Consider the following 72,089-nt stretch of genomic DNA (forward strand, 5'->3'; position numbering starts at 1 on the left):
CTTGGCATTTTATTTGAATAAAAAATTTGTTTATACTTCCAAAATTAACTGACGGTTCTTTGAGTTCTAAAAAACATCAAGCTTGTGATGAAGCTTTTTTTGGAGATAAAATTACAGCTCAACGGCAATTATGGATGCGTTGCGAATCCTGTGACGATTAGTTGTGCAGATCTTGCAGTTCTGCTGTAGTCAACGGTAGGTGCAAAAATTGTCAATAAACATACAAAGCTCATTAAAGCAAAGTGTTTTTTTGTAAATTGAAATAACCATTTTAAATTAATTGTAAAATATATTTCAAACTTTATTAACCAGTGGCGCAGCAAATATTATAATGGCCAAAGTAATAAAATAGTTGACTAATTACAATAAAAATTAAAAATACTACTTATATTTAAAATGACCTTTTTCTATGTGCTCCTTTTTGTTTTTCGTTGGTGCCCCAAAATACTTTTTTTTTCAAACCCGGGACGACGCTCTTTACCTGAATTTATATAATAATTTTACTATAAAACAACATTTAAAAATTAGTTTTTAGTATTTGTGACGTTTAGTTTGTGATACGTTATTAGTATTTATATTGTGGCCGAACTTATGAGATAGTATTGAAAGGTCGGTCAAAGTAGATGTTTTCATTTTAAACAAAATATTAGGTACTTGTTTTTATTTCTCATTTTTTTATTTTTACAATATCAATTATCAGTATAATTTTCTGTATGTTTCAGGAAATTGAAATATTTTTACTTATGCGTGATAAATAAATGTTCAAAGCTTAAGTGACCGAACTTAGGCGATTTTACGGTATAGCAAAAACTTATTTAAAAGCGAAAAGACGTATAAACGAATAAACGTAATAAACATAATGAACGAATAAACGTAAGAACAAAATTTCTTATAGTTCTAGCCTTCATAGCAAATTAGTTTCTTAACTATATGGACTGATAAAAATCGTGAATAAATTGCATATCAAAACTTTCATTTGTTGTTAAATTGTTATAAAAGATATTTTTTTAACGACTCTAAAGAATAAGAATGAAAAAGTTGTATATATATTTTATAAAAAATTTTTTTTTAATTTACTTTTTTATTTTTTAGTTTATTTAATTAAACTTGATATTTTCGTTACAATAATGTGTCCTTATTTAAGAATTTTTTCTTTTTTTTCTTAGTAAATAAGCTTAGCTTTTTGCCGCGAATTATTGAAAGACTTAGGGTGGAATGCAAGAAGCGAACTTGAGTCAAGTTCAACTTGAACTTTACTTTGTAACCAATAGCGACAGAGAATGTGTTTTTCCCTCAAAAATACTCTGCTGCTATTGGTTACAATGTAAAATTCAAGTCGAACTTGACTCAAGTTCGTTTCTTGCATTCCACCCTAAATAAGTTAAAAGATGCGAACTGCCGTAGTCAGTTAGTCAAAAAAATTACTTTAAACGTGGACGAGCGACCGCACGCACTTCCCGGGAAGGCTTGATCTACATAATTTTTTGGTAGAGTTCAAAGTTTTTTCCAAAAGATGGTTTTATCTATCATATGTGATGCACCAGCTAGAGCGTTTGTTAAGTGTATTAAGGGACACAATGGTTATAACTGATGTGAGCGTTGTGTTCAGAAAGGAGAGTGGAGTGGCAAAATAATGGTTCCACATATTTCATCAATTTTAAGCACTGATTCAGATTTTTTTTATCAAAAGTATTCTGAACATCTTAGTGGTGTTTTAAATTGAATTAAATTTTGACATGGTTTCAAAGTTTCCTTTAGACTTTATGCGTCTAGTATGCTTAACTTATACGAATGGCCTTAGAATAATAATAATTACATTGATAGATTTGTAAAACTTTGTGTGTTTCTTATACTGTTGCTGTGTATATTTATTCTGCTGTAAAATTTAATGCTGTTCCTTCTCTCTGATGTGTGGGTTGTGAGCAGAAAGAACCTCTCACCAACAGGTCAACAAATTGGTGATATTCCGTGTAATCCGAATGAACAATTTGTTTTAAGTGGATTTACAGCTAGCGCCTACTATACCTGGATCACAAACTGCATGCGTAGTTCTAGATTGACCTATACTCATTGTCTAACAAGTATATTAGATACATGAACACATCCGTAAAACGTTGTGTGTCTTTTTTACTGCTGCTGTGTATATTCATTCAGATGTACTCTTAAATGCAATTCCTTCGATCTCTTGGTTGTGTGAGATGTTAGCAGTAAGAACCTCTCACCTACAGGTCAATCAAGATGTTCCGGGTAATCCAACTGAACAATTCGTTTTAAGTGGTTTTTACTGCTATCACCTACTATACCTGGATCATGAACAGCATGAGTAGAACTGGATTAATAAATACTAATTGTCTCATAATTGTATTAGCTTCACGGAATTATCTGTAATACAATTGTTTACTGCTTTCCTGGATAATCATTTCGTTGCACTTTGTTTACTGCTTTCCTGGATAATCATTTCGTTGTGCACTCTGATACTTTTCTTTTGATCTGGTTTTTTGGTGTGGGGTGTTTTCAATAAAAACTTCTCACCGACAGGTTAACAAATCGGAGATGTTCTGGGTAATCCAATTGACTGATTTGTTTTAATTAGTTCTTTGAGCTGTCACCTATTATACCTGGACCCTGATCTGTACAAGAAGTATTTGGGTTACCAACATCTATTGTCGTAGAATAATGTAAGAAAAATGGATATATATATATATATATATATATATATATATATATATATATATATATATATATATATATATATATATATGTTTAAACGTTATGTTCCTTTTTTACTGTTGCTAGGGATATTTAATATAGTATGCTTACTAATGATCGTCTGATAATATGGTTTTTGTTTCTGATGTGGGCAATATGGTTTTCTCACCAATAGGTCAACAAATCGGAGAAATTCCAGCTAATCCGACTGACCGATGCGTTCTTATTAATTCTTTTAGTACCCAACATAATTGAATTATAGCTGTATTAATTGTGTCTAAACGACTGGGGTACATTTTGCATTTTGTATGCAAATGTTCGTTTTTTCTAAATGCTACATAGATGTTATTGGTGCTTATTATTTTTTTAGCATATTTATACTTCTATTATTACGAATTATTATAAACATTTATTTATTTTTCTTTAGAACACCCCTAAAACAAACTCGGTAGCCAGAGATTTTACTAAGGACAACAACACCATCTTACTTCCTAAAATAAAAAGTAAAAGAAGAAGACCTAACTCAAACTTTAGGAAAGCAGCAAAAATTCGGCTTAATCAATCAATCGGTTTATCGACTGTGGCACTCTGTACACCGGTCAAACAAATTGATAAAGAAAGGGTAATTAGAGTATCCATGGCAGCCTTTTTACAAGATGAAGAAATTACAAAAAGAGCTAAAAAAGAGAAAGGTAAAGAGCAGGAACAGGGAATAACAGGGAATAGCCACAATTTATGTGGCTGAATATTTTAACTTAATCATTTCCCTATTGAATTAAATTTTGACATGGTGGCAAAGTTTCCTTTAGACTTTATGCGTCTATCTGAGACAATTTACAACATTTTGGCATCTTATGGCCCAAATGTTGTAAATTGTCTCAGATTACAGTCAATACTTTATCTGGCGGATTGTTCCAGATACGTCGTTACATTCCAAGAAAATTTTCTAGAAAACCAATGTCTTAATTAGATATTAAAAAATGGAAAGCAACTGAACTTAGACTTTTTATAGTAAACACTGGGCAAGTTTTTTAAAGGGGATGATTTATCCAAAAGCCTATTCAAACTTTTTAGTTTGATTCGAAGTTCTAGTTTTATAATGTTACATTTTGTTGAATAAGTATGTTGATTTTGATTGTCATTTACCAACTTATTTTGTGCAGTCATTTGGTGAACTTTATGGATCAACTGATTTACAATGTCCATTCTTAAATACATATAGGAAATAATGCAGTTAAACTTTAAGTACTTGATAGATGTCCCTCGTTCAAATACAAAGCTTTTCCAGGTCAATTAAAAAAGCTTGTTCAAAGACCAAAGGGTTTGCTCTAATAAACACGTACAAGGAGATAAACAGAAGTTTAGTATTTCTCACTTTGATGGATCAGTAACCAATGCATTGAGACACTGTTTACAATTTAAAATTATCAAGGTTTAGAGTTTGTTTCAGCTAATGAAGGTGATAATTGTTTTGAAATTACATTATGTATATATATATATATATATATATATATATATATATATATATATATATATATATATATATATATATATATATATATATATATATATATATAAATATATATATATATATATATATATATATATATATATATATATATATATATATATATATATATATATATATATATATATATATATATATATATATATATATATATTAGGGTGGTTCATAAAGCAACATTTTGTGAAAATGTCTGATGGCACCTCCTTAAATGTATTCTATGTAATAAATTAATGCTACGTTTAAAAAATTTTTGAATTAAAATAATTTTAGTGGTCGCTCAAGACTCTTAAACATCAGACGGGTACCTAATATTTGGAATGAAAGCGTTATTAAAAACATATCATATTGCGTCTCAAAAGAAGTGAAATTTTATGAAACATCCCAAAAGCAATAATCATTTTATATAAAGATTACTAGTTTAAATTTTATGGATTAAAAACTATCGTTTTTTAACAAAACATAAAAAAGCACGTATTTTGATAGTTTTTTTAAATAAACTTTTTTGTGTTTTTATGAATTTTTTTTTATTACTTTTAAATTTTTATAAAATTTCACTTCTTTTGAGAAACAACATGATATGCTTTAAAAGAACTTTTTTTTTCAAAATATTAGGGACCCGTCTGATATTTAAGAGTCTTGAGCGACCACAAAAATTATTTTAATTCAAAAATTTTTTAAATGTAGTATTAATTTATTACATAGAACACATTTAGGGGTGCCATCAGACATTTTCAAAAAATGCTGTTTTATGAACCACCCTAATATATATATATATATATATATATATATATATATATATATATATATATATATATATATATATATATATATATATATATATATATATATATACATATATATGATATATATATATATATATATATATATATATATATATATATATATATATATATATATATATATATATGAATGCGTGTATAAAGATATATACAATATATATATATAACGTTATAAACAACATATATCAAGTTATATTCAATATAAGTATAAAATTATATTTATATAGTAATTTAAAAACTGAAAAACAAGGTGATTATTCCTTGTTAAGAAAAGGTTAAAATTTTTTGACAATAGCCATTATCAAAAATCACATTCAATATAAATATAAAATTATATTTATATAGTAATTTAAAAACTGAATAGCAAGGTGATTATTCCTTGTTAAGAAAAGGTTAAAATTTTTTGACAATAGCCATTATCAAAAATCACATTCAATATAAATATAAAATTATATTTATATAGTAATTTAAAAACTGAATAACAAGGTGATTATTCCTTGTTAAGAAAAGGTTAAAATTTTTTGACAATAGCCATTATCAAAAATCACATTCAATATAAGTATAAAATTATATTTATATAGTAATTTAAAAACTGAAAAACAAGGTGATTATTCCTTGTTAAGAAAAGGTTAAAATTTTTTGACAATAGCCATTATCAAAAATCACATTCAATATAAATATAAAATTATATTTATATAGTAATTTAAAAACTGAATAACAAGGTGATTATTCCTTGTTAAGAAAAGGTTAAAATTTTTTGACAATAGCCATTATCAAAAATCACATTCAATATAAATATAAAATTATATTTATATAGTAATTTAAAAACTGAATAACAAGGTGATTATTCCTTGTTAAGAAAAGGTTAAAATTTTTTGACAATAGCCATTATCAAAAATCACATTCAATATAAATATAAAATTATATTTATATAGTAATTTAAAAACTGAATAACAAGGTGATTATTCCTTGTTAAGAAAAGGTTAAAATTTTTTGACAATAGCCATTATCAAAAATCACATTCAATATAAATATAAAATTATATTTATATAGTAATTTAAAAACTGAAAAACAAGGTGATTATTCCTTGTAATCATTAAGAAAAGATTAAAATTTTTTGACAATAGCCATTATCAAATATCACTTTCAATATAAATATAAAGTTACATTTATATAATAATTTAATAACTGAAAAACAAGGTGATTATTCCTTGTTAAGAAAAGGTTAAAATTTTTAGACATTATAAAAAATCACACTTTCTAGATTTTTATTTTTTTTGTTTATATATATATATATATATATATATATATATATATATATATATATATATATGTATATATATATATATATATATATATATATATATAAAGTTATTACTTTATTTTTTATTTATTTTTTGTAAGCATTCATTCAATTTTTCAATATATTCTTGAAACAACTTTGTAAAAATTATAAAATGTAACACGGTGCTCGGCGATAAGGCAAATCTATGCTTTCTTCTTGCTCCGGCCATTAACTTAATTGTAAATTTATGGAAACTGTTATATTTATTAAACAGCAAAATAAAATGTTAAATTAAAAAAAAATAAAAATAAATTATAGTTTTAAATAATTTATTTATCAACTTATTATATGAATCACAAGCATGTGCTTATTTATTACAAGTACATTTTAAAACGTTGAAACAAATGCCGATTATAAAATTAAAGGTCATATTTTTCTACCTTTGATGGTGAAAATTACATTTTTTATCTGATGAGGAGAAATCGTAAGAGTTTTGTAACATATTGAAAATGATGTATGTGTTATCTCTAAAATTTAAGACTAACATTAAAAATCTTTTAAAAGTTTGCTTAATTTCGACAATGCAATTTCAATTATTTTGTTTGAAATAAACCAATAAAGTTATATATAAATTTGCTTTTTCTGTAAATTTTAAACATTTAAATGTAGTTTCGCAAGATTTGTAATGGCTAAACCTCTTTGGACCCTAACGGGATACCCGGTGGGCTTTCCTATACAGGCCCCAGAGGAAAACTGCGGCCAAGATCCGGCGGGTTCCCGATGGGTTTTCCATATGGTTCGAAGTTGCAAACCCAAATGAGCCCCTTACGGTTCTAAAGTTCGGGATTTGATTGGGACCCATACTTTTTTTGGACGTTTAGAGAGACTTTGATGGCTTAAACCATTCGTTGAGATTCTCAAACTCTTAACATATCAAACATTAAGTGGATGCTTGATACGTTAGATGTGTGGCTAAACAATCCTTACTTATAAGAATTAGCTGAAAGAAAAAAAAAAGTCAAGCAAATTGGAAGATGAGTAAATATCATTAATATAAACAAACAATGGACCAAGAATTGATTTTTGTGGCCCTCGCAAATGATGATTTTAAGTCGTGAAACAATATTGTGTAATAAATATTATAAATATAGCAAAATGTTTTGTTTCCAAGGTAACAGATAAACTACTTTAAGTTCATTTTTTTTTACTCCACAAGTATCCTGTTTATAAAAAAAGAACTTCATCGTCAAACTTTTTCAAACTCATTGAAAGATCAAGAAATACTCCTCAATTATGTGTATGTGTTATTATCAAAGTAACTTAAAATTGTTTGACCACAGAGTGTTCTGTTGAGTGTTCGTTTTTTAATATATCAAAATGCTGAGTCTATTGAGCATTATTTGCTTTAATGTTTTTAAAAAACACGGTAAAAAGAAATTGGTTTATTGTTAGAAGAAGTATAATCATTTCCGCTTTTGAATACAGAAAAATATTTTTTAATTTTAACTGGTCAGGAAACACCTCACATCTTAAAAACAGATTGAAAATGCGCAGTAGGGGAAATTCAATGCTATCGCCGGCACTTTATTGACATTCGCACTAATGTTATTAAACGTTTTAAAGCTGGGTGAAGTATTCTCTTAGTGGGGTTACTTTCATCACAGGTTTTTTCAAAACCTGCTTTAACAAAGCTTTCTATATCATCGTAAAGCTGTCAAGTTTCCCCATCTAGTCTTTCTCAAATTTCTATAACAAAGTTATTGAACTTGTCTGCAATTTCTATTGTTTTTAAGGCTACAATACAATTCTCATCGGTTTTTAATGTTTAAACAATAAAAAATGTAAAGTAAACAACAACTATAAAAAAGGCAAATAAATGGGGAAAAAATAAAAAATCTTTGATGCAACTTAGGAGAACAGGAAAACTGGCATCAAACTGATAATTGCAAAAATGAATGTCAGATTCCGATTTACATGTTGCATTTTATTGAATTAATTTTTAATAATGTTATTAATAAACGTTGCAAATTTTTTAAACAATACGGGTTAGCTTTTTTAATGTAGAAACTACGCCATACTGAAGAAATTTATTTAGAAAGAGTTAATTGTTATTAATAGTTTTTAAATTCAAAGAATCCAGATTACAATCCACCATTATAAAAATCCTCCTAGTGGTCTATATATCACAGTTGTTTACTTGTTTCTTTTATCTTGGCTTGTTAATTCAATCATAAAAAGTTTGCAGTTTTCGTTTAGAAGTCAACAGAGGTGACTATGAATGCTTATATACCATTTTCGCATCATAGAAGAAAACTATATAAAAGTAATATATATATTTTTTTCTTAGATTATGGTTAGATTACCATTATGTAGGGACATTAGGAGGAATGCTGTTAAAGATTAAAACAGGTAACAGGAAGTACAGGGCCATACCAAGGGCGTGGCCGGCCGGGCCGCGGCCTGAGGCGCCAAAATTGGGAGGGCGCAAATGTTAATAAATTAAAAAAACAATAATCAGTTTATAAAACAAATTTTCACGGCGTTGCTGCTGTTGATAAAAAAATTAATTAAAATTCCGCCTCTTGACACAAACTCCTAAATATTAAAGCTCATTTACTGAACAAAAGAGCGCCCTTTAACACTAACTTACCTTTGATAACTTTTGAACATTATGATTCTATTATGAATCGAATCAAAAAATTATCTGGTGCTGAGTTTAAGAAGAAAAGAAAACAGCGCCAAGAAAGTGACGAGAAACTACAAAACTGTTTCAAAAAGCGGTTGGTAACAAACTCAGTGGAAAAACAAATTATTTCAGAGGGTATTTGTATTGAAGTTAATGACAATTCAACAGATTCTATAATTGACTTAAGTTCAGATCATCATTTGGAATTAACTGAAGAGGAGATTTTCATCAGCAAAAGTCAAGAAGAATTTTGCACAACTGATTCAGAACCAACAAGGGAAGATGGAAATGCCCAGCTTTCAGGCCCAGCTGAAATGGACGAGGATGAACTTCATTCAGAAATCTCAGAAATTCCTGTGGCCTCGGAAGAAAATTTTCTACACAGGGATCCAGCAACATGGCCTAAAATAACGGACAAAACAAGATGCTTTCTGATTGAGCATGGGCCAGAGCAAGACAGAAGAGAATTTTTCCCAAACATGCTGTGTGATTTTGACTACAGAATGCGACACTTCAGCTCAAAATGGTATGAAAAAATTCATCCCAATGGTGAAAAATTTGTTCGCACTTGGCTGCAGTACAGCAACAAAAAAGATTCTTTATTTTATTTTTGCTGTTTGTTATTTTCAACTACAAAAACCAACAATTTCTTAGAAATTTCCAAAGGGTTTTGTGACTGGAAAAAACTAAACCCAAGAATTCCTGAGCATGAAAACAGCAATGAACACCAAAGATGCTATTCTGATTGGAAAACTCTTTAAAAAAACCTCAAGGAAGGAAAGACCTGGATTCTGATCTGCAGAGAGTTATCAGCGGAGAGATGAAAAAGTAGAGAGACACCTTGAAAGTGATTGTTGATGCAGTTTTGTTCTGTGCCAAGAACAGTCTTGCCCTTCGGAAACAACAGAAGACATCAGTCAACAAAACAGTGGCATTTTTCTGAGCTTAATTGAGTTGATTAGCCATTATTATCTTTTAGTGGCTGAACACATTGCGTCCGTTAAAACAAAAAAACCTACTACATGCTACTTTTCTCTTCGAATTCAAAATGAGCTGATTGAGTTACTTGGGCAGAAAGTCAGTAACGAAATTTTGTCAAACATCAAAGAAGCTAAATACTACTCTTTTCTATTTGACTGCACTCCAGATGCCTCCTACAATAAACAGATGACTTAGATCATCAGGTATGTCCACATCAGTGATGAAACCTGTAAAATTAAGGAAAGCTTTGTAGACTTCATTTAATTTCACCAAAAAACCGGAAAAGGTCTTCCAACAGAGATAACTGAAAAATTGAAGAACGATGGTTTAAACATTTCTGATTGCAGGGGCCAAGGCTATGACAATGGAGCCAATATGTCTGGAAAATACAATGGCGTCAAAGCTCACATCCATTCTCTTAATGAGTTAGCAAGATTTGTTCCATGCGCAGCTCACACTTTAAATATTATTGGTGTTCATACTGCTGAGGTATCCCCACTCATGATTACGTTTTTTGGAAAAGTTCAAGCCATCTTTAACTTTTTTTCAAGCTCCATGTCAAGATATAATAAAACTGATGAAAAAGTTGACCATCTCATTAAAGGGAAACAGTGACACAAGATGGTCTGCCAAAAAAAGCAATCACACCATTGCACAGACAAATCAAAGACGTTCTTCAAGTTTTGGAATCCATTATCCACAATCCCATAACAAATGCTGTCACAGTTAGCAGTGCAAAAGAACTTCTCATTCAAATTGATTTCAGTTTTTTGTGTTTGTTGGATTTCTGGTGTCAAATTCTGTTTCTAATTGACCGGGAAAACAAACTGCTTCAGTCAAAAACCATTTCAATTGGCATTGCCGCAAAAAAAATGAAAGGATTATAGGCTTCCATTCAGAATCTTTGAGATGTTGGGGTGAACAACATTATCAAAGAAATGCCAAAAAAAAGCTAACCAGAGCGGAATTAATGGTGGCTTTCCAATCAAGAAAAAGCGCAAAGTGAAGTGGATGACACTTTATGAAGCTGAAGATGACTCTCACCTTCTCACAGCAGAAACAGAATTCGGTTCTTAGTGCAACCTTGTATTTGACAGCATTATTACGCAAATTGAGTGGCGGTTTGAGGCTATGTCTGCTGTATCCTCTGATTTTGACTTCCTCAGTGGGCATTCACTCACTAAAAGTTCAGTGGATGAACTCAAGAAAAAAGCTGCCAATTTATCTCAAAGGTAGATTTAGATTCTTCCAATTTTCAGTCAGAAATGGCAAGCTTTAAATATCAAGCTGCCGCAATAATGGACAACTTTAAAAAATCGAGCCCGATCGACATTTTGCAGCTCATTCATAAATATTCTTTGACCGATGCTTATCCCAACACGGCAATTGCTATTTGCATCTTCCTCACCATACCAGTCACTGTTGCTACGTGTGAGAGAAGTTTCAGTAAACTTAAGCTCATAAAAAACTATATGAGGTAAACAATGGGCCAAAAACGATTGTCTAGTTAGGCTATAATTTCAATTGAAAATGAAGTGGCAAACAACATTAATTTTGATAATGTCATTAGTGAATTTGCCTCAAGAAAAGCCAGAAAAGTGACATTGAATTAAAGTTTGTGCAACCTTAATGACAAACTTTACTTATAACTTGATGTGATAAATTTTGTGATCAATAAATCATTTTTTTTGCGCTTCGGGCAATTTTCTTTTCTTGCCCGAAGCGCAAAATTGGCTCGGTACGGCCCTGAGGAAGTATATACTTTTTGAATTCAAAGTTAGTTATTTTCTTTTATCTGAATAGCATTTAACTAAAAGTCTTATGTTCAAAGAATCAAGTAGTATGCAATCAAGTAGTATCAATATAGTATATTAAAACTTCAATTTTCAATTCTGTTTGTTCACCATGCTTTTTTAGAATTTGATTCCCAAATTTTACTTTTTTATGTAATGTTACCATGGAAATTTTGTAAGTTTTAGTAGCCTTCCTTAGGATAAGTCATTGGTTTTTTAATTTATTTACAGCTGTTTTTATAATCTTGGCTATTTCCTTTATTTTGTAATTTCGGGGTATAGTTTCTAAAATTAGCGAAAAAAATTAAATTCTTGGTAAAAAAAAGTCATTTTAAAAGGAAAGATCAATTAGAATCGGACAAACTAAATCCCTCATTTTGATTTAATTAAAAGAATACGAACCTGAACTTGATTTATAGCAAAGTTTTTTGGTATTTTGATACGCGCTAATTGAGATATTACTTAATAAGTTACCTAACTGCCCGAACAACATAGTTCTTGCTGTTTTTTATGCAATATAGGGAAAAGATAATAAAAGAAAATATTTTTTATTTTGAAAACCATTAAATTAGATTCTATTTTAAAATTAGCTATAATTAGCATCTAGCTTAAAAGTTGGCGTAGAATTTTTTTATTTTTAGGTAAATGCATTAAGGGAAGACATAAATAAGCTAATGAAAATAAAAGTAACATTTTCAAAAATGGAGCTTACTTTTTTAAAAGTCAAAGCTTTAACTTTAGTGTTATAAAACTAAAAAGTTATAAAAATACATTAAAAGTTTTTTTGAAATGACAAAGATTTGTCTGATGTCTACCGGAAACATATGGCTGAATAGCTTTTTTTATATTTAATAGTTAAATAAAAAATTAATACAAGAAAAGATAAAAATAGCTTAAATAACACTAAGAAACAAAAAAAATTTCGGTCTGCAACCTGAGAATTCTGACATGCTGATTACAGTGATATAATCAGAATATTTGTATCACGTCAAATTTTTAAATTATATCACTTTTACATTTTTGGTAATAAGGCATGTTTAGGGATGGAAAAAATCCCGGAAATTTTCAATCCCGGGATTTCGGAATTGAGAAATTTGTTCCCGGGAAATCCCGGAAATAAATAGAAAAAATACTTTTTAAGCACTCATCAAAAAATTAAAAACGATTAAGTTAATGAGAATATAACTAAAACATTTAATACATTAAAAAAATTTAATACATTAATGAATCTCTAAAAATAAGTTAAATCATGTTTTAACTTAATTTTGTATTAAAGCTTTTATAAGACTTTTAAAAATTAATGAACCTAAGTATTTTAAATTAGAAAACAATACCTTAAAATGGTAACACAGTATAAATAAAAATAACAATTAAAAAATAATATAAATATGCATGACTTCATTAATTATGACTTTATTAATTCGATCTCCACCACGTCCCTGGTAGTAGCGCGCTCAACTTGTTTCTTCGCGCAGCGGCCTTGTTCGTCAAGGTTCGTGTTTCGGAGTTATAGAGTTGAGAGAGGATTATAACCATTATTAAGTAGCCTTCTCATCTGTAGTGACCTTCTCGGCCTTGAGGAGGTGAATAACAAAAAAAAAAAAAAAAAAAAAATTAAACGGACCTTAAGAAAATTTTGTACTTTAATAAACCTTCTGTTTTTTGATAACTTTATTAATTAAATTGACGTTAAAAAACTTTCTTAAATCACGCATTTTCATAAATCACACATTTGAAATTAAAATTAATGGAAATGAAAATGGAATTTGAATCACCTACACATTTGGAATTGAAATCAATGGATATAAAAATGGAATTAAAATTGCGCACACTTTTGGAAGCAGAAAATTCAAAATTAAATCAATGTATACCTTCTACTATATAAACTCTTGCTCTTTCCACCAGCAAGCGCTTAAATTTTATTTATTTTTAAAATGTACTAGTTTTAATATTATTCTATATATTATATATAGTATAATATTAAATCTAGTATATTATAAAAAAAAAAAAAATATAAGCGCTTATTGTTGGAAAGAGCAAGAGTTTTTAATAGAAGGTATAACTTAATTTAACTTTATTATATATTATTAATTTTAAATATATATATTTAATATCATATATATATATTTAATATTATATATGTATATATATATATATATATATATATATATATAGCTACTAACCAAAGACGATGAACTAACCAAATAACTCAGCTACTAACCAAAGACGATGTACAAATTACTTAACTACAACTATAAGTTTAAACTTTATCAACTTTTTTTGACGATCTCGAAATCCCGCAAAATTTTGGAGACAAATCCCGGGATTTCGGGGTGAACAATTTATACAAAATCCGGGACTTCAGGATATCGGGATCCCGGGATTGCCATCCCTAGGCATGTTGTAGCTAGCTTTTATATTGCCTTATATTGTTGTGCACTTGTTGTGATGTGTACTTTACTTTTAAATGTTGTTTTTTTTCATTTTAGACTGATTGGGTAGTATTTTCAAAATAATATGAAGAAAGTTAAAAGGGGTTGCTTGAATCATCCAGACTATTTCTGTTATATCTGTGAACATTTTACTCCCCGTGATCAGCAGAAACAACTTACAAGAAAAGTGAAGGTTGCCTATCATCAATACTTTGGCGTCAAAGTATGTGATCAAGAGAGAGTCTGGGCGCCACAAACTTGCTGCAGTGTTTGTTATGTGGGGCTCACCCAGTGGCTAAATGGCAAAAGAAAGTCTATGCCGTTTGCGGTACCAATGATATGGCAAGAGCCAAGAGATCATTATTCGGACTGCTGCTTCTGCATGACAAATATTGCTGGATACTCCAAGAAAAACAAATCAGCAATTCATTATCGAAATTGTTACTCTGCTTTAAAACCTGTTCCACACGATGAAAAAATCTAGTTCCCAATCCTTCTGTAAGCCTTGATTGCGAAAGTGACGATGATGAGGAGGAAAGTCACAGGAAGCAGGAGAGTAATGCAATGAACCTATAGATGATGAAAAGATACCTCATCATATCAGCCAAGCTGAATTAAACGATTTAGTTGCAATTAAATATCTCTTAAGGTGTTTAATTTCCATTAGCTGAAACCACTCTGTTTTTAATAGGTCTGAATTCAATTTTCAAGTTCTTAAGTAAAGCGAAAATAATTGAATATAAAGTTTTCATTGTTTAATTAGAAGTATAAAAGTATTTACTAAACATATTCATTGGTTCTTAAAAATATTCAAAAATTTTGAAGTTAAATGATGACCAAAAAACAACAAAACTATTTTTTTAAAGTGTCCCAAAAAGACCTAACGGTCTTGTCACCGAGCACAGCAGAAGCATCTAACTAAAGTTACTTCAAGACAACCTGATAAAATTTATTTTTCAATACTTAAGAATGATCTGGTAAAATAAATAATGTATTACACACTTTATAATGACGCAGCTTCAAAAAGCACGAGTTATGCTGCTTTAGAAACAATTAATTTACTTGCCACCAATACTTTTGATAATTAAGAATAGTATTATAATTTGCAAGGTGCTGGTTGATGATAAATGGCAAAAGCGTAAATATTCATTAATGAACAATGCTGAAGCTTTAATTCCAAATTTTTAATACCTACTTAGCACATGCTTAGTTTCTTGAAATAAAACATGTGCTAAGCGGATAAGGTAAAAATTATATTCGTCAATCTAATCACTAAAAGTCATCAGGTTTTATAGAGACTGCTGGTACAATAGTAACGTTTTTTAAACAGTTAAAAGTTACAGTTTGTCACTTCATATATTGGTGATGGTGTAAAATGAGAATGTGTTGGCTATATTTAATGATAAGGTCTAAGCTGTGACTTGCAGGAAAATATAAAGAGTAAGATACTTGGTGATGGAAATAAATTAAAAGGGGCAAGCAGTCATCTGCTTGCTCCATTTAATTTATTTCCATCACCATGAAGTTATAAATAAACTTCAAACTTTTCATGGAATGTCAGTTTAGCAGAATAGACCAGAGATGTGCCGGAACCAGTTTATACCAAGTCCCTGATTACGCATACACGGAAGAAAATACCGGGTCCGAGTCCAAGCACCCGGCACCGGGTCGATTTCAAGAAGTTGAAATATAAGCTTGTGAAATTTCTAGCGCTGATTTGTTTTCACCAAATAACCCTGATCAGCTGGCGCTGATTAAGTCTGCCAAATATATCACGTTTTTTTTTGATAAACAACTTTATTTACACTTGAGGTCACAAGTTCAAGTTACGCAAACTAAAGTGTAAACTCGATGTACGTAAATATTCTTTATCCCTCAGGGTTGTTATTATTTGTAATAACTTGCCGTCTGACGTCGTTAAAGCCAAAAACATCTACTCACTTCAAAAATACACACACACACACACACACACACACACACACACACACACACACACACACATATATATATTTGTAATTTATCGCAAAATAATCGTTAATATGCGCTAATTAATTAAAAGTTATTAATTAGCGCATGTTAGCGATTAATTGTTACGGAAAATAAAAAGGTTAAGAGAGGCGGAGAATTTCAAAAAAAAAAAAAAAAAAAAAAAAAAGATATTCCCGACTGTAGTGTTGATAAAACAACAAAGTATTTTAATTCAGACACGTCTATAATTGAGTAAATAGGTCTTTGTGGTTATTGACTAACACTGTTTGAATTAATAACACTGTAAGAATTATGTCAAGAAGTTTATTTGTTGAAGTTCAAACTAAAGAAAATACTGTTAATAACATTTTGACACAATTTTAAATACCATTTTAAATATATAGTTACTAACTTAGCACCTACGAATAATTTTTACTGAAATTTTCTTTATGATGGTGCCGAGTATTGCAACACCCGGTGCCGAGTACTGCAACAAAATGACTGATTCCGGGTACCCGGGAAAAATAGCCGAATTACGGGTCCCCGGGTCCAAACCAAGTACTCGGCACATCACTATTTTAGACTATTTTTGGTTTTTCCTGTTGCTGACAAATTTTGGCTGTTCCTATTGTTGGCTCAGCCAACAATATATTTGGATAAAAGAGCATTGTATAGCAAAATAGCATTTTCGAAAAAATAAAAAAATTAAAAATAGTAATCGAGTAAAATTGTAACAAAAATTGAACATTATTTCTCCTTTTTTTTAAAAAAAAAAAAAAATTGATTAAATATAAATTAATTATAACTCATAATGAAAAGTAAGTGAATACAAAAAACTTTTCAAAAGTTTTTTTACTCTTTTTATTAACTTATTTGTTTTCTTTACTTGAGAAATGAATGGCTGTTGAGCTTTTCGCCTTAGCGCGATTGGCAAATTAATTGCCAAATGCTTTTAAAACAATCTTTTTACGATCTTGTCATTTTATTTAATATTGTAAATACAAACAGTTTGTTAAAACTTATGTATCAAATCATTAGAATTACCATTTTTAATAAGTTATTAATTGATTTAACTCTATTATTAGTTGTTGATAATTTTATTTGTTGTTCGTGCGTTGAATTAAGCGGGTTTTCTGAAGTTTTGTTTTTTGTTTACATTAGCTAATTTAAGCAGGACTTAGCAGATTTTATTTTTATAATTTAAATTTGAAGGAATCACGAAAAAAATTTAAAATTGCTGAAGTCAAGTGTTATTCCTTGTTTTAAAGCTGCTATCATTTGTAACTATTTATTTTATTTGTTCAAGTGCTCTTATTTCTTTATTTCTTTTATTTCTTAAGGATTATATTCTAAAATAAGATATACGTTTTATTATTTGATAATTAAATTTTGCTTATTTTTCTATTAGATTGTTTTATTATTAAAATATACTTAGTAATAAGTATATTTTAATTTTCTTAATACTTAAAAAGATTTGTAAAATAAAAATGTTGTTGAAAGTCAATATTAATTGAAAATAAATATATATTCATGGCCGTAAATTAGTTTTTATGGTAATCAAAATAGCTTAGAGGAATGATATAAACTTAGAAAAATAGTATAAACTTAAAGGGAATGAATGAGTTTAAAGAATGGAATAATAAATATGCTTATGAAAGAGTGAAACTTGTATTTTAAAGGAAAATTACGGTGGTTGGAGGCAAAAAATAAAAATTAAGATCACCAGTACAAATGCATTAATAAAAATTTTTTTTGGGGGAGAAATAGTTATAATAGTAATAGTAAATAATAAAAATTGCAAATACCAGCCTTGCCAAAGACAGTATGTTTAGGGCTGGTGGAGCTTTAATAAAATGCTTTTATAATAATTTCTTAAAACTTATAATATATATTTAGTATATTACTCTATAAACGTTACACGTAAAACTTTATGCATGTAACACTTAATATTTATTTTTAATACATTAAAAAAACAAATTGTATCTAAATATTTAAAAAAAAAATTGAAAGAATTTTTTTTTAGATATTCAGATATAATTTTTTTTTTTTTAATTTATTTAAAGTAAATATTAAGTGTTACATACATAAAGTTTTGTGTAACGTATAAAGTGTTACATACAAGATATATTTATCTCAAAGATTTTAAAGGTTGAAAAAATGTATTAAAAAATGTTTAAAAAGCTGCTGATCACCTTAAAACTCAATGTTATTCAACTGAATCAACAAAATGAATGAAATTGATAAAATAAAAACAAAGTTAAAAAAAATGAGAAACGAGAAAACAGTAGTCAAGTTTTATCATTGTATTATTATTTTTATTCATTTGTCAAGAAAATTAAAAGATTTAATCAAATTAAATTTACTACAGAAAAGATATTTTCTTCATTTCCAGAGTAATCATTAGAATGATTAATCAATTCTCAATTCTTGACTTTAATTCACCAATTAAACATTATTTATAACACCGATAAACATTTATTGATGTTAGTTATTGACCTCAATAATGTTAGTTAATTATATATATCAATTATTCGGTTTTACAATATTATTTTTAAACTATTTGTTTTGAATACTATATGAATTTGTTAAATTTTACTAAAAAAAAAGTTACCCAAGGCGTAAAAGCATTAATTTGCTTTTTCATAAGTGTTCATAGTTCATTAAGTTAATTCCGTCATGCTTTCGACATTTTCCTTTTTTTTAATTTTTGTTTTTTCATAAACTCATTTTGTGATGGGTTTATTTTTGCTAATTCAATCAGCTTTAAATTAATGCCTTCAATCAGCATGGTTTTATTTTTATAATTTAAGTTAAAAAAAAAAATCAGTTTGTTGCAGACATACAACCTCTTCATTTTGAGGAATTTGGAAACTTTACATGGTCATAATTTTCGAACATTAAAATATTATTTAATGAAATTTAAAATTTATTGATGAATATAAACTTACTTAAGAGTAGTTATTTTATAAAACTCAGTAAACTATCGCCCTTACATTTAGGATTTTCGCCCTCACATTTGGGATTAGGGACGCGAAATTTAGAGTTGTGATGGTTCCTAGGCTCTAGCAATCAAAGCAATTATTTAAAAATATTTTAGATGGTTCCTAGGCTTGGTTCCAAAGCAACTATTTAAAAATATTTTTATTTGATATAAGCATAAGCATACCAAAGTTCGAAGCTTGTTTCATGCTTCTTTTTGTTTTTCAAACAAAAACTAAAACAAAAACTTTTTAACGATGTCAATGAATTAAATTCTTTTTTTTGTCTTCTTTTTTTTTTTTTTTTTTTTTCGATTTCTAATTTTTTTTTTCTTTTTTAACAACTATCTTATTAACTGGTCTTTAATTTAAATTTTCCTTAAATTCTCCTCTTAACTTATTTTTAATTTTTAGGTGTAATTATCATTATTATTATTTTTTCAATCTTTTTTTTTACGATTTTCTTTTGATTATAGATTAGTTACTGATCTTAACATACTTGTAAAACTTGTATTTACTTTTTATATGGTACAAAGTAATTTTATGTTTACATCTTAATGATTGTACACTAAGGTGGAGTGAATTTTAGTTTTTTTTACAATTCGTTTAGCCTGGGTGTGCAAAAGTTGTCTATTCATTTCAGAAATACTCTGGAAAAATATCAATGCTCTAGGAAATTATCTTGAGGTGCCTCAAGACCTTTAAAATTTTAATGGGTCGCTAATATTATGTAAAAAAAAATTTTTCAAAAGTATGTCATGCTGGGTCTCAAAAGAAGCAAAATTTTATAATAATTTCAAAAATAATAATTATTTTATAAAAAAATTATTATTTAAGATTTTTTTGACATTATAATTAAAAAAAATAAACTTTTTTCATTTTTAGTTTAAAAGGTCATTTTTTCTGCAATAAACTATAAAATAACAATTTTTTTTTTAAATAATTGTTATTTTTGAAATTTTTATAAAATTTTGCTTCTTTTGAGACCCAACATGACATACATTTGAAAAACATTTTTTTACATAATATTAGGGACCCATTAAAATTTTAAAGGTCTTGAGGAACCTCAAGATAATTTCCTAGAGCATTGATATTTTTCCAGAGTATTTCTGAAATGAATAGACAACTTTTGCACACCCAGGCTAAACGAATTGTAAAAAAAACTAAAATTCACTCCACACTATTGTACACGCTTGCTGATGAAAGCACGTTGGGGCGTAGTGATAAGGCAAATATTGTCTTCTTTTAGCCCAGGTCATGTAAATTTTATTTATATAAAACGGCATTGTATTCTTTTTTGATGACGAAATAAATAAATAAATAAAATAAAAAAATGCTGAATGTTATCTTTTTCAAAAATTAAAAAAAAAAAAAATGAAGCTGCTGCAATTTATGGTAAGAAACCGCATTTTTGAAAATGTATGCTCACGGTCTAGTAACTGATGGGCGTATATATCTTTTAACTAATGAACATATATATCTTTTATTAAACAATTTGCCTATTTAATAAAAAAAATATGCTCTCGGTCTGATGGATCCTATTTAACAAAAAATATACTTATCAACATTTTAGTACTTAATCTTTTAGTATTTAAAAATAATATATTATAATATATATATTATAATATATTATAATTATTATTATAATATATTATAATTAATATTATTATATAATTAATAAATAACTTTAACAAAATATAAATAATAAAGTATAATAGTAAGTAATATTGCTTGTAATTTTAGTTTTATTTCGACTACCCTTCATAAGGGTGAAGTAAGACAAAGAAAAAAAAAACTGTCCCACTTCTCCGCATCACATTGTGTAATTCTATTGTTGAAACCTCTTTTTGATGGTGATTACGTGTTTTTTGCGATTTGAATAGTAATTTTTATTTACGCGTTTTTAATATTAATTTTTATAAATTGTTACTCACTATAAATAAACTTAATCAGAGATTTTTATTTAGTGAAAACCTGATTTATTGATAAGCAGTGCCAGTTTATCCAACGTGGCACACTCGACACGTGCCGGGAAGCCACGGAGTTCAAGGGGCTAGAGCATCTAAGTGAACTTTTGAGAGAGATATAATTTGAAAGAAAAATTATTACTATCGCCCTCTATCCTCAACTTCCTCTTATGTCCCAGAGGTTTTTAAATGTTTTCAATAACCGCGCATACGACGTATCGCAAACTGGACGTTTTGTTTTTTTAACAACTTGAAAGAACTTTCGACTCGTGGAAATAAAGGAAAGGGTTGTACCTCGCACCTATCTAAAGACATTTGCGAAGAACTTATACACTTAATAGCCGCTGAGGTTGTGTAATTTGTAGGTAATATGATCATCCTTAAGTAACATGTTATAGTATAATTTTTTTATCTACTTCAAACATAATTTCTTAGTTAGTGAAATCAAATTTGCGAAATATTTCTTAATCATCGTTGATTCTACTCCTGAAGCGATTCTTAGCATTTATTCCCATGCATAATCATTTTGCATTTTCCATGCTTGAAATCGTTTTGAAAAAGTTAGATTAGTATGCGATCAACATTCAAAATCGGCATGGCCCGTCAAACGACAATGTCAGTAATATGTCTGGAATCTACTTAGGTTTACAAGCGAGAATTAAAGAGATCAACGTTCTTACCGAATACAATACATGTGCTGCTCACTAGTTGAACCTTGTAGAAGTGAGTACCGCGGAATCCAACGTAGCTGCTGTTAATTTCTTTAGCTTTTTTCAAGAAATTTTTAACTTATTTTCTGCATCAACGTACCGATGTCTTAAAGTCAAAGTTCCTTGCTGAAATACTTGTTGAGATTTCCTAGACTCTCTCAAATACTCATTGGTCAGCTCGTGCTAATACATGTTTAGCCATTGAAAAGGTTTATTCAATTTACATGAGGAATTATTTAGATTATCAAATAAAGACATATTTTATTTGTGATTATGCATACTTATTAACAAATATTTCCTATATATTTGCTCTTCTTGATCTTAAAGACAATCAGAAAACAAAACCAAGAGTCTGCTCTTCGAACTTTAGACCAAAATGGAACAACTTGAGAACAACCTTTAATAGTTATTCGGAACAGAATCGTGGAAAGATTCAACAAAGTTAACAAGAAACTGCAGTTCGTAATTCTCGATTTATGTATGGTTGAAGAACTGTATAACTCTCTGGAGCATTGCGTGCAGCAAGGATGAATATGTCTATGTTCAAAGGCTTCCAAAAGCACTCTGGAGGCATTACGATGATGAAATTAACAGTGTTAAAACTACAGTGTCTTCTGGGCGATCTAAAATATTGCTGACGTTAATAAAATCCCGGACAAACTAATGAGTGATCTAGATAAAAGAATTGAAATCTATTTTGGATTGAAGTTTCTGTTTGGTTTTCTTGTGATATTTCGGAGATTACTTGCAGTGCACAAAAACTTGTTGACCGATATCCTACTGATTTTTTCACTTATTGAACGAATGTCTTGATTTTGTAGCTTTTATTCAGAAACGTCTTTCAGATCTTTCTATAGTTCAAACAGAAAACCGGGTACTGGATTCCATCGACCTAAAAGATATCGTATTTGCATTTGCCCTCTTAAAATGCAGACGAAAGGTGTTTTAAAAACTATACTAATTTCAGCGTGTTTTTATTAGTAAATAACGCGAGATGCTTGTTTAAAAACAAAAGAAAATATATTATAAAACCATAGCGCAACAATTACAAAGATTTTTTTAATTTTAAACCGCTGTTAAATTTGAATACTAGGAGGTCAATAGGGGCCAGAAAACCTAAAGTGCCGGTGAACCAAGAAGTACTTAACCCGACCCTGTTGATAAGAATAAAGATTATAGTTTCTCGTAGTGTTTGAAGAAAAAGATCTATTTGTTAAACTCTTTTTACCTCAATAGTTTAAACTTTAAACTTGTTAAATTACAAATAAAGAATATATTATTAAGAAGACTGTCCATTAATTATATTAACAATTTTTTGGCAACTTTTACCTCCCCCAACCCCTTATTTTTTCTTTTTTAAATGTTACATTACATTTTAGTTGTGGTTTAGATTTTTGTTTTTGGTTAAAAATAGTTTAAAAAATTCCTTATAATATAATAAGTAGATTTTTAATTTTACTTTTCACAAGTTTTCATCAACCAAATTTATTAGTGATTCATTATTAGAGAGTGTTTTGTTGTATAAATACGAACCTCGATATGAAACAGGGACCTCGATATGATGTCAAAGGACCTCGATACGAAATCAAGAACCTTAAGAGTTTTTCGTTTCAAATGGTAACAAATTTTTCTGTCGCTCTTGTATTATATTTGCTCAGGTTTTCTTTAAAAAAGGTTTGTCGTCAAATGCGCTGGCGCCAGATCTAGTTTGTATTTAGACATGAAAAGTATATTTTGGTAAATATTTATTTGAAAGACATTTAGTGGTTTCATTTGTTCCAATAAAGGTTGAGTATAAGTAAATTTGTCTTTGTTATACAGTAGTCTTAAGGCATGTTTTTAACTTAAATATAACAGTTCTAGTTTTGATTTGTTATGACTGCCCCCATGATGTACTGGCACACATAAGGTAGCCATGTATTAATGAAAAGTAAATAAGTTTTAGATTATTATGTGATAGCAATGATCATGCTTTTGAAAAGTAGACCTATATACTTTGATATTTATGTGTTTATAATAATAATGTGGGTTTTCCAAGAGATATTTTCATCAATCATAATCCCTAAAATTTGGAATTCTGATTTTTTTCGATAGTTATTTTTTTATATATTATTTGTTTGTAGAATTGGAGTATCTTATTTTTTTGCTGATTGGAGTAAGATAGTATGTATTAAGTTTTTTTTATATTTAGATTTTTTTTTATACACCACATATTTAGTTTTTTTAGTTCAATACTTTTTTTTGAAGAGGTTTTTGATTGTTGTTGAAAAGTAGAATAAGTTTGTATCTGCATCTGCTAACATATTGAGACATTCATGAGGTTGGTAATATAATAAATAGAAACAAAGGGAGGGGGGGGGGGAGTACGGAACTTTGTGGGACACCTCATCTAGTTTTTTTTATTCATTAAATTTAAGTTGCTATCAGGGCTGGATAAAGCATTTTTTAGTGTTTGAGATTTAAAACTAACTTCCAGACATGGAGCAAACTCCAAACATATATATGTTTATAATTATGTCAAATAAGGATGATTTGCATAATATTTATAACCCCCTCAAATTGAGTGGATTCAAACTTTATATGGGTATGATTTTTGAACGTTGAGAGATCATACTATGAAACTTAAAGGCATGGGGGAAAGAAGTTCAGGGCTTTTTTGTTTCCAGGGTGCAATCACCGTAATTTTTTAAGTTATCTTTATTTGAAGTAAGTAAAAACATATAAATGTTTTGAGTAAGCTATCTTAAAAACCAGAAAATGCTGTATCCGCCCATGGCTGCTATTTTCATCAATAGTAACATCCTGTTGCCTGCTATTAAGGTAAGATTTTTGAACGATATAAAAGCTTGATTTTGTATACCATACTCTTGCAATTTTTTTGAGTAAAATTTCATGATTGACGGTATCAAACGTCTTTGACAAGTCAACAAAGATCTCCGGTTTAAATTTTTTATAGTTAAATGATTTGCTAATCCAGGATTGTACTCCTGGTCTGGTTATTTTTAATTTTAGAAATTTTAATTTTTCTGATATATCGGTACAATTTCAGAAATTTTAATTTTTTCTGGTATATCGGTACAATTTTAAAAATTTTTAATATTTCTGGTAAGTTTTAAGTGATAAATTGTATATTTGGAAAATAATTTACAAGAGATGTCATCAATACCTGGGGATTTGATTCTTTTAAGAGATTTGATAGCTATTTTGAGTCTTTTTTTAATTCGTTGAAGTTTAAGTAGCAGAGTTTAAGTAACTTTCTAATAAATTTTTTCGGACTTTGAGAAGCAGCATACGCATTTAAATTTCATAAATTCAGAAAAAAAAATCAATACCTAGGTCTAAGTGGGCATGCGTTGTCCAGAAGACGTTCGTCGGACGTCCAGACGTCCGAAAGATGTCCAACACTCGCTTGTCCCACTTTACTCCAATAAGACCAAAAATGATAATTTATTTGTAAAGACTTGTTTGGTTTAGTTAATTTATTTAATAAAAGAAATATTGATTAACCTAGTAGTAATTTATAATATCCCATTTATTTCCCGCTTTCCCCTATATATAATGAACACAAATAAAGGTTCGTTTTTTCATTTTAAAACCAAATGTAATGGAGTGCTTTTTCCAACCATTTGAGTCAAAACGTTGAGGTATAAATAAAATATATCTATATATGTATCTTCATATAAATAAAGTTGTAAATGAAATTACCAAATTTGAATTAGTTTTTAGATATATAATCAAAAATACTTTAACGTTTATTAAACTGTATTAATAACACAGAGATTTATGGATTATTGTAGTTTGACCATTAGTAAAATAGAGTTTAACTTATTTAAACTGTATTAATAACACAGAGATTTATGGATTATTGTAGTTTGACCATTAGTAAAATAGAGTTTAACTTATTTATTCTTCTTTTATCATTATTATTTTTAGTCGTCTCTTTTTTTTTTTTTTTTAATTTGCTACTTTAGATCAACTTTATTGGCGTTTAAAAAAATTTAGGTACCTCTGTAACCTTACTATTTATAATCCTTTACTCTTTGTGCCCATTTCTTTTATAATCATTTACCTCTGTGATTATCTATTTTAAGATCATGATCACTCAAATAGAAGTAAAAAAAGTAATCTAAAAAAAAAAGTAGATTTGATTTTTTAAAATTCGTTTGTGTTTAGTTTGTAAAAAACAATGAGATTTTAAATCAAATAAAAAATTGTTAATATGAAACTATTCACTTTTAAAAGCATACTTTCAATTGGCAAAGTGACGCTAAGGGTGTTGTTGCCTATTTCTTCGTTTCTAATTTTTACTATCTAAGTTGCATATTTTCACTTTTAATCTCATAAACAGTTTTTTTGGTGTTTTTTCTTTATATTTTTTTTACTTTTTTTATACTTTTTTATTCTTATTTCCGACTTACGTAAAACTCGCTATACAATGATATCATGCTCATCGATAGAATGTATTATGCTCATTTAAAAGTTTCAAATGCGTAATCTAGTCAAGTCTTTGATTTGTAGCAATTTAACTTGCGTTCTTGCAAAATATATGCACGAATAAACTTCACAAGTAACGCAAACTGAATGAATTTATCTAATGAGAAAAAAGAACTACAATAAATTGAATAAATAGTAATTAGAAAATCATCTCCAGTTGGACGCATACCGTCATCACACTCTTAGTTATATAAGTAAATTATATAGATATTATATAGGTTATATACAGTTACATATAGATGCTTAAATTATATAGTTATTATTATATAGATAATATTCAGTTTAGATGAAATATAGTTAAATTTTGTTAAATTTTTTTTGTACTAGTTAATTTAATTATTTTTTGTATACTTTATTATTTATTAATAAAAAAACTAAAGAGCTTGTTGTTAAATCACTTGTTTGTTTTAGTTAACATAAGAAAATGACAAAAGAGGTTAAAAGTTTGGACGATATTTTATCAAGAAACTTGAAAGATGAAGACCTTCAAGAAGTTCAGAGGTTGTTGTATGGTGAACCAGTTGCTAAAATTAGTCTGACAGAAGATTCAATTTCATTTGCTGCTGATAATAATTTTGAAATTTGTGGTTATAAAATGACGGCTCTCCAAGAAGAAGAGCGCCCTCCTCGAATTGTGCGAGTCGCTGCTATTCAAAATAAAATTGTTCTTCCTACCGATGCACCGATTTTGGAGCAAATTAAGGCCATTCATGAAAGAGCTAAACTTTTTATTGAGGCAGCAGCTAGTAATCAAGTAAATATTTTGTGTTTCCAAGAGGCTTGGACAATGCCGTTTGCATTTTGCACTCGTGAAAAGCATCCGTGGTGTCAGTTTGCAGAGTTAGCTGAAAATGGTGCTACTACAATATTTTTACAACATTTAGCCAAGAAACATAATATGGTTATTATTTCACCTATACTTGAAAGGGACGAAGCTCACCAAGATATTTTGTGGAACACTGCAGTAGTAATATCAAACAAAGGGAGTTACCTGGGTAAATCTCGCAAAAATCATATTCCTCGAGTTGGAGATTTCAATGAGTCCACATACTATATGGAGAGTGAATTAGGCCATCCAGTATTTGAAACATTGTTTGGTAGAGTTGCTATAAATATTTGCTTTGGTCGTCATCATCCTTTAAATTGGCTTAGCTTTGGTTTAAATGGTGCAGAAATTGTATTTAATCCTTCCGCTACAGTTGGTGCTTTAAGTGAACCTATGTGGCCGATTGAAGCAAGATGTGCTGCTATTGCGAATTCGTATTTTACTGTTGCAATAAATCGAGTCGGAAAAGAATTTTTTCCTAACGAATTCACATCTGGAGATGGTAAACCAGCACACAAGGATTTTGGTCATTTTTATGGGTCAAGTTACATATCTGCACCTAATGGATCCCGTACGCCTGGTCTTTCACGCATTAATGACGGAATAATTATTGCTGAGTTAGATTTAAATTTGTGTCGTCAAGTTAAAGATAAATGGGGTTTTCAAATGACTCAAAGATTGCCATTATATGCTAAGTTTCTAAAGGATGCATCATCTCCCGAATTTAAAAGAAAGATTATTAAAGACTAATATCTAAACTGCATCTAAATGTATTTAAACTTAATACATTAAAATTAATATATTATACAATGTTAATAACTTTGAAGAGATGTTAAGTTGTTTTTTTATAACATTACATTTTTTTAAATATTTTTTCAAGTGAGCATTATTTCGTTCTCATTACCACCCTGTAACTTATCAGTTACTCATTTTCCTAATCAATTGAGATTATGAATTATTAATCTTTCGCTAATCAGCATTTCTATTTATAAACTACTGTACTATTGCCAAACATTTAGAAACATTTTGAACTATTACCATAGACAATTGCCGAGCATTTGGCTAAGAGTGTTTAGAGTGTTGGGTGTTTTTGGACTTTAAGGTGTACTTAAGCAAAAAACACGAGTTTTTTTTTAATTTTAGCCACACTGCTGATTGCTATCAGCAGTGTAAAAATTGTTTTTAAACTAAAATAAAAAAATAAGACAACCAACTAAACAAGCCAAGAAAATTTCTCTCGGTTATTTTTTATCAATTTTAAAAATTATTATTTCATTTGAACATTTTATAAATGCTATATTATGAATCTAACTCGATGTATTTTAAATTTTAACTCTTAATTGGTCTTCAAATAACTTCAAAATAACAATTTTTTACAGTCAAAAATGTGTCCATTACAGCATTTCAGGTTACCCTTTGTGGACAACCACAATACGGTTTTAATAAAAATATTTAAAAAAAAACATTCCGTTTAGTTTTGTCAAATAAGGGATCGTCCATTAATTACGCATATTTAAAAAACGTAAGTAGGAGATCTTAAATATATTAAAATAGGTTTTTTATGTGATAGTTATGAACTTGTTTAAGAACTTATTTGTTTACTTTTTAAGAATTCATTTGAAAATATTCTGAGCGTTGCAGCGTAAAAAATTTTATTTTTTATTTCAGATTAATATGTTCCTAATTTATTTATTCTCTCTGTTAGTTGGATTCAATTTTTTTCAGCATTAAATTACGACTCTCCTAATTCAACTTTTGTTTTTCATTTTCATTTTTTTAAATATAAATGTAGTTACGGTAAATACGTATATATTTTTAAATATATACTATAATATCAAGCATAACGTATGTCTTTCTATATATATATATATATATATATATATATATATATATATATATATATATATATATATATATATATATATATATATATATATATATATATATATATATATATATATATATATATATATATATACATATATAATATATATATATATATATATATATATATATATATATATATATATATATATATATATATATATAAATATATAAATTATTAGAAATCACTTATTAATTTCAATTTTTTTACACAACGTTTCGTCAATAAAGACTCTTCAGAAAGAAAAAAATTTCTTTCTGAAGAATCTTTATTGACGAAACATGTATAATATATGTACATGTATAAAAATGTGTAAAAAAAATAAAATTAATAAGTGATTTCTAATAATTTATACACACACACAGATATATATATATATATATATATATATATATATATATATATATATATATATATATATATATATATATATATATATATATATACATACATATATTTTTATAGACTCTTCCTGATGATCCAGGAATGGTGAAACTTCAAGTTGAAGAAAAAAGTTAGACAAGTGTTTTTTGCTAATTTATTATTGCTCTGTTCTTTAAGAACATTGAGCACTCTATTTGTAAAATACACTAACCCAATTTACATATATATACATACATATATATATTCATATATATATATATAAATATATATATATATATATATATATATATATATATATATATATATATATATATATATATATATATATATATATATATATATACATATATATATATATATATATATATATATATATATATATGTATGTATATATATATATATATATATATATATATATGTATGTATATACATATATATATATATATATATATACATATATATATATATATATATATATATATATATATATATATATAAATGTATATATATATATATATATATATATATATATATATATATATATATATATATATATATATATACATACATAAATTTAAGTAATTAAAGAGTATAAAGATGAAAGTAAGAATGTGTATTTTTTTGTTAATTTTGAATATATTTTGAAAAAAAATTTTTAATTCCAATTCTAATGAATACTATACAATTTTATTGCACACAGAGACTTCATGATGCCCAAGGTAGATAATTAAAAATTTATTGGATGCCCACACCAAAACAAAAGTAATATGAATAATGAAGTACTTTTAGTATTTTGCATCCATTTATGATGCCCTATAAAGGTGCTGCTCTGGGGAAACAGACATGGATCCCCCACCTTTCACATGCGCGCCCTGATTATGATAACTATTGAATTATCATAATGGTAACTCCCCTTGTCTCAGCCACATCGAAGATAGTTATCCATAGTTTTTTATTCACTAGTATATTATTTTGAATAAATAAACATATATTTTATTTTTGATGCTAACTGAATTGATTATAATATAGTTTAAACTAAAATAATTTATAAAAGTATTACAGTAAAAAATATTTCCTAAAAGAAAAAGAAGCAATATAAGAGAATTCATTGAGTATGTCGTATTTTTTCAGCTTATCAAATCCAAGTTTTTTCGATCTATGGAATCCTCGGAAAGAAAAATGAATTAATTTGATCCATGGTATCTTCTAGTTTGCGATCCATGATATCTAATTGCTTAAATGTAAACGTAATTGTTGCGTAAAAAGGTTAAATTTCTCCAAACTTTTGCATCTACCTACTTAAATGAACAAAACCATTTTGAACTATGAACATTTAAAACTATGAACATCTGTAAGATCTTTATTCAGTATATATATATATATATATATATATATATATATATATATATATATATATATATATATATATATATATATATATATATATATATATATAATATATATATATATATAATATATATACAGTACCGGTTTTAGCACTACCAGCGCTATGGGCGAGATTACGTGTGAATGAGACTGCATATTTGTGAGAAGCAAAAGAGCGCGAAAAATTTTTCACAAAATTACGTATTAGCGTATTTTTAAAACAAATGTATTCTTGGTTTGTATGTACTGAACTATACCACTAGATAAGTTTAGACATATCACAATCTCATAAGGTTTTTTGTTTCTTTTTTGTTTCTATCTAGTTTTCTTGATCTGACGTCGCTAAGTTAGTTTGTTGTGGTTTGCACTATACAGTGTTCACTAACGTTCGTTAGGTCGTTTTGTCAACAATATTGTTTTTAAACGTTACGTTTTTCAGTGGTTATAAGCTATTAGTATAAAATCGCATTTATTGTCTCATCTGTTTATTTTTTTCACTATTCTCTGCCTACTGATTATATGTCTGTATTTTTTTATCTCTGGCCAATCATTTTTTAATTTATCTGAGTCTGTTTTGTGTGATAGCTTTTGTCTCTACTTATCAGGCAAGATTTATATTTCTCATACTATTGGAGTCACCAGATTTTCTACCATATTTTCAACTAACTACTTTTATACTAACGACAAACATTCTGAGTTTCGATGATTATGAGTGATATTTACGTATTATATTTATAAGAAACATTTCAGCCATAAAAGAAACGGTAAGTTACTCATAATTATTAATTTCTATTTTCTATTTGCTTTGTGTTATTTCTATACATTAAATTGTTTATTTTTATACATACGCATACATGCATGTGTACACGTTTGTCTTTTCTAATGTAAGTGTACATGATATTTATATGTATCAACATATTTGCTTATATTTACACCACGCGCATCCCTTACCACCCTCATGAGATCTCTAAGAATGCTGGAGCTGTATTAAAAACTGGGATAGGGATTGGGATTTTTGGCTTTTGTAGTGTAGTCCTGTTATATTGCAATATTGACTAGCATGACGTAGAGTGCAGGCGGTGAGATCTGTTGCAAGGACACGCCCCTGACGAGTGGCGTTAGTGCAGGTCTCGGGCTCTCCGAAACGTCATTGGTGATCGCAGTGCATTCCTGAGGAGGGGGATCACCATTATCCACTACTTAATTCTGATTGGTTACCATGGCACCAACATTTCTTTACCTCTTACACCCACGTAATATAGCGCTTTGTGAGCTTTATATTATGAATTTGTTACATTAACGACATTTATATACTTTTATCTCACACAGGTGATTATCAGTTTTCAGTTGGTTATCTAGAGTTTAGACCATATATAGTAGCACATTTACTAGCCTATTTTTTCTTTTTATATTGCTCGTACTTATATTTTTTATCATTCTACTTTAAATTTTGTTATCTACTTATTTTATTGTTTTTATATGGTGCGATAATTTTAGCCACGGTTGCCTTTAATGAACCAGCGGATCGATATTGACTTGTTTACTCATAGACCATTGTTTTATCATTTGTTTAGTATGACTAGAGCGTGAGTTATTGTTCACCTAATCCCTGAGTCCTAAAATTTTCTTCCTCCTACAAAATAGTCTTTACATTCATTTATGATTCTCACCCAATGACATCATCTACAATCTACTTCTATTTTCACATCTCCCAGATCTACGTGACTGGACGGCTCCGTTGGTCACTTTTTGCGACCATTGTGTCGCATAAACAAACAAATATAAGAGAATTCATTGAGTATGTAGTATTTTTTCAGCTTATCAAATCCAAGTTATTTCGATCTATGGAATCCTCGGAAAGAAAAATGAATTAATTTGATCCATGGTATCTTATAGTTTGCGATCCATGATATCTAATTGCTTATATGTAAACGTAATTGTTGCGTAAAAAGGTTAAATTTCTCCAAACTTTTGCATCTACCTACTTAAATGAACCAAACCATTTTGAACTATGAATATTTAAAACTATGAACATCTGTAAGATCTTTATTCAGTATATATATATATATATATATATATATATATATATATATATATATATATATATATATATATATATATATATATATATATATATATATATATATATGTATATATATATATATATATATATATATATATATATATATATATATATATATATATATATATATATATATATATATATATATATATATATATATATATATATACAGTGCCGGTTTTAGCACTACTAGCGCTCTGGGCGAGATTTCTAAATTTGATGTCGGCAGTCTTTGCCGACTTCGATTTTATGGTGAAGTTTTCTATAACTTTACCTTATTAAAACATTAAAATTTCAATATTTATAGAGAAAATAAATTAATTTATGAGCATATGAGCGGAAGTTAGAACTTGGAAGCTCCGAAACAAATTAAGTTGGGACGTGTTTTTGAAATAAAAATCAGCTTAACATGAAATATATATGAACCTTGCGATTACATTTTATTCTTGATTATCTAATACTACGAGTAGTATTAGATAATTTGTTGTTAAAAAAAAATCTAAAACTTTACCGCTAAACAGTACACCGTTAAGAGATGGTATAGTTTATTATTTTAGAGAAAAGAAGGGTGCTGGGATCATATATGCTATGCGCCTATGCTACAAGGAACCTGGGATAATCCGGTAGTGCGTACATAGTCGCCTCTGGGGTAGTAGAGAAATGGTAAAACGCTTGCCATTACTAAGTTGGACAACATTTGTGTTTAGGGTTTAAAAATTTAAGAAGTTTAAGAAAAAAAGTTTATTCTCGTCAAAATTCGTTTTGACTAGCTTAAAACAAACACACAAAAAAAAGCTTTATATTGATATATGAGGTAGAGTAGATATAAATTAGGTAATAAAGGAGTTTTAGCTGTTCATCTCTACTACTCATGATACATAAAATGTAGAGCGCTCAGCTCAAAATTAAATAATCCAGGCAACCCTACCGCACTTGACTTATTTCTCCGCTAAGCAACTTTGTAAATTAAAACTTCTGTTTTGGAGAATAGGGTTGATCGACAGGTAAAAAAGAAAGACTTTAGGTCTTCTCTCTTCTTCACTCGTCTTTTAAAAGATATATTAAAAATACTTCTATCGAACTACGGCGCTTTTATCATTATTTTTTTAAAGTGCCAAAAATTCTTATATTATCTTTACCTTTCTTATATTATCTTTACCTTTCTTATTACTACATTTTCTAAAATTAAAATCAAACTTCGAGCTTTTTTTTTTTTATAGTTTTTTTCTTTTATATAAACGTGGCCTGAGTTTTATGTTTACAGGATCTGTCTTCTGGTGAAGAATTTTCAAAATACTTTTTAGTTTGATGGTTGGGCATTGCATTGATTGATAAACTGTTGTTAATTTAATAAATTCCATATGAATAGATTCTCCACCTTGCTCACCATAATAACCAAATCCTGCCTCCCATTTCTGCAAAAATGGAACAACATGGGACTATAGCATATGAAGTTTTGGTAACTGAAGCATCTGGCCAAGTATCACGAAAGAAAATCATCAAATCATCAATTGCTTTTTCTAAAAGAAAATTTAGAGTTTATCAAAAATTATAAAATTTTTTTACAATAACTAAAATATTTTTTTTTTTTTTTAAACTATTAAAAATTAGATCTGAAATCAAAGTAAAATGAAACTTACGCAGAAGCCTTAATGTATCTGCTGTCATAGTACTTTTGGAAGCAAATATATTATAGCATTGAACAAACTTATCAAACAGTTTCTTATATTTTGTGCTAATATTAATTGCCCGTTGATGTACATGAGTGCCTGATTATACACAAACTTTGGAATCGAGTTACATAACTTAAGTATCGATGATTTCTTAACAGAACATAAACAATAAAGTTATTTTAACAATTAAATATTTTGGAATTGTGATTTAGAAAGCTTCTCTTTTAGCTCGAACTACCTTTTTGGGGTTAAAATACTCTTATCTTATTTTAATAATAAAATAAATGTTTTCCGGAATTATAAAATACTATTTTGAAACGATATATTATTTTGAAGAGAAAAATACTAAAAAACACAAATTTATGGTAAGTAAACTAAATAAATAAATACCTTAGGCATTTTATGCACATGATTGCCAACAAAACTTTTTCCATGATAAGCCTGTCTTTGAACTTTCAATGACTGCATAAATGTCTCAATTAATTTTGTGCACAGTCCCTTACCTTTTTTTAGAGAATTCTCATGCATGAGAGATTTGTAGCGTACTGTCTAAAAGTAATAATAGTTTTTTAAAGGAAATATAGATGCAAGTTAAATTTTTTTTTATACATGCAAATTTATATATATATATGTATGGTATATATATATATATATTTATATATATATATATATATATATATATATATATATACATATATATATATATATATATATATATATATATATATATATATGTATATATATATATATACACACACACTTAAAGTAGAAATAGGAGGTAGTAAGTTTCTGGCTGCCTTAGCCCCATTAATTTCCTCCCCCCCCCCCCTTTCAACGTGTTGGATTTTCCTAGGCCACTGTATATATATATATGATAAAATAGGTATTTTTTCAAAGCTCAATAAATATAAAAACCTTTTTATCATTTTCAATGTTAATTAACTCAATTTCTGCTTCATAGGGGCATTCAATATCCATCACATCATCAGAATTGTTTATTACAGCCATTAAAGCAACATCGTTTAACCATTCAAGCGTTTCGTCAAGATGGAGGATCTCAGATTGAAGAGTTGACAGTTGCTCATGCTCTTATAAAAACACTTGGTACTCTTCTGAGTAAACATCTGTATAATTATTTTTCATCTTAATTACTTCTGCAGCCATTATAATGTCTAGTTCATGAACTTCTTCTTATATATATGTATATGTATATATATATATATATATATATATATATATATATATATATATATATATATATATATATATATATATATATATATATATATATATATATGTATATATATATATACATATATATATATATATATATATATATATATATATATATATATATATATATATATATATATATATATATATATGAATGAGTACTTATTTAAGTGCATCATACTAATTAAAGTATATATTTACATAGTTTAGAGGGCATCATGCGATATACGACCAGTAAAACTCCCCAGAAAGCACATCAACAAGTTATAATGTCATTTTTAAACAAACAAAGTGCATAAATTAATAACTAAAAATAAAAAGCTTCACCTGCTCTAAAGGTATTTTGAAAATTGGCTCTGTTATTGCATTATTGAAACTTTTAGCATTACTCTTTACGCCACCACTTTTTGTGAATCTTTCATAATCTGAATAAAGATCTTCTAAAGAGCGGATTTTCTTTTCTGTCTTTTTACCATTTATACCTTTCATATCGCTTGATGTTGCATAACAAAAGAGACAGCAGTACTTTCCTTAATAATATCCATCAATTTAACATCAAATTAATAACAAACAATTTTTCATAACTAAAATCTAAAAAATACCTGAAGCTCATGATATTCCATAGTGTCCAAAGAAAATGATAGTCTCCAAAGACAAATACTCTGATGCTTTTATCCCTGTGATGTAATCAATTATTACAATAAATAAATATAAATTCTCTTTTTTAAACTAATTTTTAAAATTTCAAAATTGAATTATGTAAGCCCCCATAATTTAAAATAATGTGTTCAGCCTTATAATGAAACCTATTTCTACAAAACAAAATTAATCATTTAAAATAAATCTTCACATTTTGTTTCTTTTTATATTTTTAAACTGACTCTTTTAAACCGGTTAAGCTTAAGGTACTATGAACACCTATGAGCATGAGCATTTTTGTAGTTTAAAAGAACAAAAATTGTACATGATAAACCAGTGTGTTAGCCAGGAATACATTTTACACAGCATTTTTGAGATATTGGGAATATTTATTGTTACTGTTCTACAATATATCAGAATTTTTTGTTGAAATTGTCATATTACTACTACTTCAAAGTTAAAAAAAAGTCATTGAATTTTGGGAATTTTAAACCCATTCGATTCCGTGATATGCGTGGTGCTATTGGGCTTACTAAAACCCTGTAAATTTGTTTTTATTCACATTGTTAATGAAATGGTTATATATATATATATATATATATATATATATATATATATATATATATATATATATATATATACACATTGTACATAATGCACACTTCAGTTCTAATGTACTCTTCTGTAAGTAATCTAGAATGAATACAACAAACTGGATTCTTAAATAGTTTTGTATTTAAAAATAGGCTTTTATTTATTAATACTAGCAGTTAACAAAACTGGAAACTGATTTTTTCTGTAATTGGTCCAGAAAAAAGAATTAGCCTGATATAAATTTAATGATATTTATAGAGGAAAGACAACCCAAAAAATTGTTTTTACCTGAGAAATCAAATTAGATCAATTGCTTGACATTACATCTTGTAAAAGTAAAATTTACAAGATTTAATGCCAAGCATGTAATGAAGAGTGATCAAAATTAAACAGCTGTTTAGATCTTGCACATATTCAGATACCTACCTTTCCAAGAGAAAAAAAGATTCCAAAAAGTAAACTTATTTGATTAAAGGCTAAAAGAGAAAATCTACCAGAGTTTTAGAGCAAACCATTTAATAAAACAATTTTATTAAAAAAGATTGTGAAAAAAGAACACATTAGTATTACTTTTGAACGGGATTGTCACTATATTACACATTGTAAACCTGTCAAAGTAATACCTCCTAATCAGCCTAAAAGACAAGCAGCTATTAAACTACTTAATTGAATGATTCAAGAAGTAAATAAATTGCTTGAAATAATTGGAAGGAATTTAATAAACTCTTGAACAAAAGCAGCCGTAGTGTAATGGTTAGAGTTCTGGCTTCAGAATTGAAAGTCCGTGATTAGAATCCGGTTCTGACCATATGTGCAACATTGGTAAGGAAAGAGTCGTAAACTTCCTGTTCAAATGATATTTCGCGTTGCTCTGTGATAGGACTGTAAAGACTTTTTGGTTCACCATAACAAGATAAAATATTGTTAGCTATAAGTGACAATGGGTTTACTGCTGATGTGCTAAGTAGATTTCACCTTATTTTAAAAGTTCGATTGTATTTTCACATGTGTATAAAACCAAAGTGAAAGACAGTATTGTTTAGGTTTGTTTTAGGAATACATAATAACATTGTTAAGATTGCTGACCATACGAAAAAATTTTTTTATTCCTTACATTGAAAATGGAGCTTATTTTGCTCATTCTGAATCTTTAATTCTTTCTCTTATAGCAAGCTCAGATAACAAAACTAAGAGACTTGCCATTAAGACCATCAAGGGGATACGGTAAGGTCAGAATATGGAGCTTTTTTCAGATCATATAAGAAGATAGGACTCAATCTGGAGCTATGTCCATATGTCCTATATCCATATGTCCTATGTCCAATTAACTAGATAAATCAGAAATTGTATTTACTTTTCAAATACCTACGCAATATCTTGACAACTTCTTTTCACCTTTTGAAGCACCCTCATTATCAATCATCTGGTGGATTACCTCTTTAAAAAATATTGTGTACTTAATTAAAAATAAATATTTATCATCATATCTGAAGCTATATTATCTAATTGTCAGACGCTCACAATGCGTCGTGAGCATGAAAATTAAAATCATAAGCAATTTTGGTATAATATGAACGTTTAAAAAAAGAACACACGGTTAAGAAAACAATGCATGTACTAATTTATAAACTACAAACCTGTTAATTATGGAGCTATTTCTCTCTCAATAAACTTAGAAATACACTGGCAAATGTTATAATTTGTGAACAAATTATGACATACTTTGTTAAATTATAAATACTTTGTACCATATTTTGTACCATATTTTGATATATATATATATATATATATATATATATATATATATATATATATATATATATATATATAATATATATATATATATATATATATGTATATATATATATGTATATATATATATATATATATGTATATATATATATATATATATATATATATATATATATATATATATATATATATATATATATATATATATATATATATATATATATATATATATATAGGGTAAAGTGAGGTTAACTGGGTACAGGTGTTAACTGGGCCACTGGCTGTTCATACTTCTGCAGTTTGAATACACCGCTTTTATTGATGTTTCCCAAACGATCCACTAGGTGGCACTACTTGCTGCTGATTTTAAATGCAAATGGCAGCCATTTTAAAATTTTATTAAGCATTTGTTGTTCATGTATTGTTTTACTGCAGCGTTAGAAAGTTGATAGAATCTGTGTTTATCAAGTTTTGTGAGTTTTAATAACTGATTTCTGAACTTTAATATAGTGCCTATTTGAATAATTATCACAAATTACGCAAATATTTAAAATACTGGTAAGTTTTTGTAAAAATATGAATTTTGATATAGTGGGGTTAAGTGGGCCGGCTATTCATGTGGTTATATGGGACGGCCCACTTAACCCCACCAATGAAAAATTAATTTAATATAATCATTTAATTAACATTTATATCAACTAATTATGTTTTTTTTTATTCCAGTTTATAAATAAATTAAATTAAAATGCCCCGTCAACGTCAACGTACCACAACGCACAGATCGTATTCTATTGATGCTTTAAAAACGGCAACTGAAAAAATTATAAAAGGAGAACTATCGATAAGAAAAGCAGCGGCCAGTCATCAGATACCAAAAAAAAAAATTAGCCAGGTATGTGCTCAAAGTTAAAAATACACCTGATGGAGTTAAGGTTAATTTTCGACCATCAAATGAACATTTACTCGTTTTCAACTCAAGTGAAGAATTGCTATTGAAAAAATATATTCAAGATGCAGTCAACATGCACCATGGACTTTCATTTACCCAAGTTCGTCGCTTAGCTTTTGAGTTTGCCATAGCAAATAACAAAAACGTGAAATGTAATTGGACAGAAGAAAAAATGGATATGTATGGCACAAGAATGAATATGTATGGCACAAAACTTGGGTGAATCATCAACTTTTACTAACAGTAAAAAACGAAACTTGGGTGAATCATCAACTTTTACTAACAGTAAAAAAACGAAACTTGGGTGAATCATCAACTTTTACTAACAGTAAAAAACAAAACTTGGGTGAATCATCAACTTTTACTAACAGTAAAAAAACGAAACTTGGATGAATCATCAACTTTTACTAACAGTAAAAAACGAAACTTGGGTGAATCATCAACTTTTACTAACAGTAAAAAAACGAAACTTGGATGAATCATCAACTTTTACTAACAGTAAAAAACGAAACTTGGGTGAATCATCAACTTTTACTAACAGTAAAAAACGAAACTTGGGTGAACCATCAACTTTTACTAACAGTAAATAAACGAAACTTGGATGAATCATCAACTTTTACTAACAGTAAAAAACGAAACTTGGGTGAATCATCAACTTTTACTAACAGTAAAAAACGAAACTTGGATGAATCATCAACTTTTACTAACAGTAAAAAACGAAACTTGGGTGAATCATCAACTTTTACTAACAGTAAAAAAACGAAACTTGGGTGAATCATCAACTTTTACTAACAGTAAAAAACGAAACTTGGGTGAATCATCAACTTTTACTAACAGTAAAAAACAAAACTTGGGTGAATCATCAACTTTTACTAACAGTAAAAAAACGAAACTTGGATGAATCATCAACTTTTACTAACAGTAAAAAACGAAACTTGGGTGAATCATCAACTTTTACTAACAGTAAAAAACGAAACTTGGGTGAATCATCAACTTTTACAAACAGTAAAAAAACGAAACTTGGGTGAATCATCAACTTTTACAAACAGTAAAAAAACGAAACTTGGGTGAATCATCAACTTTTACTAACAGTAAAAAACGAAACTTGGGTGAATCATCAACTTTTACTAACAGTAAAAAACGAAACTTGGATGAATCATCAACTTTTACTAACAGTAAAAAACGAAACTTGGGTGAATCATCAACTTTTACTAACAGTAAAAAAACGAAACTTGGATGAATCATCAACTTTTACTAACAGTAAAAAACGAAACTTGGGTGAATCATCAATTTTTACTAACAGTAAAAAAACGAAACTTGGGTGAATCATCAACTTTTACTAACAGTAAAAAACAAAACTTGGGTGAATCATCAACTTTTACTAACAGTAAAAAAACGAAACTTGGATGAATCATCAACTTTTACTAACAGTAAAAAACGAAACTTGGGTGAATCATCAACTTTTACTAACAGTAAAAAACGAAACTTGGGTGAATCATCAACTTTTACTAACAGTAAAAAACGAAACTTGGATGAATCATCAACTTTTACTAACAGTAAAAAACGAAACTTGGGTGAATCATCAATTTTTACTAACAGTAAAAAAACGAAACTTGGGTGAATCATCAACTTTTACTAACAGTAAAAAACAAAACTTGGGTGAATCATCAACTTTTACTAACAGTAAAAAAACGAAACTTGGATGAATCATCAACTTTTACTAACAGTAAAAAACGAAACTTGGGTGAATCATCAACTTTTACTAACAGTAAAAAACGAAACTTGGATGAATCATCAACTTTTACTAACAGTAAAAAACGAAACTTGGGTGAATCATCAACTTTTACTAACAGTAAAAAAACGAAACTTGGGTGAATCATCAACTTTTACTAACAGTAAAAAACGAAACTTGGGTGAATCATCAACTTTTACTAAGAGTAAAAAACGAAACTTGGATGAATCATCAACTTTTACTAACAGTAAAAAACGAAACTTGGGTGAATCATCAACTTTTACTAACAGTAAAAAACGAAACTTGGATGAATCATCAACTTTTACTAACAGTAAAAAACGAAACTTGGGTGAATCATCAATTTTTACTAACAGTAAAAAAACGAAACGTGGGTGAATCATCAACTTTTACTAACAGTAAAAAACAAAACTTGGGTGAATCATCAACTTTTACTAACAGTAAAAAAACGAAACTTGGATGAATCATCAACTTTTACTAACAGTAAAAAACGAAACTTGGGTGAATCATCAACTTTTACTAACAGTAAAAAACGAAACTTGGGTGAATCATCAACTTTTACAAACAGTAAAAAAACGAAACTTGGGTGAATCATCAACTTTTACAAACAGTAAAAAAACGAAACTTGGGTGAATCATCAACTTTTACTAACAGTAAAAAACGAAACTTGGATGAATCATCAACTTTTACTAACAGTAAAAAACGAAACTTGGGTGAATCATCAACTTTTACTAACAGTAAAAAAACGAAACTTGGATGAATCATCAACTTTTACTAACAGTAAAAAACGAAACTTGGGTGAATCATCAATTTTTACTAACAGTAAAAAAACGAAACTTGGGTGAATCATCAACTTTTACTAACAGTAAAAAACAAAACTTGGGTGAATCATCAACTTTTACTAACAGTAAAAAAACGAAACTTGGATGAATCATCAACTTTTACTAACAGTAAAAAACGAAACTTGGGTGAATCATCAACTTTTACTAACAGTAAAAAACGAAACTTGGGTGAATCATCAACTTTTACTAACAGTAAAAAACGAAACTTGGATGAATCATCAACTTTTACTAACAGTAAAAAACGAAACTTGGGTGAATCATCAATTTTTACTAACAGTAAAAAAACGAAACTTGGGTGAATCATCAACTTTTACTAACAGTAAAAAACAAAACTTGGGTGAATCATCAACTTTTACTAACAGTAAAAAAACGAAACTTGGATGAATCATCAACTTTTACTAACAGTAAAAAACGAAACTTGGGTGAATCATCAACTTTTACTAACAGTAAAAAACGAAACTTGGATGAATCATCAACTTTTACTAACAGTAAAAAACGAAACTTGGGTGAATCATCAACTTTTACTAACAGTAAAAAAACGAAACTTGGGTGAATCATCAACTTTTACTAACAGTAAAAAACGAAACTTGGGTGAATCATCAACTTTTACTAACAGTAAAAAACGAAACTTGGATGAATCATCAACTTTTACTAACAGTAAAAAACGAAACTTGGGTGAATCATCAACTTTTACTAACAGTAAAAAAACGAAACTTGGGTGAATCATCAACTTTTACTAACAGTAAAAAACGAAACTTGGGTGAATCATCAACTTTTACTAACAGTAAAAAACGAAACTTGGATGAATCATCAACTTTTACTAACAGTAAAAAACGAAACTTGGGTGAATCATCAATTTTTACTAACAGTAAAAAAACGAAACGTGGGTGAATCATCAACTTTTACTAACAGTAAAAAACAAAACTTGGGTGAATCATCAACTTTTACTAACAGTAAAAAAACGAAACTTGGATGAATCATCAACTTTTACTAACAGTAAAAAACGAAACTTGGGTGAATCATCAACTTTTACTAACAGTAAAAAACGAAACTTGGGTGAATCATCAACTTTTACTAACAGTAAAAAACGAAACTTGGATGAATCATCAACTTTTACTAACAGTAAAAAACGAAACTTGGGTGAATCATCAATTTTTACTAACAGTAAAAAAACGAAACTTGGGTGAATCATCAACTTTTACTAACAGTAAAAAACAAAACTTGGGTGAATCATCAACTTTTACTAACAGTAAAAAAACGAAACTTGGATGAATCATCAACTTTTACTAACAGTAAAAAACGAAACTTGGGTGAATCATCAACTTTTACTAACAGTAAAAAACGAAACTTGGATGAATCATCAACTTTTACTAACAGTAAAAAACGAAACTTGGGTGAATCATCAACTTTTACTAACAGTAAAAAAACGAAACTTGGGTGAATCATCAACTTTTACTAACAGTAAAAAACGAAACTTGGGTGAATCATCAACTTTTACTAACAGTAAAAAACGAAACTTGGATGAATCATCAACTTTTACTAACAGTAAAAAACGAAACTTGGGTGAATCATCAACTTTTACTAACAGTAAAAAAACGAAACTTGGGTGAATCATCAACTTTTACTAACAGTAAAAAACGAAACTTGGGTGAATCATCAACTTTTACTAACAGTAAAAAACGAAACTTGGATGAATCATCAACTTTTACTAACAGTAAAAAACGAAACTTGGGTGAATCATCAATTTTTACTAACAGTAAAAAAACGAAACGTGGGTGAATCATCAACTTTTACTAACAGTAAAAAACAAAACTTGGGTGAATCATCAACTTTTACTAACAGTAAAAAAACGAAACTTGGATGAATCATCAACTTTTACTAACAGTAAAAAACGAAACTTGGGTGAATCATCAACTTTTACTAACAGTAAAAAACGAAACTTGGGTGAATCATCAACTTTTACAAACAGTAAAAAAACGAAACTTGGGTGAATCATCAACTTTTACAAACAGTAAAAAAACGAAACTTGGGTGAATCATCAACTTTTACTAACAGTAAAAAACGAAACTTGGGTGAATCATCAACTTTTACTAACAGTAAAAAACGAAACTTGGATGAATCATCAACTTTTACTAACAGTAAAAAACGAAACTTGGGTGAATCATCAACTTTTACTAACAGTAAAAAAACGAAACTTGGATGAATCATCAACTTTTACTAACAGTAAAAAACGAAACTTGGGTGAATCATCAATTTTTACTAACAGTAAAAAAACGAAACTTGGGTGAATCATCAACTTTTACTAACAGTAAAAAACAAAACTTGGGTGAATCATCAACTTTTACTAACAGTAAAAAAACGAAACTTGGATGAATCATCAACTTTTACTAACAGTAAAAAACGAAACTTGGGTGAATCATCAACTTTTACTAACAGTAAAAAACGAAACTTGGGTGAATCATCAACTTTTACTAACAGTAAAAAACGAAACTTGGATGAATCATCAACTTTTACTAACAGTAAAAAACGAAACTTGGGTGAATCATCAATTTTTACTAACAGTAAAAAAACGAAACTTGGGTGAATCATCAACTTTTACTAACAGTAAAAAACAAAACTTGGGTGAATCATCAACTTTTACTAACAGTAAAAAAACGAAACTTGGATGAATCATCAACTTTTACTAACAGTAAAAAACGAAACTTGGGTGAATCATCAACTTTTACTAACAGTAAAAAACGAAACTTGGGTGAATCATCAACTTTTACTAACAGTAAATAAACGAAACTTGGATGAATCATCAACTTTTACTAACAGTAAAAAACGAAACTTGGGTGAATCATCAACTTTTACTAACAGTAAAAAACGAAACTTGGGTGAATCATCAACTTTTACAAACAGTAAAAAAACGAAACTTGGATGAATCATCAACTTTTACTAACAGTAAAAAACGAAACTTGGGTGAATCATCAACTTTTACTAACAGTAAAAAACGAAACTTGGGTGAATCATCAACTTTTACTAACAGTAAAAAACGAAACTTGGGTGAATCATCAACTTTTACAAACAGTAAAAAAACGAAACTTGGGTGAATCATCAACTTTTACTAACAGTAAAAAAACGAAACTTGGGTGAATCATCAACTTTTACTAACAGTAAAAAAACGAAACTTGGGTGAATCATCAACTTTTACTTACAGTAAAAAAACGAAACTTGGGTGAATCATCAACTTTTACTAACAGTAAAAAAACGAAACTTGGGTGAATCATCAAATTTTACTAACAGTAAAAAAACGAAACTTGGGTGAATCATCAACTTTTACTAACAGTAAAAAAACGAAACTTGGGTGAATCATCAATAAAACTTTCACTAACAGTAAAACTTTCACTCATCAATAAAACTTTCACTAACAGTAAGCGTGTGTATAGATTACAAACTTTTTATTTTATACACTTTAATGACGTAAGTAAAAAAAGAGAAACAATTAAATAGTAAAATAGTATGATAAAATATAATCTTTTACAACTATCTTGAATTTGAAGCCCGATTAAAAAGTTACTAATTTTCAAAAAATATATAAATAACGTACATCTCAATCGTTTCTCATCAAAGTTGTTTCTTTGTGTTTGGTCGTTCAGTTTTATTTATTTTTCTCAAAGTTACTCAACTTCCCTCTACTAAGCTATGTGACGCATTAGTGAGGTTTTAAAAAGAACAGTAAGACTTAAAAAATAAAAGTTAATTTTAGTCAAAACCCCGATAAATTGGTAAATTATCAACACTTAAGTGATGGCATATAAAAAAAGTTTATTAGCATACAAGAGAAAAAAAGCAAAAAATTTTTTTTCACTTTTTTGGTCCAAAATAGAAAATGTACCAGTGTATCTTACTCAAATTTTCAGCAATATTTTGTTGCGCATTGTGTTAACATTCTAATTCCCTAACTTTCATCCATTCAATGCTTTGTCATGTGATCCGTTGTTTTTGAGATATTTTAACTGCCCAACTTGCCCCTTGGCTCAACTAGCCCCGCTCTACCCTACAAATGCATATTGTCAATTTCAAAAACTACTTCTTTCAACTTTTTTTTAAAAGGTATGTAATTCCATTCAAAAGAAAAATCAAAGTTATTTAAGACAATTATAATTCAAAGATACGGTCCACATAATTATATGAAAAATTTACAATGATTAGTTTTCGAAAATGTTTGGATCAAAAAATCCTCATTTCGTAGATCGTATTTATTTTTTATTTTGTTATAAATAAACTATGAAAAGGAGACGGAATTTCGTTTTACATTTGTACATAAAACAAAGAATATTCGAGCAGCCGTGGCGCAGTGGTTAGAGTTCTGGCTCAGAACCCAGAGGTCTGAGGTTCGACGCCAGTTCCAGCCCAAGAAAGTGACATAGGTACGGAAGGAGGCGTGAACTTCTCGTTAAATGCTCTCCCGCGGTGCTCTGTGATAAGACCGTAAGGACTTCTGGGAGCACCTAAACAACGACCGAAAAAAAAAACAAATAAAAAAAAAAATACGTTAAGTTGATGTATGTTTGAAACATTCATTTTTCTCAAGAGAGGCTTTGAGTGAGTTTGTCGATCACAAGAATTAACTAAACATGCAATATGTTTCTGATGACGATATAGAAGCTCTAGTTTACTTTTGTGAATACTGCCCCACGCAGTTAGTTAATATCGCAGTGAATAAGTGATTTATACAGTTCCATTAAAGTGCGCATATTTAAATAGCTTTTTGATTTATATAATATTCCAATACTTTTTGAAATTTTGTTGCTTAAATTTTCGATGTGCTGTCTCCATGTAAGATTTTCATCAATATGTATTATGGCACGCCACAAGTAATGTTTAGTAAAGTTATTGGTGATTTATCTGAAGTATTTTATGTTCGGTGGAGTTATTTTTTTTGAAACAATGTTGATTATTAAATAAAATATTATTTACAGAAAGATTGGTGTTGATTTTGTTATATAAGATTATCTCTAAAACTTTTGATAATACAGGAAGAACAGAGATAGGGCGAGTTATTTACATTAATTGTATCCCCTCCTTTGAATATCGGCGTTACTTTAGCAATTTTAAGTTGATCAGGAAAAACTCCTTGGCTAACGCAAGACGAAAAGATTTTAAATATAATATTTTTAATAAAATTGTATGAATTTATAACGACGTTTCCGTTGATACCGTCGAATTCTATTGCTTTATTTGGTTTAACCGTTTTAAATGCAGCTTCAAATTCCTTAAAGGATATTTCAATGCAATCAAGATTTGTTGTTTTTTGAGGTAAAAATTAAAAAGCATTACTAGTATATGGAATATTTTTTGCTAAATTAGGCACTGCTAAAATAAAATGCTTATTTAATTCAACTGCAATATCGCTTGAAGCATATAAATTTTTATCATTAACTTTAATACCGTTAGGCAAAGCGCCAGATTTAGTTTTAGCTTTATCAGAGATTTTTCTTAAAACTTGCCAAGAGCGTTTTGAGTTGTTTTTATTTTTTTCAACCAAGTCAAGATAGTATTTTTTTAAAATTTTTTCTTTGTCTTTCAAATTCACTATAATTATAATTCTCGCATAATTTTTGTAAATGGTTTTATTTTCAACTGATTTGGATTTAAAGTACTTAATATATAATTTTTGTTTAATTTTGGAAGATTTTCTTAGTCAGCTTATCCATGGGGATGTTATTTTTCTTAGTTTTAAGTTTATTTCAATTTTAGGAAAAGCGCGTCATAAATATTGTAGAATGTTTTAAGAAAACTGATATAAGCTAAGTTAGCGTTTTGAGAATGATTAATATGTTGCCAATGAAGCATTGATAATTGGTCATTAAATGATGCTAAATTTGCTTTACTTTAAATTCGTTTACAAAAGTTATTATTTTTATTTAGTATTAATTTAGTATCTGTATTCATGGAGAAAAAAATCGGAAAATGATCTGTGATAACGCATTTGAGGAGCCCATTTGCAAAATGCGCTAAGTCACAAAAATAAAAATTTTAAGTTAATTTTATTTTCACAATCTACCTACTGAAATCTATCATCTATTTAAATATTAGACCAATTAAAAAATTTTCGGTCCTAAAACTGGTCAAAGAAAATATCAATTTCTGTTGATGCACAACTAAGGGTAGGTAGTTTTCCGTTTTTTTCTCAAAATTAGTTTATTTGGACTTAGCGCGTTTTGCAAACGGGCTCCTCATTTAATGTTTCCTTTTTTAAAAGAATGATTAAAAATTGTTCGTAATGATATTGTCAATTAATGAAGTCGTTGATTCAGTAATTCTTGTCGGTTCTGCTTTGCGGCTCGTTATAAGTATTGTTAGGTAAATTTAAAGAATTGTATATTGGTTCGGAAATCTATCAATAAAGTTTTTTTCAAAAGTTAGTGTCAACATTTCGGAAATAGTGATGCAATCATTTTGTTTAAAGCATACCATATCTGCATTTACTAAAAAGTTCTTCTCCGATACCATTTTTATATAATGACATAACAGACTCTATTGATTTAAGTTTAATAACTTAAACCTCTTTTGCCCAGATTCAACAAAAATTTGAATTTTTCTCCAATATCCTTATATACAACATTTATTTTTTCTTACTCTTTTATGCATACCACTAAAATTTTATATAAGCCTTTAGCCTCTAATTTACATTCCGCTTTTTCAGAACTTTCATCAAATATATAAGTGGTTGTTTCTTAAAAATTTAAATGAAGAATCAAATATATAAGTAAAGTTGGTTATATAAATAAACCAATAACTTTTACAACAGTAATTATGAAAAAATCAAGACACAATGGTATGTTTACTAGCCAAACTCATTTCAGAGGCTTGGTCTCGAAATTATTTCAATGTAGGGAAAAAAGTAAAGATGCTAACTTTGTTACTAAAAAAAGACCAACTAAACAATAGTGTCGTTGCTGCTATTAGTTCCTAATTCATCTTGATTAAAATACGTAAATGATTAAAAAAGAAAAAGAGTCTTATGTGGTACTTTCAAGGAATTGCAAAACAAAATGTAAATGTATTTACGTTATTTAAAGCTAAAAAATAAACTGAAGCCTTCCGTCAATGGGGGTGACTATGAACGCTTTTTATTCATTTTGCATCATATAACAAAACAGTTAGTCTAGTCGCTACTTTTTTTTTTTGACAGAACATTGTACTATCCAGCTTTCAGGTTCTAGGCCTTTGGTTCTAGGCCTAATAAACATTAAAAAAGTAAAAACCTTAATTTTCTTATTTTATACTATTCTCACCCTGTTTTAGAAATACGAATATACTATAAGTATATTTGTATTTCTAAAACAGGGTGAGAATGAACAGCCGATTCGGGGTTTCTTTGAATACGACAAAATGTTTTTATTTCTTAAATTATGGATAGACTAACATGTTGTAAGGGAAGAGGGAGGGGGGAAATACTGTTAAAGATCAAACAGATAACAGAAAATGTATTTTAATATGTTGTCGAGTCATCTAAACAAAGAGCTCTTTTTCCTGGCTCAACCTTTGGACCGCGTGTTTTTTGTTTTGTAACTAGATTTGTGTCTAAGCCTAGATTTTTCTTCAGAATCTCTAAAACGGTTTCGTTAAGAATCATAACAGCGTCTTTACCACCAGGGTCTTTATTTTGTCCAGGAAGACGTTTTATCACCTCTGTTTTGTTCATAGGTTAGATTCCCGTTGCTCGAAATCCGGAAATTAAAGCTTCTGGTTGCAAGGTGTTAACTAACTTGTTTAAAAGCGTAGGCATGTATTCTTTTTAAAAAACCCCTTTAATACGACTTTCTAAACTCCACTTTGAAAGTACAGTACTCAACGACTGCTTTAATCCTTTAAATACAACAACATCTTGAGTTGGCAGAGATGGGTTGCATTAGGTATCATTGTTACAAACTTGATGTCATGTTGAATCGTGGCTTCAATAACTTCAGGAAAAAAATGTGAACCCAGATTATCACTAATCAGCAGTGTTGTTCCGGTTTTTAAAATAGCAATAGGTAAGAATATTTCCATGAACCATCTGGTAAATGTTCTACCATCAAACCACCAATAAGTACTGATATCGTATACGGTTCTAGGTGGTCCACCCTGGTAGAGATTTTTTGCTTTATAAACAACCATAGGCGGCAAAAATTCTCCAACAGCGTTACCAGCAAACATTATACTAGTTGATTGCTTTGAATGTTCCTGTTTGTTTTCAACACGGTGTCCATGTCCACAACAAACAATAACAGCTTTGGACCCTGGATTATCTGTTATATTGGTCTCGTTAAAATTATAGATGTTTTCTGGAGGTATATCCTTTAACTCTTGGTACAAGTAGTTAAAATAATGGTTAAGGGTTTCTTCATTGACTAAAGCCCTACTATGCTTTACATTGATAGCAACCCTTTCCGTCAAACAATGCTTTTTCTTGAAAGACTAAACCAATCTACAGCAGGCATATTATTTTTAAATATAAGGTCTGTTATTTTCCTTGTATCACAATAACATTTAACTAAAAATCCAAATCTGTCATATAAGTAGTTGTTTGAACAATTAATTTTTCTGTAGTCTGGTTTGTCCACCATGTTTTTTTGGAACTTGATTTCCAAGTTTTACGTTTTTATGGAGAGTTCCTAGAGGAATATTATAAGCTTTGGCTGATTTTCTGATAGTAAACCCGTGGTTTTTCACTTTATTTACTGCTGCTTGTAAGTCTTTTTGAGTGTAATTTGTTTTGTAACCTCGGCTATTTTTCCTTTATTTTGTAATTTCGAGGCATAGTTCCTTAAATTAATTTAAAAAAATTTGAATTCTTGATAAAAAAATGTCTTTTTTAAATGAGTAAATAATCATTTACAGACAAACTACTCCCTCAATTTTGAATTCATAAGAACAATATATACCTGAACTTGATGTGTAGCAACTTTTATAGTGTTTTGACACACGCTTCTTAAGATATAGCTTGATAAGTCAACACACAATTTAGATCTATTGTGTGCGTTGTTTCACCTTTTAGTTAACTTGGTACTGATGTTCATAGTCACTCCCGTTGACGGTATTCAATATTGTTATTGAATAGCACACCTGTATTTTTAATGCAGTCTCACTTAAAATACCTAAAATTAAAGCTGAATGGTCATCAAACAAGATATTTTACGATAAGAAAATTAGTGAAGATTTCATTTACAGATATTGTGACCATAAAAAGGAAGGGTACTGCAGACTTCCTGAAAAAGCATAAAGAATGCTACGAAGTTAAAATAGTTACCTCGTTAAATTTTGCATGCATTAAATCTAAGAGTGTACAACTATATAGTGTCTATTTGAGATTAGTTGTTTTACTTTTTGATTGATTTAATCCTGAAATAGAACATTGCAATTCTCCTGTTAGCTCTAGTAAGTTGTGTACTTTCGCTTACTTTCACTTTTAAGTTTTTTAAAACACAATAATGATAAAATACTAACTGCATTGAAAACTATAAAAGAAAAGATTTACTCTATCTTGCACAGAACTGCTACAAAGTGTAACCATTTTTTAAAATTAACAGAGTCCTTAAATAATAAAAAAAAGAGATGACATAATTGCTATATCAGCAGATCCAGAACTAAGCTATTTTAAAAAGATGTATCATTAATTGTTTTAAAATTGAAATAACACTTTAAAAAAGTGGCTGTTTAGCTGTAACGTGTTTATTTTGTACTAATGAAATTGAAATTTCAACGCAAATCATCTATTAGTCAACATTTACATTATAAATAGTCACAAAGAACTGCATTTGTTTTATCAGATTATATATATTTTAATACCTTATTATTTGATTTAATTATACTTCACATAGATAACACTACAATTGAAAGCATAGACTTCTATATCAATAAACTCACAAAAGATTCAACTGTAGTAATACTTTAAGAAAAATTACACTTTTAAAAATGATACCACTAATATCATTCTAAATAACAATGAAAATGCTGATGTACAAAGAACTTATAACGGTTTAAAAGGAACATTTCTCATTAATAGTTGTAAACATTGACCTTAGTAACCGCATGGCTCCAAAACGATGTGGTATTAATTACATAAACCTCGAACAAAACACAAAATAGTGGCATGATTACAGAAAACATAAAATTACAGCTGGTTGACTATCTAATTTACTTGGTTTTTTTTGGAAACTTTTAAAGTTTTATATTGTATTAAAATGTTTTTGAGAATAAGACCAGGCTTTTACACTAGGTTTAGGCTATTTAGAAAATATTTGAAAAGGTAAATTATTTGAAAAAGTCTTTCTAAAGCTAAAGTTGAAAAATGCCTATACTTTATTAGCCTAATCAATAATAAGTATGGTTGTAGCCCTGATAAAGATATGTGACTCTGGTAGAAAAGTTTGTTAGACTAGTAAACTCAAAGCTGTGTTGATTGTGTCGTGCCTTGAACAACGAGTAGAAAATTTTCTCAATGTTATGTTCAATGCCAGCTACAGATTGAGTGTGCAGATGCAAAACTTTATGTTTTTTAATCATACCTGGTAGAGGCCAATACATCAAACATTTTAAAATTAAACAAAACAATACCTTATTAGTCATTGTTGAGTAAATTCAATATATGGTTGGAAGAAAATGAAAAGCTGAAAATATCTTGAAATCAAGTTTTGCAATCTAATTTTTTTATGTTAAAACCATTTAGAAAATTTCATAAAAAACTTAAAGTTTGTTCCCATGGTAATTTTTTTGAGATAAAATCAATTTAAACATTTTGAAAATTTATTTTTGAACTTGTTTATATAAAGAGTTCCTTTTATAATTTTTATAACTATAATTTTCTCTTTGCTGAATTGTATTTTTGTTTCAGTACATTATTTTGTTTTATGATTGATTCAAGTTTTACTTTAGTTAACCAGTTTTTTTTGAATCTTTTTTCACATTGTTCAACTGGAATAACAATGTCTGGCAAAATGTTTGTATTTTATCTTTCTTTTTATAAACTTGTTTTAAACAACTTTATATAGGTTTTTTGTTCGATTTTTCGAACATTCGAATCTTTTGATTTAAAATTATTATAAAGCATAAAGCAGAAGCACTATACAATTAAAGCGTTTTAAAAATCTAGCCAGAGAAAGTATAAATATTAGGATGTAGAACGCTTGTTTTTAATTTTTTATCCAACTGAGAAGCTACCATTTTTTAATTTTTTACCTAATTAAAAGCTACCATTTTTTAATTTTTTACTAATTATTAACTTACACATAATGTGTTTGGTAACAAGCGTATGTTTATTAAAACCCCTAAAATACAATAAAAGCATAGTTATGTTTTTATTGTATTATAGGGGTTTTACGATAGCTGCCCTAAAACGACATTGTATATTGTCTTATATTACGAAAAACCATTTGATTGACATCATTCTTAATGGTATTCTTAATGAATTTTGCTTACCCTTCCGGTATTAGTGGCTAGCGGCGAAAATTTTTCTAAATTTAAGATTATAAAAATTACCTTCGATTGACCCTTGCAACCGTCTATGTGGGTGGTCAAATTAGCGATTGAACACCAATATAAACTGTATAATATATATTTGTTAATTTCTTTAATCAAAAATGTATTTTAAGACACTTACAATTCTCTATTCAATTTTATGTAAAATACGGTAAATATTTAATAGGATATTATAATATCCTATTAAATATTTTATATAATCCTATTAAATATTTGGCAACATTAGAGCTAAGATTACAATTTCATCAAACAGTTCAATCCTATTGACGTCATCAAGCAGTTCATTACAATTGACGTCATCAAACAATTCATTCCTATCGACGTCACTGTTGCTATCAGCTTTCAAAGTGGAATGCAGGTTTTTGCTTTTCTTTAATTCATCTGTTTTACTTTTTTTTCATGTTGTAGATGAATTTAAAATGTTTTCTGTGATTTTCAATCTGTTCAAATCTTTCTGACAAAGAATTAATTGCAGTGTCTAAAACTACAAAAAAAAAAATTTAATTTGCTGACTTCGCCGACTTCACAGGTTTATTTTTACCTTTATAAAAAATTGACTTTTTTCTTTTTCAGCCTGACCACAAATTCCTTATAGATCTTTGGATCAATGGCCATTTTTATTTTTGGCCAGTTCCATTGCATCTGTAACAACACTATACAGCCCATAATCTCATGTTCTCCAAAAAAATATAACAATAACACTATAATGCCCAACCTCATGTTCTCCAAAAAAGTCTCAAAGCTTTCAATTAGATCCATAATGCTCTGCAGATTTGACAGTTTTTACCTGAAGTATTTTGCTTAAATTAAATTTGAAAAAGACATTACACCAAGTGACCAAACAGCAGAGGAATTTGAAATCAGTAATTTTCTTGGCAATTCCAATACTGGTACATTTTCCAAAAGCATCAATCCTGGAATCTAACGTGGATTAATAGACAGTGTCATAAACCACAACCAAATGGTGTCACAAAGGTTCAAGGGCGTCTATCCTGCTCTCCCAATGGGTTTCACTTGGAGTTTTTAAATACAAACTTTTTACATAATTTGATTTGTTAATATACTCTGTTAATGGGTTGATCCAGAAAAACAGTTTAAAGCAGAAAAGATCTGCATAATTGACAACAAGGTTTAGTAAATGGGTTCCTCAAGAAACAAAAAAAGCTTGTGAGTTAAGATCAAGGATTTTTTTTTGTACGCCTACATTCTTTTCCTTCATGTTTGTTCTATTATCATTACCTTGAACAAGCATTTTCTGAAAGGGTATTCCTTTTTTTAAAAGCTTGTCTAACATGCTAGCTATTAACCCTTGCCCAAATGTATCTGAGACCTGAACAAATCCAAGAAAATTTTCCCTTACCTTCTTCTCCTAAAACTGCATAGACAAAGCGTACCACAAGTGTTATTTGTTCTTTACAACTTGAGTCAGGAGTACGGCCAAAATTTTAGGATAATACATAGCTTTCTGCAGTTTACACAAGATAAAGTATTTTTCAGGAAGGAAGACGAATAAACTCACTTTCAATTTTTGCCTAATACACCTAAGTTTCCCAATGTAGATATTCAGAAAGAACAGTGTCAAATTTTGAAATGTGTTCAAAAAGTTTAAAAAAATTTTCAAAGGAATTGAACAACATAAAGAGAGGAGTTATAACCAAAGTTTTTGTTTTATTAGAAAACTGTGTTTGTATACAATTTATTTTTTAATAAAAACTTTAATAAAAATGGTGATCTTGACGTTCTCGTACTGTTACTTGGTAGTAAATTAAAGCGCTCTTATAAAGGAAAAGTTTCACATGCTTCATCAGGAATGGCTTATAAATCTTGCGATTGTGATTTTTTTCCTGACATCTTTGGTTCCTAGCGTAGAAGATGTTTTAGTTTTTTAGCTTACTACTAGGGGTTGTTCATAAAATACATATATTATTTCAAACCTCCCCTCCCTCCTCCTTTGCAGTTTGCTATACACTTTTTTGAGCTTGAAAGTAACTAAGTACTACTACTCGATCTAATTATTTTTTCATTGAAGTGCTGAGCAAAAATTGACAAAATTAATAGTCTAGAATATAAACTTTAGCGCCCCTATGTTAACAACTCAGTACTGGTACACATTATGGACGCCAAAGATTTTATTTAAGTTTATATTTTTTAAATAAAAATTATAATTTAAAAAAAAAATTTGTCTGCGCCAGCGCCACGCCCCAGCGACGCTGGCGCCCTATGCAACCGCTTAATTTGCCGGACTCAGAACTAATTAACTTTTAATTTAATTAAGTTTATGCAACAAAAAGTATTTTGTAATTACATAATATATATATTTCCCAATAATAATAAAAAATCAATTAAATGCTTATAGTCTTATTAATATTTACGCCTTGTTTTTGTTTTGCTACTATTTGCTAAGATTGCACCCGAATTGCACTGCTTGCAGCTTTTTGTAAAGTACGTTTTGTCTAAAATATTTTCATTGGCGTTTATTTTGCAATATTCTTTATTATCTGATTCTTTAGCGCAGCGCAGGCGGACCTCAGTTTGTAGTTAGGTGCTGGGACTTTTTCTCATTGGGAAACCCTTTTCTCATGAGGGCCCCTGGTTTTTCCTACTCAGCCTAGTGGGAGATCCGCTAAAGCGGGTAGGAGTGAACAGGTATTTACGGAATATTATTCAAGTCAATAAAAATCTAAAAATATTTTAATATTTAATTTATTACTTTTAGAAACCTAATACACTAAAATATTTTGCGCTCCATATCATTTTCTCACTTTATTTTTTAAAAAGTGGCGAGTTAAATTTTGAAAATTTACCGCGCTACTTTATTGCAAGGTAATAGATATGATAAATGTATTACATATGCTGATTTTTACTTTATATTTTTTTCGTAAAGTAATACTGTTAAATGATGTATATACATATATATATATATATATATATATATATATATATATATATATATATATATATATATATATATATATATATATATATGTATATATATATATATATATATATATATATATATATATATATATATATATATATATATATATATATATATAAATTTTTAACAGTATATTTATTTAACAGTATTACTTTACGAAAAAAATATAAAGTAAAAATCAGCACATGTAATAAATTTATCATATGTTTTAACTTGCATTAAAGTAACAAGGTAAATTTTTAAAATTTACCTCGCCACTTTTTAAAAATACTATGTATACTCATAGTATTTTAAAAGTAACTTTTTACTATACGGGTCGCCATAAATTACATCATGCTATAAGGGGAGGGGGAGGGGTGATTTTGTGACGACTCATAATAAACTTGCTTCTTAAGTGTTACGATTTTGTGACGAGGAAGGGAGGAGGATCAAAAATGGTCTAAAATTGCGTGACGTAGTTTATAGACGACCCCATACCTGTACATAAAAATTAAAAACTTCACGCCTACTTTTTAAAATGAAACAGCAAATGATTTTTCGTGATACTATTATGCTCAAATCAATTTTTATAATTGCGCAATTAGATATTGAGAATATGTTTTATTATATGGTTAATATAATAAACATTTTTATATAAAAAAACATTTTTGTTTTTCAATTTTCGTCCACCATTTAGCCCGCTGTTCTGTGGGTAAAACGATTGTACGTCTTTTTAAAATAATGCATCGTAAATAAACTTTTAAATTAAAACTAATAATATAACGCTTTGTAAATAAACTGTTCCAATACTTACTTTTTGTGTAAATAAACTGCTTCCAATATTTACTTTTTCGCTTGGTATTTATTAAAATAATATTTTATTATTTGAAGATTGATAATGATAATGTTTTCTAAACAAATGTACAGAAATATTGCAGTATAAAACTACAAGAGCACCGAATAAACAAGTAATCGAAGAAATTTTAAATATTGAAACTCAACAAATAAATTTTATTGGAAGTTGAAAAGTTTCTTGCGAGCATATATTATTATTGTAGTGCTTATTTCTACCTTTAATGATAGTGAAAAAAGGGTACGAAACGAATAGTAATAATTACAAAGTAAAATTCACTAAATAAAGAAATATGTTAATACAAGGTATACTATAATTTTACACATTAATTTAATAGAAAATAAAATTTCAAACAGTATTGGAATTATGTACAAGACAAGACATATGTTGGATAAAAAGTGCTTAAAACTTATCTACTTTTCATTTATCCATAGCTATGTCAGTTATTGTAATATTGCATGGGCCAGCACTTATCCATCACAATTAACGCATATCTTAAATAAACAAAAACGAGCAAGTCTTATATTAAATGCTAATAAATACACCAGTGCCAATCAACTGCTTAGAAAGCTTGGAGTGCTTAATGTTTATCAATTAAATGTTTACAGTATTCTTTTATTCATGTTTAGATTTAAATATCATATGCTGCCAAATATTTTTGACGACCTTTTTGTTATTATAAATCATAAATATCAAACAAAGCATTAATTGAATAACTATCAGGTACTAAAAACCTTATTAAAACAATCTAATTTCTCAATAACATACCGAGGGCCACATTTGTGGAACTCATTCCTTCCAATTAAAAGTAAAACTATAATTTCACTTCAAACTTTCAAAGTTTTTAAAAAAAAAAAGTTACTTGATTATGACATATCTCAAATTCTATTTTATTTTTAATATCTTCTTTTTTTAATTCTTAACTTTTCTTTCGTTTGCTAAAAAGCACGACATATTGTTTTTGCTTATTTATCTAAATTTGTATTTATTTCCTTTTTATATATATATATATATATATATATTTTTGTGTGTGTAAAAATATTTTTTTTTATGTATAAAAAAATGTAAAATGTTTATTTAAAAGTATTTATATAATTTTAATGATATTGTAAAATTTTATGATAGATTTATGAAAGTCTAAACGATACAATGGGGCTAGATGATAAGACTTTTGTCTCCAACCTGCTCCGGTCATATCTAAACTGAAAATATTTTGTAAATAACTTATTATGAAAATGATTATAAAAAAAACAAAAACGAAATAGATTATAAAAAAAATAATAATAATAATAAAATGTTTTGGCAATAAAAATACTGTATAATAAAAAAGTATGCTTTTAAGTTTTTTAGTTTTTTTTTAAAGTTTTGTAAAATTATACATAATTAATATGTATTTGAAAAATTATTAACAATCTAAATCAAATATAAAAAATGCGAAAGAGTATTAAAAAATTTATATAAATTAGTCTAGGCTCTTCAACATTTTAAAAAAAAATGTAAAATAAAAACAAAACAAACTCCTTAAGTTAGAGTTAAACATTAACAGTTAAAAAATAACAAACTTATTGTTATATTATTATTATTATTAGTCGAAAACTTATGCAACTTTTAAACATCAAAATTTAAGATATTTTTTGGTATGACTTTAGGAGGTTTTTAGCAATTTTAACGTTTTGAAGAATCGCATCAACGTTTCCGTTCTTTTAAAAAAGTAACAATAAAAACTATAGTAAATGTAATTTTAATGACTAGAAAACGACCCACCTTTGACATAAATCTGTGACAGTACTTTTTTAAAAAATTTTTATTTTTATGTAATGCAAAAAGGGTTTTCCAAAACAATAAACTGATTTTACAAATTAAATTTTCGTCTTGAAAATTGACGAGTTGAGTCTTGAAAATTGACAAGTGCTAAAAAATTTATTTTTAAAGTTAACTTTTTGCTGGAAGGCATATTTTTTGTGTGATCAACGCTAACTATTCAAAAATGTGCACACAATTAAGGTAATACAATGCTTTAATTTATTTTTTAATTATATCAAAAATCACTAGCTATTTTCAAAAATATTTGGGTTATAAATTATTTAATTTTTAAATCAAAGTATCTCTAAAAATAAAAATCTCAAAAAAATATTTTTGGTACTGTTGTTAAGCTGTGGTTCTACTTTTTAAAATAAACAAATAAAAAGTAATTGTATTATAAGTCGTCGGTTGAACGATGAAAGAACATACACCTCAAACTATTTTGTCGGCATAAAACAACAGATCTTTTATCTTTAGCCGTGTTTTTTTCGATGTTTGATATTACGCGTTAAAATTTCGTTAAAATTTTTAAAAAGTCAGCTACAGTGCAACTTGACAACATGATTTTTTTCTTTGCAATATAAATTTACCAAATCTTTCCAGTCCCTTTAAATAATTTACAGTTTGTAGTGAGATGAATTGTTTTAGTCATTTTGTAAGCCAGTTATATAGAATTGATATAAATTGATACACTGAATTGTAAAAAATTACTATACTTTAGTTGTTAATATTGCCTAGCGATTGCATATCTACATGCAAATTTTGCTAGACTCTATGATTTTTTGCAAGAAAAAATTTGATAACAGCATCTTGATGAAATGTATAGTTCTATAGTTGTTCTCATAGTAGTATTTAGATTACTTCTCTAGACAAAAGCTGAGTTCTTAATTATTCAATCAATTAACTTATTTAATCTGATGAAGGGGCGAATTAACTGACTACGAACTGGGATGGGCTAAAGCCATTTAGCAATCTTGAAAGTATACTATTTGAAGCAATTGCGAATGCTAATTTTTATACTCATGTGTAATAATTTTTATAAAAAAAAGTTTCATCATGTTTTAGGATGATGTTGGCACAAAATAACCTGGTCGGATGAATATTAATTTTTGTTATTTGTTTAAACAAACAATAAAATATTGAACTTGTATTGCACAGCAGTTTGATTAAAGTAGCAATGCATTTTTATTTTAAACTATTTCTATTTTTTTTAATTGCATGTAAAAATAAGTATTTTTATCCTGTATTTGTATTACTTGGATTATAATTTGTTTTATTCAAATAATATTTAAAACATGTAAGTTGTGAGGTTCTCATTAAACTTTGCTATTTTTGTTGCAGTAAATGTGAATTAAATTGTCTAATAATATAATATACTATTAGGTAATATATATATATATATATATATATATATATATATATATATATATATATATATATATATATATATATATATATATATATATATATATATATATATATATATATATATACATATAAACATCTTCACTTCCAAAAAGGCTGCAAGCAACTACTATTAGAGTTGAAAGTTATTATAAGAGAAAAGATGAAATTTATAGAGCAAGATAAGATGACTTAAAAAATTGCAAAATAAATGAATCAGGAAAACAATTTGAAGGGAGCGAATTCCAAAGGACTGATGGTTGAAGAAAAAAACTAAACAAATAAGAGTTTTTGGAGCACTTAGAAAACAGTCACAGTAAAACGATGAGACTTAATTGAATGATAAGTAATACAAGAATTAATTTTAGTAGATGCAAGATTTTTTGAACAGTTTCCATTAGAGTATTTACAGAAAATAGAAAGAGAAGCAACATTACGACAATGTGATAATGGATGTAGATTGGTTGCAAGAGCAGGTCCAACTATGTGTACACCTTCTCTAAAAGACAAAAGGCATCATTTGAAGATTCGCCCTAAATACGGCAATAGTATTTCATACAAGGATGGATTTGAGATTTATAGAGATAAAGAAAAGAATCCTGAGTAAAAAAGTGACGTGCATGATGAAGAGATGCGACCTTAGCAGATGCTAATTTTGCAATCAATTTGTTATATGGCTTTTAAGAAAGATTGGAAGTAAGAGTTAATCCTAGAAGATAAAGGATAGATAGTTCATCAAATAAATTACCGTTTATAAATATAGGAAGATCTAAAGTTTTCTCTGTGTTTAAGATCACCAGCCACTGAGTGCCCCATGCTGCTGCAGAAGCAAGATCTATTTCAAGCTTAAATGCCCCATTTAAGCAATTGGAGAGTGTTGGCTTCTTATCAAGACAAAAATAAATGATAGTATCAGCCAGAAATAACACCTTAGATGTGAGAGTTTCTGAGGGATCGTTAATTTAAATTAAAAAGAGTATAGGACCAAGGAAAGAACCTTGAGGAACCCCTGAAGTTACATGGTATGAAGAAGAGTGCTGTCCATTGAGAACAACTTTTGAAAAATACTACAATTGGCAATGAAGGGTTCAATAATCTTAAAGATGTTACCTGATACATTGTAAAAAGAGAGCTTATAGAGACCAGCATGTCAAACTTTATCAAGAGTTTTTAGAAATGTTAAGAGCAACAGCCTTAGCCTCTCCATATTTATCTAATGCAAGTAAAACCTATCAGTTATTACCATTAACAAATCAGCAGCAGAACAACAAAATGAAAATCCATATTGATGATCAGAAAGTAAGTTATTAGATTCAAAATGAGAGGTTTAGTGATTGTTAACTTAAGACTCAAAAACTTTGTTTATGATAGGAAAAAGACTAATGAGACTGTACTTAGACGAGGCTGGAAAACAAGACTTTAATAAGCACTTGTTAAATAGTTTTGAAAGCATAAACGACAGCTCCGGAGAACACTTCTGCAAGACTATAACAAATATGTTGTCCGGACCACAACCTGTAGCGGACTTTGGTGTTTCACAAAACCTTTTTACAATGATTTCTAGCAGTAGTAAACAGACATCTGTTTTCTGGAGAATTATTTTGCTGATAGATATGAAAGTAATGGTTATGATGAAATGAGTACTGACTAGAATCAGAAACAAGACATAAGCGAGTAGAAAAAGTAAATGATTTGGATAGTCTGAAAAGTGTATTGGAAAGTTGACTATTTGTTTTAGAGAAAGGCAAAAGTTGAGGGCCTTAACGCCTGCAGAGTCACTGATACTAGAGCCAAGCCATTCAGTGTGCATTAAAGTCACCAACAACGACAATAGTGGCTGAAGGATAAAGCTAAAGGGCTTAGTCAATTAGAAATAACATCGAAAAGAGTGTAGTCTTGAGATGAAGGAGATTGATATAGAACAAAGAGCAAGGTAATAAAGTGAAGTGGCAGCTAAACAAAATACATAAAGGAAAAGTCTGTGGATTCAAACCTAGTTTCTCGACAATTGGGTGAATTTTTACGAATGTAGATGTTCATGCCACGCATGTGACTATTGGAGTCTTTTTGAGTTAAAGGAGGGTAACCATCAACACTAAGATCACCAGATGAGACAACTGAACTTAAATTATTTTCAAAAAGAGCAAGTAGGTCTGGTGATCTTTGCAAGAGATCAGACTCAAGAAGAAAAAATGAAACTAAGAAGAAAAGTCTATCATTCACTAATATTCGAAGACCACGAATATTAGTGAATGATAGACTTAGAAAATTGGTGATATCGATGGTTTGTGTTTTACAGTTTTTGGTACTTTAGTCATTTTTAAATTTGTTAAAAAACTTGACTCAAAACACAGATAGTACTTAGTATGCTATTTAATAGTCCAAGCAGTTGCCTTATTACTATTAATAAACCCTAAGCCGTAACAAAGGGCTCCTAAGGTGACCTCTACAATGCACACCAAAAGTACGAACAAGGACACCATTGATATGCAACATAGTACTGTTAGTACTATGATGTTTTATAGCTGTTGATGGAATCAGCTTCTTTGAGAGCTACCACAAAGTTTGGGAAACCTGACTACCAGCCGGCCTCAGAACAATAAAACTGAATTTTAGAGCTGTACCCTCATGAGTTGCCTAGTCATAAAAACAGAGACACAAGTTAAAGCAATGTATTGAGTCAAAAAGATCCAGCATTCAACATCCTAAAATGGAAACAATGTATCATAAATACATCTACGCCAGCCTAATAAATAAAGAAGGGGTGCGAGAATGGTCAACAAATTGTATCCGTTTACCCCTATATATATGTATATATATGTGTATATATATGTATACATATATATATATATATATATATATATATATATATATATATATATATATATATATATATATATATATATATAATTATATAAATATATATATACATAAATATATGTATATATATATTTATATTTAAATGTATAAGTATATATATATATATACATATATATATATATATATATATATATATATATATATATATATATAAACTAATTATTATGCTCAAATAATGAAATCCTAATTTCATTATTTGAGCATAATAATTAGTTTTTGTGGTTTTACGCGTAGGCATAAACGTTCTATAAAATATAAACTTTATTATTTGAAACACAATTATTTAAAATGAGGTTAAATGCAGCTGAACGAGAACCTTTTCGAAAGCGACTAAAAATGTTTTTTGTAAATAAACCTAATATAAAAAAAAAATCGTAAATCGTTTTGAAAAGGAAGGATTTGCTCGATGTACAATATATGATAACCTAAAAAGACTTGAAACTGTTCAATCGTTTTCTGATAGAAAGCACCCTGGTCGTCCGACATCCTGGACTAGAGAAAAGAAAGCCGAATTAACGAGACTTGTCAACAATCGAAAAAGGGTCAGTCAGAGAAAAATAGGTATTAGATTCGGTGTAAATAAATCGACAATTGGTCGTCAGTTAAAAAAAAATGAATATAAAATATAGAAAACGTGAAAAGACTCCAAAATACACTATAGAACAACAAATAAAGGCAAAGAAAAGAAGCAGGAAACTAGTTAATCAACTCTATAACACAAAATCGCTTCTAGTCATCGATGACGAAAAATACTTTTGTTTTGCAGGGGACAACACGCCTGGAATTTCTGGATACTACACAAACAACAAAAAGACATGCCCAGAAAGTGTTCGTTTTATAGAAAAAGAGAAATTTCCAAAAAAATTGTTCATGTGGATAGCCATATCTGACCGTGGTATGTCCGAGCCATTGTTTTGCACTTCCAAAGCTGTAGCGATCAATTCATCAATCTATATTAATGAATGTTTAGAAAAACGACTTCTTCCATTTATTCACAAGTATCATGGAGACTTTAGCTATTTATTTTGGCCAGATTTAGCAAGTTCTTATTATTCTAAAGATTCTCTAAATTGGATGGACCAATATGTCTATTACGTTGATAAAGAATCCAATCCCCCAAATGTGCCTCAAGCACGACCAATTGAAAATTTTTGGGGACATTTGGCACAGAAGGTTTACGAGAGAGATTGGCAAGCTTCAACAGAGCAAGTTTTGATTGATCGCATTAAACTAAAACTACAAGAAATTGACTTAAACTTTTTACAGTCGCATATAAAAGGCGTCAGAGCAAAATTGAGATCAGTTGCAGATGGTGGTGTTTTTTCATATAAAAAATAATATATTTTTATTAAAAGATAAATGCTTTATTTAAAAAAAATATAATGGTAGTTTTTTTATTTATAAATAAGTTATTGACGTTTTTATTTAGTCCGATAACTTCCGCATCACCCGTTAAATGTATATATATATACCACTCTCGTAATTAGGGTCAGCATTTAGCAATGCCGACCTAACTGCCTAACTTTAAGGTCGACAAAAAATCGCTGAACTTTTTACTATGTTTTATTACTTAACCTCTGTTTTATATTTTTTCTGCTAACCTGGCTTCAATCATACGCAGAATAAGGTTGCCAAATTATTGCCTTCTTTTTTTTAATTTAAATTATTTGCCTTACTTTTCTTAATTCCGAGGTCTGTGTATATATATATATATATATATATATATATATATATATATATATATATATATATATATATATATATATATATATATATATATATATATTATATATATATATATATATATATATATATATATATATATATATATATATATATATATATATATATATATATATATATATATATATATATATATATATATATAATTATTCTAAAAAAAACGTTTTTGCTTGAAAATTTTTCCGAACATTAAAAAATGTTTTTGCGTATGCTGTTAAATAATGTTTTTAAGCTGCCTAACGCTTCTTAACAGGGCCTGTGTAAATTGTTTTTATTAGTTACACTATTTATCTAATGGAAAATGATTGACTGGCTATCTTATATAAATTTTTTATAAGCGATTTTTATAAGATTTGTTGTTGGTTATAATATATTGAAGAAAATAATTATACTTTAAACACAGTCTTACCTAAATGTTATATTTAAACAGCAGCAAAGATTTTTTAATACCAGGCTATACATCAAAGATGCTAGCAGTAATTCAGAAAATAATTTAATAGCTGATTATAGTTGCATTTAAACATAGAATTTCCTTTTCAGTCTGTTGCTGCTATTTTATATGATAAAATTAGTTTGACACTTAAAGAAATGTCGAATGCTATTACTTTTAATGACAAACAAGTAAAAGTCTGAGCTCAAGAAAGTCTTTGCAATTTAAAGAACCTTATGATTTCAAATAAAGTAAAATAGAAACTAAAAAAATTAACAAGTTAATAAATTATATTAAATAACGAACTATTATTATATTTATAAACTTGTAGGTGATTTTTATGTAAAACAATATTACTTGAGTCTACTAAGAGGTCCAATTAATTAACACCAGTTATGTTTTTTTTTTTTAAATCTAGCCCACACAACAAGCCCTTAGCTTGTTGCATTGCTAGAGATTGTTGATAATAATGCGTATAATAACGATAATAGGTGATAGAGCTGCAGGAAGTACCAGTTCCCAGTCAATTTATATACCTCAAACTTTGTAAGCCTATTTTTGTTGTTTTTACTCCACAAGAAAAAGGTTTTTTCATTGTTTTAAACAGCTAAGAACTTTTAAACAAGTTGATTTTATACTTCAGCTATTTTAAGATAGCAAGTTGCTATTGATCTGTCTGACAACTTAGATTTTTCCATAATGGTGAGCCAAAGTTGATAATTTTGTTTTAAAATTTAATTTTTTTGTGATAAATCTTTTGTGATAATCTTGTGTAAAGAGTTTAATCTTAAAAACTAGTTCAAAAATTAATACAAATCAAATCGCTTGTTGATCTACATGCGGTTGGATAAATATTAAAAAAAATCTGTTATTTAAAGAGCTGCATTAAAAAGTTATAGGTCATCAATTTTCAAAACATGCTTTTCTCATATATATGCACAAAATCAAAAAGTTTCAGCAAAATCTGAGATGGTATATGAGGAACCTAATAAAATATTGCTCCATATGGCATGGAATGACCATTTCCTTGTGGTAGATATAGTGTTGTTCAAGTCTTTTTGACACCATTGCCTGTGAGATAGTACTTTAGTTTTCTTCTTTCAAACTGTGTATTTTGATCAGAGTAGATGTAGATAAGGGTGTCAAATATAAGAGAATAAAATAAAAGAGGATATTACCAAAAGGTATTTTATTACGATATCGGAAGTAATTTTGGAGCAAGGGAATGCGAATGGGTATCTTGAATTATCTCTAATTATGACTAGAAGAAATTTTTTGATGTCTTTGAATGAAGAAGGAATAAAATACAATTAAAAATATTTTTGTTTCAGCTCACAGCATATCTTATGGTCAGAAATTATGTTTCTAATTTTACCAATATTTTGGGCAAAATATGTGTTTTATAGAAGTTGTTCAATTGTGTAACTGAGTTGATATAGTTCAATGTGCAGTTGTCCTAATAAACTAAGATTGGTGTTTATGACAAGACATCTTGTCATAAACACTAATCTTAAAAAAGTGCATCTGCTGAAATATTTTCTTATCTAGATCTGTATTGTATTGATCTAGATCTGTATTACATTTTCTGTATTGATCTGTACTATATTATCTGTATTGTATTATAGTTCTGATCTAGATCTGTATTATATTTTCTAATCTAGATCTGTACTGTAAGTTTATCACTTTTTTATTTTGGAAATTTGTTCCAGGTTAAAAAGGAAAGAAACAACCTTTTGATCTATTAAAATAACAAACTTTGGAACAAAAAACGTAGATGTCTTCCTTGGCGACAACACTCTATAATAAAAGATTAGAGGATTTCTGCCATTGATAAGACTCAAGAGAAAAATACAATAGATTTTCCGTCTTGACCTAATTTTTCACTAATTATGGTTTGAGAAATACCAGTTTCAATTTTAATGAGATATTTGGGTACAGTGTTGCTAAAGATGCGGTTGGTCTTTGAGTTGTTTAATCGTCAAAACAGATTCAAGTGAAAGAGGGATATTTTTGTTTATTAAGTCACAAAAACTAGTTGGTAGAGTAGTTAGATTGGCACAGGGAACCATTTGGCATAATGTGCAAAGAAGTCTATCGAGCTGTTTATTTGTTTAATGTTGGTTTGAATAGGGTTTTTTTAAAAGGCTTGCAACCTTTCACGATCTGGATTAAACATTCTATTTTCTATTTAGTGTCCTAGGACACAAAATGAGGTTTGAGAAAATTTTTCTCAAGACTTTTCGCTGTTCATTTTCTTTCCAAAATCATTTGCTACTATTTTAAATGCTGTGAGATTTTAAATACTGTGAGATTTTAAATGCTGTGAGATTTTCAATGCTGTGAAATTTTAAATTCTGTAAGATTTTTGTTATCTTGATTGGATCCACATATAATAATATCATCTAGATAAGAGTTTTTTATAACTTGTATTCTAAAAAGTCATCTTTGATGCGTTGGAAGATAGCTCCAACATTTTGCATCTGATAGGGAGTTTTTAAATTCTTACTGTTTTCCACTTGCTTTAAAAAAAGAAAGTGGGTAATCTCTCTTTTCAAGTAGGATTTAGTGATAGTTGCTTTTATGGTCTTTTTGTATTGAATGTAATGTAAATGTAATTCATGTAATCAAGTTAAAGCTGAAGTGGTTCAAGTTTTTTTTTTAAATGAAGTGTAAGAGCTGGATGTTCATTGAGAATCTTTGTACCATTGATAAGAGGTGAAACTATTTGTCTCACAACAAAGTATTTAGTTAAATGGTTTCCTATTATAAAGGTGCAATCATAAAAAATAGTAACTTCCCTGATAAATTATCTGTTAAACAAATTGAATTTTTGATATTTGGGTAATTCCACATCAAAGCACCCAGTCCATTGAACCATGTGTCTTCTTTTTGTATCATATTTTGACACATTACTCCTAATTATAAAAAAACATTGCATGAAAAATTTCAGCTAAAAATGTTGAGTAATTGACAAAATACTGCAATTTTAATGTTGCCCTGGTTTCCCAAAATGACCAGATTTTCATAAAATTCTAAAAAACATTTTTCTTAAATAGATAAGAAATAAAAATGACAAAAATATGAAAATAAACATATATATTGTTTTTTTGATGTTGAATTCAATAAATGTACTTAAATTGCTGAAGTATTAAAGGAACATGCTTAAAAGTTAATAAAACAACTAGTTTCTATAAACCAACTTCGGGGCCCAATATCTCAAAATACGCCTGTCAATTTTTTTTTTTTCTGCTGTTAATATTTTCAGATGCTTATAATCTCACTAGGCACACAAAATCTTACTGGAAAAACAACTGAAACATATAGAACTTTAATTTTAAAGATATATCACTTTTTCAAGAAATTCCCAAAAAATTATTTGTGAATTAAATAAAAATAAGTTAATCGTAAATTAAAAACTTACTTAAATATACATGATTTTTAAAGGTATCCAAGATAAAAGTTATTTTGACTGTATTTCTAATAGTTCACAATATTGTTCCCATTATACTTGTACTTCTTCTATTTCAGCATTTTCAAACACATAGTTTCTACCGAAATTAGAGCAAGCTTGTGGAACAAATAGTTTTTTCAATATGTTGATGTTGGGAATAAAACAGTAGTTGTCTCTTTTAAGCCAGTTAAAAATAATTGATTCACCTTTTTGGTGAAGAAACTTAACTTTAACATCAACTTTTTCTAGGTTGGTTTCAGTTAAAATGCCGATCCACCACTTACCATTATAGACTACAGCTATATAACCTTCTTAAGTGACAGTATCAGGTTGAAATATATCTTGTTTCTTATTAAGATTGTGGATAATTGTATAATTAGTGTCTGTACTACTCCTCTTTGCCCCAACCCTGTTATCTCTAAGATGTATAAATTGATGAAAGCCTTCGAGTACCAGGTTGTTACACCAGTTTAACTTTCTTTTTGCGCTTCAAGTTGCAACTGTAAGTCCCGATCCCATTATGTTAATCAAGTTAGCAACCTTGATTTTCTCTATACAAAATTTATACATAGTTTTTAATGTGAGAATTTGGTTTCTGTATGGTCGTTTTAAACTTTCTTGCACTGTTAACTTTTTTACAGTACCGCCAATCCTATTGCATCGTGACTTTCCGTGGGACGTGGCAAAGAAAGTTCCATTCAACTTTAAGGGCAAATTCACTCTCTAATTGGCATAGATTGTACAATTTTTGTACTATCCTGCGCAGCCATCAGTGAGTAAATGTAATTTGGACAGATTGGAAAATGTTGTTTTTAATATTGGTATGATTATTTGGAATATTTTGTACACATAAATCAATGATATAAAACAGTAAGAAATTTGTTTCAGTAGACCTTTATCATTTTTATAGTATATCACTAATGGATGTAAAGAACATTGTTGGGTGTTCTAATGATAGCTTTGTATTTCATCTTGGACTACAAAGGTATAATTTTCAGCTAAGTCGCCATTACTGATAATGTTTAATTGATCCATATTTTGTTTTAGTTGGTAAAGGTTCTGTGATTGAGAGTGAGCAATAAAAGAATGAGCTTGTAGCTTTTAAAAGCAAGATACTTCCACCTGGCAAAATGCACCACTTTGGTCTTAGAGAAGCAAATTTTGAGTAATTTGTTTGTATTTCTGGATTGTTTACTTTTTATATTACATATAGTTCCTTTAAATTTCAAAAAAGCAGTTTTTTTTTGTTTATGGACGTTCTTTTGAATGTTAACAAAGTATTTTTTTCCAGGCATAGTTCTACAAAAATCACTTGAGCAATAAAACAATTTAACAGAATCTTTTATTTCTTTGTGTAAGACTTTACCTTTATACAACGGAGAGATAGTTAACAATCCTCTTTTATTAAAAATTTGTTTAGCCATCTTTGCTTGGTATTCTGTAACTGCAAAGTTATTTTGTACTTCTAATATCGACCAACTTGGGGGTGCCAGTGTTCAAAGATGAACAATAGTCTTTTTGCCAGAACATAGATAATTTTCTTTTATCAAGCTCATAATTTCATCAAAATTTTCAGCCTTCTTTTTCATGATATTTGTTTCATAACATAGTTTTGAGGAAACATTGACTTTGCTCTCTTTTCTAGCAACGTTTCTTACCATTTCATTGATGCACGCAACTTTTGGAGGTGATATATTAAAATTTGTGAGTTCTTTATTGATCTCCTGTCTTTTTGATTTGAATGATGGTATTAGAAAATCCTCATCTTGTTCACCCTGACTATACTTCTCTTCTTTAAGATCTTCTTTTCTGGCAATCTTTTGCTTACAAGGTTTGCAAAGTTTCTTCTCAGGAGCAATATTCAAACTACTTCTCATCTTGACTTGAAAGCTTATCTGCACAATTGTTTAAAGCATTGTTTATGTTTTGGAAAATACAAATTAAAAAAGTATACATATTAAAATACTTGAATTCTACATCTACTTACATGTGATTTTCTTTGTATGTTAATTGGATGTCACATAACACGCTTTCTGCATTATTGGATACATTTTCAAATATTTTTTACTATAACTTTCATATAGTATTGTTAAGTTTGATAGTTCAATGTTATAGCGTAATGATATAATTATTTTTTCTTCATTGCTTAAAGTTTCAATAACATCTTGTTGGCCATTGCATGCATCTGATGTCATTAGGCCGTTGGAACACATTTTTTTTAAATTTTTTTTTTAATTCTTTTTAATTTACTCAACCATATCAATAAAAATTTACAAACGCTCATCGTAAATAATATAATTTGGTTAGGTGTCACTCATATAGTAACAAACTTGTCAATGGAGTGACACCTGAAAAACATAGAAAATATAAATAAGAGATTGTTAAACAAATAATGATGATATATGTAATAATTATTGTAATAATTCAAAATAATAATAATAATAATAATAAAGTATCATTAATATGAAGAATAATTATAATACAATATCCATTGTATGTACATATCATTGATAATAATTAAATATAGTAATAACATAAAATGTAGCAATAATAACACAATAATAAATAAATATAGTATAGATAAATAATAAATAAAGCAAAAATCAAACCACTTGTTTGTTAAAGAAATTATATATTAAAGGCAACTTAAGGTACAGAGAGAAATTATAAAGAAATACACTCCAACAATATATTTTTAAATTGAATTCTGTTTAGCTGTAAATAATCCGTAACAAAGGGATATTTTTTTTTAACTTTTTTATTAATGCAGGAA

At 28.2% G+C, this 72,089-nt stretch overlaps 4 protein-coding genes across 5 annotated transcripts; 3 read left to right on the forward strand and 1 right to left on the reverse strand.

The window, feature by feature from the left end:
- The first annotated feature begins 9,004 nt into the window (after positions 1 to 9,004).
- LOC136086354 (zinc finger MYM-type protein 5-like) lies at positions 9,005 to 9,769 on the forward strand. The gene has a single exon (XM_065808647.1). It carries the CDS (start codon positions 9,005 to 9,007, stop codon positions 9,767 to 9,769), a length of 765 nt encoding a protein of 254 aa, XP_065664719.1.
- A 7,565-nt stretch (positions 9,770 to 17,334) lies between these two features.
- LOC100214222 (beta-ureidopropionase) lies at positions 17,335 to 28,043 on the forward strand. 2 transcript variants are annotated; one of them, XM_065808041.1, is made up of 2 exons: positions 17,335 to 17,462; positions 26,743 to 28,043. In XM_065808041.1, the coding sequence occupies exon 2, from the start codon at positions 26,756 to 26,758 to the stop codon at positions 27,905 to 27,907; it is 1,152 nt and encodes a 383-aa protein (XP_065664113.1). In that variant the 5' UTR covers positions 17,335 to 17,462; positions 26,743 to 26,755; the 3' UTR covers positions 27,908 to 28,043. The 2 variants fall into 2 exon arrangements, with proteins under 2 accessions (XP_065664113.1, XP_065664114.1); XM_065808042.1 differs by lacking the exon at positions 17,335 to 17,462 and adding an exon at positions 23,775 to 24,000.
- Positions 28,044 to 34,535: 6,492 nt separating this feature from the next.
- LOC136086604 (uncharacterized) lies at positions 34,536 to 36,510 on the reverse strand. Its single transcript, XM_065808831.1, has 4 exons — positions 36,404 to 36,510; positions 36,129 to 36,331; positions 34,959 to 35,117; positions 34,536 to 34,718 (listed from the first exon to the last, which is right to left on the reverse strand). The coding sequence occupies exons 2-4, from the start codon at positions 36,288 to 36,290 to the stop codon at positions 34,560 to 34,562; spliced, it is 480 nt and encodes a 159-aa protein (XP_065664903.1). The 5' UTR covers positions 36,291 to 36,331; positions 36,404 to 36,510; the 3' UTR covers positions 34,536 to 34,559.
- Positions 36,511 to 64,304: 27,794 nt separating this feature from the next.
- Positions 64,305 to 65,030, forward strand: LOC136086355 (uncharacterized). Its single transcript, XM_065808649.1, has one exon. The coding sequence runs from the start codon at positions 64,305 to 64,307 to the stop codon at positions 65,028 to 65,030; it is 726 nt and encodes a 241-aa protein (XP_065664721.1).
- Positions 65,031 to 72,089: the final 7,059 nt, after the last annotated feature.

This window comes from Hydra vulgaris, chromosome 10, assembly GCF_038396675.1.
Source record: "Hydra vulgaris chromosome 10, alternate assembly HydraT2T_AEP".
NCBI classification, from domain to species: Eukaryota; Metazoa; Cnidaria; class Hydrozoa; order Anthoathecata; family Hydridae; genus Hydra; species Hydra vulgaris.

Bases quoted from the DNA above. Each gene is read 5' to 3' on its own strand.
- LOC136086354 (XM_065808647.1), top strand. From the start codon at position 9,005: ATGAATCGAATCAAAAAATTATCTGGTGCTGAGTTTAAGAAGAAAAGA.
- LOC100214222 (XM_065808041.1), top strand. From the start codon at position 26,756: ATGACAAAAGAGGTTAAAAGTTTGGACGATATTTTATCAAGAAACTTG.
- LOC136086604 (XM_065808831.1), bottom strand. From the start codon at position 36,290: ATGAAAGGTATAAATGGTAAAAAGACAGAAAAGAAAATCCGCTCTTTA. The intron at 35,118-36,128 runs GTGAAGCTTTTT...TATTACTTTTAG, and splicing joins TCAAAATACCTTTAGAGCAG to ACAGTACGCTACAAATCTCT. The intron at 34,719-34,958 runs GTATTTATTTAT...TGTTCTGTTAAG, and splicing joins ATGTGCATAAAATGCCTAAG to AAATCATCGATACTTAAGTT.
- LOC136086355 (XM_065808649.1), top strand. From the start codon at position 64,305: ATGAATATAAAATATAGAAAACGTGAAAAGACTCCAAAATACACTATA.